The sequence below is a fragment of the Homarus americanus genome, unplaced genomic scaffold (genome assembly GCF_018991925.1).
Source record: "Homarus americanus isolate GMGI-L3 unplaced genomic scaffold, GMGI_Hamer_2.0 scaffold34354, whole genome shotgun sequence".
NCBI lineage: Eukaryota > Metazoa > Arthropoda > Malacostraca > Decapoda > Nephropidae > Homarus > Homarus americanus.
The window spans coordinates 1,938-74,026 of record NW_024727436.1 but is presented as its reverse complement, the minus strand read 5'-3'; the positions used below and the strand labels follow the sequence as shown (position 1 = coordinate 74,026).

The 72,089-nt window shown below is 42.4% G+C and overlaps 2 protein-coding genes and 1 long non-coding RNA gene across 3 annotated transcripts; 2 read left to right on the top strand and 1 right to left on the bottom strand.

Moving 5' to 3' along the window:
- Positions 1-21,111: 21,111 nt before the first annotated feature.
- On the top strand, positions 21,112-32,632 carry LOC121865845 (protein FAM43A-like). Its single transcript, XM_042365394.1, has 4 exons — positions 21,112-21,641; positions 27,999-28,078; positions 29,162-29,362; positions 30,505-32,632. Exons 1-4 carry the CDS (start codon positions 21,527-21,529, stop codon positions 31,456-31,458), a joined length of 1,350 nt encoding a protein of 449 aa, XP_042221328.1. The 5' UTR covers positions 21,112-21,526; the 3' UTR covers positions 31,459-32,632.
- Positions 32,633-39,836: 7,204 nt separating this feature from the next.
- Positions 39,837-51,801, top strand: LOC121865844 (dnaJ homolog subfamily C member 2-like). Its single transcript, XM_042365393.1, has 14 exons — positions 39,837-40,034; positions 42,595-42,782; positions 43,099-43,174; positions 43,746-43,954; positions 44,647-44,736; positions 44,906-44,994; positions 45,329-45,454; positions 45,582-45,669; positions 46,289-46,417; positions 46,816-47,001; positions 47,895-48,067; positions 49,610-49,815; positions 50,226-50,392; positions 51,436-51,801. Exons 1-14 carry the CDS (start codon positions 39,971-39,973, stop codon positions 51,496-51,498), a joined length of 1,854 nt encoding a protein of 617 aa, XP_042221327.1. The 5' UTR covers positions 39,837-39,970; the 3' UTR covers positions 51,499-51,801.
- Positions 51,802-67,639: 15,838 nt separating this feature from the next.
- On the bottom strand, positions 67,640-68,142 carry LOC121865843. Its single transcript, XR_006088835.1, has 2 exons — positions 67,916-68,142; positions 67,640-67,742 (listed from the first exon to the last, which is right to left on the bottom strand). It is a non-coding gene; the product is annotated as an uncharacterized LOC121865843 (long non-coding RNA).
- Positions 68,143-72,089: the final 3,947 nt, after the last annotated feature.

Genomic DNA, 72,089 nt, shown 5'->3' with positions numbered 1-72,089 from the left:
TGATTGGTTCTTACCCTCGTGACGTCACACTGGTAAAGAATACCCCTTCACGTTGTTTTCCTGGAAATATATTGATAAATTACGTCATAGGTATTAAGACACTATGTGATTGGTTCTTGCCTTCGTGACGTCACACACACAAACAAAACCCTTCCGCATTGTTATGGGTTTACCCGTGACGTCATAGTAGGCTGTTATGCGGCATCGTCGTGGCTCTGGCGTCCTTGTGCAGTGGATTCGAACCGGAGAACTAAGCGGAAATATTAATGGTTGACTTGAGGGATTCGAAGCAGGATTCTCAGAGACACGAGACAAGGCTGAAATAATAACAGTCTTGGTGTAATTATGACGCCATATTTAACTACCACGGTGTTGTAACGTGAGAGTTGAAGTGGGTGTTGGTTACCTGGCCACGTGTAGGTGTGGCCATGTGTAGAGGTGGCCAAGTATAGATGTGGCTAAGCGTAGGTGTGGTTAAGTGTAGATGTGGCCAAGTGTAGGCGTGGCCAAGTGTAGGCGGGGAACTAGATATGGCCAAGTGTAGGTGTGGTCATGTGTAGGTTTGACCAAGTGTAGGTGTGGCCAACTATAGATGTGGCCAATTGTACACACAACACACTGATCCTACCTATATTGGTACGCTCTGTGGCCAGGTGGGTGTGGCCACATGTTGGGTCACCTTTCACGCCCACAACAGGTGAGTGTGGGCGTGGGCGTGGTTCTTACCTGAGGCCAATGTATCATACACTGGTTAATGGTGGTGATAGTGATGGTGGTGGTGATAGATGGTGAGGGTGGTGGTGATAGTGAGGGTGGTGATAGTGATGGTGGTGGTGGTGATAGTGATGGTGGTGGTGATAGTGATGGTGGTGGCGATAGTGATGGTGGTGGTGTGATAGTGATGGTGGTGGTGATAGTGATGGTGGTGGTGATAGTGAGGGGTGGTGGTGGTGATAGTGGAGGGTGGTGGTGATAGTGATGGTGGTGGTGATGGGGTGAGGTGGTGGTGATGGTGTGTGGTGGTGATAGTGATGGTGGTGGTGATAGTGATGGTGGTGGCGAGAGGTGATGGTGGTGGTGGTGATAGTGATGGTGGTGGTGATAGTGATGGTGGTGGTGATAGTGAGGGTGGTGGTGGTGATAGTGGGATGGTGGTGGTGATAGTGATGGTGGTGATAGTGATGGTGGTGGGCGTGATAGTGATGGTGGTGGTGATAGTGATGGTGGTGGTGATAGGGTGATGGTGGTGGTGATAGTGAGGGGTGGTGGTGATAGTGAGGGGTGGTGGTGATAGTGAGGTGGGATAGTGATGGTGGTGATAGTGAGGGGGGTGGTGGTGGTGATGGTGAGGGTGGTGGTGATGGTGAGTGTGGTACTGGTTGTGGTAATGATGGATGATAGTGATGGAGATGATGATGATATAGGATGTAGATGATGGTGAGAATATTAGTAACGTGACATTATACTTCAGGTCAGGTCAGGTCATTGACCCAGTAAACTGTGTAATCATCATCATCATCATCTGGACCAATCAGCTGGCAGCACTTAATAAAGCAGACCAATCAACCGACAGCACTTATAGAGCGGGCCAATCAGGTGGCGGCACTTATGATGGAGACCAATCAGGTGCGTAGAATGTGAGTCATTTCTGGCTGATGTTGATTGTGGAAGGTCGGGTTTATAGAGAGAGAGAGAGAGAGAGAAAAAAGAGAGAGAGAGAGAGAGAGAGAGAGAGAGACAGCAGAAAGAAAGGAGATAAAGAACCAAACACCGAAAACAACCTAAGACACAAAACACACACCAAAATAAACACCGAAAACTACCTAACCACACAATACTAAACTAAACATCGAAAACAACCTAATCTACAGAACTAAACAAAAACAACCTAAAACACACAAAACAAACACCGAAACTAAACTAAACCTTTCCACCACGACATAAACAAATCACACTGCAAACAACGGGTAGATACGAACTCACTATTTACCTGTGTGATGGGTAGGAGGAGTCTGGTAATGGTGAGAATGTGGTGAGTTAACGCAATTTCACGCACCCATACGCACTCTTGTGAACCCTGGGGAGAAAGAGAGGGAAGGTAGGGGAGAGAGGGGTAGGGAGAGTGAGAGAGGGAAGGAAAGAGAGAGAGAGGGAGGGAGGAGGAGGGAAGGAGGGAGAAAGAGAGAGAGGGAAGGAGGGAGAGGGAAGAGGGGAGAGGAGAGAGGGAAGGAGGGAGAGGAGAGAGGGAAGGAAGGAGGAGAGAGAGAGGGAAGGAGGAGAGTGAGAGAGAGGGGGAAGGAGGGAGAAATGAAAGGAGAGAGAGTGGGGTTGAAAGAGCGGAAAGGATAGAGAGAGATGGAGTGAAAAAATTGATAGATAAATAGAAAGAGAGAGAGAGAGAGAGAGACATCTACACACACACACACACACACACACACACACACACACACACACAGTTTCAGTGCCTTTATTTGCAAACTTTTTACTCCTGAAGGTGTAAATTAGGTGTTTTTTACTCCTGAAGGTGTAAATTAGGTGTTTTTTACTCCTGAAGGTGTAAATTAGGTGTTTTTTACCTCTGAAGGTGTAAATTAGGTGTTTTTTACTCCTGAAGGTGTAATTAGGGTGTTTTTACTCCCTGAAGACTTCCTAAGGGTAAATGGTGGGAAGGAAGGACCCGGAAATGGCATTCTTTCACCTTGTTTATGTGGTGTTGCCGTCTTGGGGAGTTTATATATAAATTTCGGATCATTAGGAGTTTATATATACATAAAGGTGATGCTTACTTGTTTATTTAAGATGTTTACTTGTTTATTTATGTTGTTTACTTGTTTATTTAAGTTGTTTATTGACGATGTTGTTAATCGCTTATACCCGGAAGTTCAATTCTTATTATTTGAAATGTTTACATGGTGGTGTTGCCATCTTAGAGGGTCTGTGTTTATTTGTTATGGAAGTTGCACCTGTCGTTGTTCTGTGTCGTTTCTTGCCTTTGGTTTGTTAATGTGTTCGGGTTTTAAAATTTGGCTATTGTGTTATGAGTCGATATCTCTCTCTCTCTCCTGGCTCACATCAAGCCACGCCCACCTCCAGATAACACGCCCATTAATATTACGGATAAATGGTACAGGTGATAGTGAAAGGTCAGTGTATTAATTAATGCCACCTGTTCTATCTCTCATCTCTCTATCTCTATCTCACTCTCTCTATCTCTCTCTCACTCTCTCTGTCTCTATCTCACTCTCTCTGTCTCTATCTCACTCTCTCTATCTCACTCTCTCTATCTCACTCACTCTATCTCTATCTCACTCTCTTTATCGCTATCTCACTCTCTCTATCGCTATCTCACTCTCTATCTCACTCTCTCTCAGACTCTCTCTTTATCTCACTCTATCTCTATCTCACTCTCTCTATCGCTATCTCACTCTCTATCTCTATCTCACCTCTCTCTCCCTATCTCCACTCTCTATCTCTCTCTCTCTATCTCACCTCTCTATCTCTATCTATCTCTTCTTTTATCTCTCTCTCTCTCTCTCTCTCTCGTCACCATTCCTTCCCTCAATAGCCTCCTGCTCTCTCCGGTTCCCACGCCCAGGCAAATATTCCCACGGTGTGTTTAAACTCCTCATAGTGTGTTTGTTCGTCTCGCTCTCGTAGCCAGCATATTTTAGCACTATATTCCCTCGGTCGTATAGAATTTAGTCTTTAAATAATTCCATAGTGTTTTTTTTTTCTACGGTATCTTAAAAAAATTCCCACAGTTTCTTAAAAATTCCCATCGTCTACTTAAAATTTTCAGTTAAAATTCCCACTATCTACTTTAAATTCCCAATCGTTTATTTAAATTCCCAGCATCTACTTAAAAATTCCACTTTGTTTTAAAAATTCCAGTCTATTTTAAAATTCCCCACCGACTACTTAAATTCCCACGACGTGTTTAAAATTCCCACCATCATCTGTGCTATATTTCCTGATTTATTACGCCCTCTGCTGGTGATATGGGCGGCGCTGGTGGGTGGGTGGTGGATGATGGTATGGGCGGTGCGGCGGGTGAGTATTAGGGCGGCGCTGGGTGGGTGGGTGGTGGATGATGGGTGGTATGGGCGGTGCTAAGGCGGGTGAGTATTAGGGCGGCGCTGGGTGGGTGGGTGGTGATGATGGGTGGTATGGGCGGTGCTAAGGTGGGTGAGTATTAGGGCGGCGCTGGGTGGGTGGGTGGTGGATGATGGGTGGTATGGGCGGTGCTAAGGTGGGTGAGCATTAGGCGGCGCTGGGTGGGTGGGTGGTGGATGATGGGTGGTATGGGCGGTGCTAAGGTGGGTGAGTATTAGGTGGCGCTGGGTGATATTAGGCAGTGTTTGATGGATATAAGGGAGGGCAGTATTAAGAAAAACCAGACACCTGAAGAATGACTAAATAACACTACAGTAAATAATGAATAAATCTCTATGTATTTATTTACTTCAATCACAAAAAATCTAAAAACTAAAAAAACTAAAAAAAACTGGGTATTTTATTTATTTTAACCACATATCTGATTCTTTTAGTTAATTGGGGCGTGTTGTGTGTGTGTGTGTGTGTGTGTGTGTGTGTGTGTGTGTGTGTGTGTGTGTGTGTGTGTGTGTGTGTGTGTGTGTGTGTGTGTGTGTGTGTGTGTGTGTGTGTGTGTGTGAGAGACCAGAGGCTATGAGGGGGGGGGTGAGGGTGGGTAAGAGGAGGGGAATGAGGGTGGGTAAGAGGAGAGGGATGAGGGTGGGTAAGAGGAGGGGGGTGAGGGTGGGTAAGAGGAGAAGGGTGAGGGTGGGTAAGAGGAGAGGGGAGGGTGGGGTAAGAGGAGAGGGTGAGGGTGGGTAAGAGGAGAGGGATGAGGTGGGTAAGGAGAGGGTGGGTAAGAGGAGAGGGATGAGGGTGGGTAAGAGGAGAGGTGAGGGTGGGTAAGAGGAGGGGTGAGGGTGGGTAAGAGGAGAGGGGATGAGGGGGTGGGTAAGAGGAGAGGGTGGGTAAGAGGAGAGGGATGAGGGTGGGGTAAGAGGAGAGGGGTGAGGGGTGGGTAAGAGGAGAGGGGTGGGAGGGGTGGGTAAGAGGAGAGGGATGAGGGGTGGGGTAAGAGGAGGGGTGGGGTAAGAGGAGAGGGGTGGGGGTGAGGAGAGGGATGAGGGGTGGGGTAAGAGGAGAGGGGTGAGGGTGGGTAAGAGGGAGGGGGTGAGGGGTGGGGTAAGAGAGAGGGATGAGGGGTGGGTAAGAGGAGAGGGGTGGGTAAGAGGGAGAGGGATGAGGGTGGGTAAGAGGAGAGGGGTGAGGGTGGGGTAAGAGGAGGGGAGGGGGGTGAGGTGGGGTAAGAGGAGGGGGGGGTGGTGGGTAAGAGGAGGGGGAGGGTGGGTAAGAGGAGGGAGGGGAGGGAAGGGAGGCAACTAGGTCCAGCACATGATCGATAAGTTTGGCTGCTTGTTAGTTTCGCTGTGTGTGTGTGTGTGTGTGTGTGTGTGTCGTGTGTGTGTGTGTGTGTGTGTTCGTGTGTGTGTGTGTGTGTGTGTGTGTGTGTGTGTGTGTGTGTGTGTGTGTGTGTGTGTGTGTGTGTGTGGAACCATCATCACCTATCACTACCAGCACCACCCACCATGACCACCCACCACCATCACACCACCATCACCACCCACCACCACCACCCACCACCACCACCTCACCACCACCACCTACCACCACCCACCACCACCACCACCTACCACCACCACCTACCACCACCACCTACCACCACCCACCACCACCACTACCACCATCACCACCTACCACTACCACCACTACCACCTACCACCACCTACCACCACCTACCACCACCTACCACCACTACCACCACTACCACCATCAGTAGTGTCACCTCATGGCTTGGAATTCAGACTGAGTAAATATGATTGATCGTATCTCAAGTATTGGAGGAAGGAGGTGAGATGTTCCCTCACTCTCACCTCACCTAGGTCACCCTCCACCTAGGTCACCCTCCACCTAGTCACCCCTCCACCTAGGTCACCCCTCCACCTAGGTCACCCCCTCCACCTAGGTCACCCCTTCACCTAGGTCACCCTCCACCTAGGTCACCCTCCACCTAGGTCCCCCTCCACCTAGGTCACCCTCCACCTAGGTCACCCCTTCACCTAGGCCTCCACCTAGGTCACCTCCACCTAGGTCACCTCCACCCAGGTCACCCTCCACCTAGGTCACCCCTTCACCTAGGTCACCCTCCACCTAGGTCACCCCCTTCACCTAGGTCACCCTCCACCTAGGTCACCCCTTCACCTAGGTCACCCCTCCACCTAGGTCACCCTCCACCTAGGTCACCCCCTTCACCTAGGTCACCCCCCCACCTAGGTCACCCCCGTCCCCCTAACACCTCCCTTAGGTCTCCCCCAGTAAACCACCTCTGAACTCTCACCGACCTCTGACAACCTCATTGGCTGATCTGTCTGACCTCTCACCGGCCTCTGACAGACCTGTCGCTGATCCCTGACAGACCCACTGATTGACCTCGTACTTGACGCGAGCTGCTCCTGACCTGATTTTCACTACTTGAGGAGCAGGCGAGGAGTGACTTCTCTCTCTCTCTCTCTCCTTGCCCCCTTCTCAACCTTCTCTCCTCCGTATCTTTCCTCACTGTTTTCCTCTTCCTCCCTCTTCCTTTCCTCCTCCCTCTCCCTCCCCCTCCTCTCCTCCCTCCTTCTCTTTCCTCTCTCTCCTCTCCTCTCCGCCTGCCATCATCACCATCATCCCAGAATCATCATCATTCATTATAACGGTGTGTCGAGGTCGGCGTCTCACTAGATGTGAGGAGAGAGAGAGAGAGAGAGAGAGAGAGAGAGAGGATGAGATAGATAGATAGATAATAAAGTCGATTTGGGGGTTAAAATTTATAACGTGATCTCGTAAATTTAGAGATATCTCGTAAACATTTTGAGATGTCTCGTATGGATTATCTCTCTAGTATAAGTGTCTCGAGGTCTCTCACTGTCTCGAGTGGCCCTTGAAGATTTTTCTTTGTAACAAATAAGGCTTTTATATTAAACACGGTGCGGCCCTTTGAGAGAGAGAGAGAGAGAGAGAGAGAGAGAGAGAGAGAGAGAGAGAGAGAGAGAGAGAGAGAGAGTAGTGGTGGTCGTCAAGATATATAATGAGGTGGCACACAGCAGGTCGTCGCCTCTGCTGGGTGCCGGACACGACCTGGCACTCTGGGGCACCGTGTGTGTGTGTGTGTGTGTGTGTGTGTGTGTGTGTGTGTGTATGCGTGTGTGTGTGTAATAAAGACGAAGAAGCATATGAAACACCATCAATTGTCACCTAACCCAACCTAACCCCACCCACACCTGATCACCTACATAAGACCAGACAAGGTACACAGGTAGTTAACACGTACAGGCAGCGAGACCCAACTTTATTTTGTTTGGGATGACTTGTGAGAGAGAGAGCCAGCACACACACACACACACACACACACACACACACACACACACACACACACACACACACACACACACAATTCATTTTCAGGCTCCATGTCCCATTAAACCTCCCAATTAATATCGTGAAATTAAATCATTTACAGAAGCTACACACACCCTGCTGGTCTCCACCTGTTTATAATTAATTAAAAGAGAATATCCTGTACCCCTATTGTGTGTGTGTGAACTCTCTCTCTCTCTCTCTCTCTCTCTCTCTCTCTCTCTCTCTCTCTTCTCAGACCAAGATGTTGCCAGAATTCACCAAGGATTATGACGTCATTCATACTGCGAATAACAGATGTAATTTTCACTGTTATGAAGGTTAGGTTAGGTTTTCTTTCCTCTCCTCTGTTCTCCTTTCTCCTTCCTCTCCCTTCCTCACAGCCATTAACACAACATAAATCCATCCAACCACACACACACACACACACACACACACACACACACACACACACACACACACACACACACACACACACAAGCAACAACACTCATGTATCCTGGTGGCGTCTTGGTGCTGGAAACTGGTGATTCTTAGCTGTGTGTTAATGGTGACCTTAGTGAACCAGGCAGGTCACCCTCCCCACCTGTTAGTGTTACCTGGTGAGGATGGGTGAGAAGGGAGGTAGTGGTAGTAGTGGTAGTAGGCGGTACAAGGCTGCGTCCACCTGTCACGGCAGGTACCCCAGCAGGAGGGTCGTTGTCAGAGGTGTTCAGTAGCCAGTGATTACTTCCAGAGTAACACCTGTAGGTCGACACTCAGGAAGGGGGAGGAGGAGGAGCCGTGTAGAGGAGGAGGAGGAGGTGGAGGAGGAGGTGAGTCATGTAGGAGGAAGGAGGAAGAGGAGTAAGAAGGAGGAGGAGGAGGAGGAGGAGGAAGGAGGTGAAGACACGTAAGAGGAAGGAGGAGGAGGAGGAGGGAGACACGGAGGGAGAAGGGAGGAGGAGGAGGCACGTAGGGAGGAAGGAGGAGGAGGAGGCACGGGGAGGAAGGAGGAAGAGAGTAAGAAGAAGGAGGAGGAGGAGGAGGAAGGAGGTGAAGACACGTAAGAGGAAGGAGGAGGAGGAGGCACGTAGGGAGAAGGAGGAGGAGGAGGCACGTAGGAGGAAGGAGGAGGAGGAGGCACGTAGGGAGGGGAAGGAGGGGAAGGAGGAAGGAGGAGGAGGAGGAGGGAGAGGTGGAGACATGGAGGAAGAAGGAGGAGGAGTTAGCATGAGGAGGTGAAGCATCTAGGAAGGAAAAGAAGGATAGGGGAGAGAGAAGAAGGAGAGAAGAAAAGGATAGGGAGAGAGGAAGAAGGACAGGGAGAGAGGAAGAAGGATAGGGAGAGAGGAAGAAGGATAGGGAGAGAGGAAGAAGGACAGGGAGAGATGAAGGGTAGGGAGAGAGGAAGAAGGACAGGGAGAGAGGAAGAAGGACAGGGAGAGAGGAAGAAGGATAGGGAGAGAAGAAGAAGGACAGGGAGAGAGGAAGGGAGACAGACACGTCACTTTCCTGCCCCATGCCCTCCACACCTGTTCATGACGTCATCAGCAATAATTAACAGACAGGTAGTAAGAGAAAACACCTGTTGACACCTGTTGAGTTTGTTCCAATTGCAAACTGTTAGTGTATGTATGTATGTATATGAGTGTATGTATGTATATGACTATGTATGTATGTATGTATGTACCTGTATGTATGTATGTACCTGTATGTATGTATTTTTTATATATGTATGAATGTCTATGTGTATGTATGTATGTATGTATGTATGTATGTGAATGAAGAGGAAGCTTTCTATAGTGACCTTGACATATGGTGTGTATTGTGGTGACAGATAGATAGATAGATAGATAGATAGATAGATAGATGGATAGAAAAGAGAGAGAGAGAGAGTTTTTATCTAGTGGGTCTCTCTCTCTCTCTCTCTCTCTCTCTCTAGTCATTATTTACCTTTCTCTTTCCTCTTTACCACACCTTCCTTCCCTTCACTTCTGTTCATTAATGTTCTCTAAAGGTTTTCTGTCTGTTCTTGTTTTGTTCTTCCTCTTGTTCTTTGTTCTTGTTCTCTGTTCACTGTATTTTGTTCTTGTTCACGGTTCTCTGTTCACTGTTCTTTGTTCTTGTTCTGTTCTTCCTTTTGTTCTCTGTTCTTGTTATCTGTTCTTTGTTCTTTGTTCTTCCTCTTGTTCTCTGTTCTTGTTCTTTGTTCGCTGTTCTTCCTCTTGCTCTCTGTTTGTTCTTTGTTCTTTGTTCTTCCTCTTGTTCTCTGTTTGTTCTTTGTTCTTTGTTCTTCCTCTTGTTCTCTGTTTGTTCTTGTTCTTTGTTCTTTGTTCTTCCTCTTGTTCTCTGTTTGTTCTTGTTCTTTGTTCTTTGTTCTTCCTCTTGTTCTCTGTTTGTTCTTGTTCTTGTTCTTTTGTTCTTCCTCTTGTTCTCTGTTTGTTCTTGTTCTTTGTTCGCTGTTCTTCCTCTTGTTCTCTGTTTGTTCTTGTTCTTTGTTCGCTGTTCTTCCTCTTGTTCTCTGTTTGTTCTTGTTCTTTGTTCGCTGTTCTTCCTCTTGTTCTCTGTTCCCTAGGTTTTTGTTCATTATCTTGTTATTTGTTCTTGGTCTCTGTTCTTGTTCTCTGTTATCTAATGTTTTCTCTTCTTTGTCTTGTTCTTCTTGGTTAGGTTAGGTTATGGTTTGGTTAGGTTATGGTTTGGTTGAGATGGTTTGGTTAGGTTATGGTTTGGTTAGGTTATGGTTGGTTGTTATGTTATGGTTTGGTTAGGTTATGGTTTGGTTAGGTTATGGTTTGGTTGGGTTATGGTTTGGTTGGGTTATGGTTTGGTTAGGTTATGGTTTTGGTTAATGGTTGGTATGTTATGGTTTGGTTGGGTTATGGTTTGGTTGGGTTATGGTTTGGTTAGGTTATGGTTTGGTTAGGTTATGGTTAGGTTATGTTATGGTTTGGTTAGGTTATGGTTTGGTTGGGTTATGGTTAGGTTATGTTATGGTTTGGTTGGGTTATGGTTTGGTTGGGTTATGGTTTGGTTAGGTTATGGTTTGGTTAGGTTATGGTTTGGTTAGGTTATGGTTTGGTTAGGTTATGGTTAGGTTAGGTTATGGTTTGGTTAGGTTAGGTTAGGTTAGAGGTTAGGTTAGGTTAGGTTAGGTTAGGGTTAGGTTAGGAACAATGGTGACGAGCTATAAAAGACAGGAAGTGGAAATTTAAGTGAAGCGACTGAGCTAAGATTAGTGACCACCCGGCTTACTAACTAACCTATCTCTCTCTCTCTCTCTCTCTCTCTCTCTCTCTCTCTCTCTTCTCACTCACCAATCCTACGAGGCGGAAGGATGTGATTGGAACTCAACAAAAGTGACGTCACGCACTCAGGCACCATAGCCAGCAGGAGAAACCAATTATTAGGGACTATACACACACACACACACACACACACACACACACACACACACACACACACACACACAGGGAAGACAGAGATGGATTACTACTCTATCATAACAGTGTCTTAGGAGGAGGTAAATAGTTGTCTGTCTGTCTATCTCTGTCTGTCTATCTATCTGTCTATGTCTGTCTGTTTGTCTGTCTGTATTAACGTTGTTTCTGTCTATTTGTTTATTTTTTAATGTTGGAAAGGGCTAAAAGGTATGTGTGTGTGTGTGTGTGTGTGTGTGTGTGTGTGTGTGTGTGTGTGTGTGTGTGTGTGTGTGTGTGTGTGCGTGTGTGTGTGTGCGTGTGTTGTCCCAGCAGTCTATTAAGGCGGTTGGTGGGGATGGAAAGGGGAGGGTGGGTGGGTGAGGGGGCTGGAAGGTGGGTGGGTGAGGGGGGCTGAGAGGGGAAGGGTACATTGGAAGAGGAGGGAAAATTGACTGCAGGTAGAGAAAGGGAGAGAAAGTGGTTAAGGGAAAGGGAGAGAGAGTTAACAAAGGGTAGACGGAGAGAGAAAGAAGAGAGAGAGAGAGAGAGAGAGAGAGATGTGTGTGTGTGTTTAGACAGACAGACACACAAAGAAAGACTAATATGTGTGTGTGTGTGTGTGTGTGTGTAGATATATAAACAAAACAAGGAGAATCAACCTAAAACAAACAAACCTCCAAACAAACACACCTCAAACAAACACACCTCAAACAAACACACCTCAAACAAACACACCTCAAACAAACACACCTCAAACAAACACACCTCAAACAAACACACCTCAAACAAACACACCTCAAACAAACACACCTCAAACAAACACACCTCAAACAAACACACCTCAAACAAACACACCTCAACATAAACCAAACCAAACAAATTAACCTTTAAACAAACACCTGAAGAACTTACCACAAAAAGTTAATAATAATAAGACTATGAACCTAACATTCAGATGGTATTAGTATTAACTAACTCAACCTTGATGTTACGTTTGGTATGTGTACAGGAGGTGGTAAACAAGTCCCCCTGGTAGGTGTCAATACCAACCAGGTGAGGTAACAGTGCTCTTCAGGTGAGCGTATATGATCCTGGTACCGGGATTTATGAGTTTTAGTTCCGGATTTTTGGGTGATTTCTGGATTTATGAGTTTTGGATTTCCGGATTTTTGGGTGATTTCTGGATTTATGAGTTTTGGATTTCCGGATTTTGGGTGATTTCTGGATTTATGAGTTTTGGATTTCCGGATTTTTGGGTGATTTCTGGATTTATGAGTTTTGGATTTCCGGATTTTTGGGTGATTTCTGGATTTATGAGTTTGGATTCTGGATTTATAAGTTGCAAATTCGGATAGATGGATAGATAGATATAGATAGATATATAGATAGATAGACAAGTAGATATATAGCAAAAAACATACATACATACATACATACATACATGCATACATATACATACATACAGGCAGACAGACAGACACAAAAGTCAGGTACAGGTTTCTCTTATTCCATAATACTGTAGGAAAAAGCCACCGAGGTCATCCTGTAGGTCATGCAGTCACTATCCCCCCTTAGCGATGTGGGCGTGGCCTTCACCTCCTTCCTCCCTCCCTCCTACCTCCCTCCTACCTACCCTCTCCTCCCTCCCTCCTTCCTCCCCCCCTCTCTCCCTCCTCCCTCCTTCTCTCCCCCCTTCCCCTCTCTTCCGTTAGAGGTTAAGTGACCACAGCCACTATGCTAATACGACCCCTTGACGATTAGGGGGGGGTGGAGAGGAAGGGGAGAAGGAGGGAAGGAGGAAGTGGAGGAAGGGGAGGAAGGAGTGGGAGGAAGGAAGGAGGGAAAGGGGTGGGAGGAAAGTGGGGGGGAGGAAGGGGGTGGAGAGAGGAGAGGGAGGTGGGAGGGAAGGGGTGAGGGAGGGAAGGGGTGGGGAGGGAAGGGGGGAGGGAAGGGGTGAGGGGAGGGAAGTGGGGAGGGGAAGGGTGGGGGGAGGGAAGGGGGGTGGGGAAGGATTGGGAGGGAAGGGGTGGGGAGGAAGGGGTGGGGAGGGAAGGTGGGGAGGGGAAGGGGTGGGGAGGGAAGGGGGTGGGGAGGGAAGGGGTGGGGAGGGAAGGGATTGGGAGGGAAGGGGGGGAGGGAAGGGGTGGGGAGGGAAGGGGGTGGGGGAGGGAAGGAGAGGGGTGGGGGGAAGGGAAGGGGTGGGGAGGGAAAGGGGTGGGGAGGAAGGGGTGGGGAGGGAAGGGGTGGGGAGGGAAGGGTGGGAGGAAAAGGTAGGGGGGAGGGTTGGGAGGAGTGAGGAGAATAGAATGGAAGGAAGTGCTAGGAGGAGGAGAGGAGGAGAAAGAATGAAAATTGGGGAGATGAGGAGGAGAATAAAGGTTGGGAGGAGATGGGAGGAAATTGTTGACCAAACCAACCAACACCCAACCAAACCAAACTAACAAACCCTACCCCACCAACCAACCCAACCTATCCCACCAAACCCAACCAACCAAACCAAACCCAACCAACCAACCAAACCCAACAAATCCAACCTAACCCAACTAAATCAACTCCTTAGAGACAGGTAATCCCCATCCTTGTAGTTACCTATAACCCCAAATTTGACCTTTCATCTGACCTCTGACCTATAGTAAGTGACGTCATTCGTAACTCCTATGCGAATATGGTAAATGATATATATATATATATATATTGTGTTATTTAAAGTTGATGTACATACACATGGTCCCCCCATGTGTGTGTGTGTGTGTGTGTGTGTGTGTGTGTGACAGACAGACAGACATCATCTGTCAATATATGACAAATCCTCTAGGGTTCGTGGCGGAGGAGGTGCCAGGTGGAGGAGGAGTGTGCCAGGTGGTGAAGAGTGCCAAGGAGGTGCCAGGTGGTGATGGAGGTGCCAGGTGGAGGAGGAGAGTGCCAGGTGGAGGAGGAGGTGCCAGGTGGAGGAGGTGTGCCAGGTAGAGGAGGGTGCCAGGTGGAGAGGGAGGGTGCCAGGTGGAGGAGGAGTGTGCCAGGTAGAGGAGGAGGGTGCCAGGTGGTGAAGGAGAGTGCAAAGAGGGTGCCAGGTGGTGATGGGGGTGCCAGGTGGAGGAGGAGTGCCAGGTGGTGGTGGACGGTGCCAGGTGGAGGAGGAGGTGCCAGGTAGAGGAGGAGGGCAGGTGGAGGAGGGTGTGGAGGGGGAGGGAGGGTGCCAGGTGGAGGAGGAGTGTGCCAGGTGGTGAAGGAGAGTGCAAGGAGGGTGCCAGGTGGTGATGGAGGGTGCCAGGTGGAGGAGGAGAGTGCCAGGTGGTGGTGGACGGTGCCAGGTGGTGGTGGAGGGTGCCAGGTGGAGGAGGTGTGCCAGGTGGTGAAGGAGAGTGCCAGGAGGGTGCCAGGTGGTGATGGAGGGGTGCCAGGTGGAGGAGAGTGCCAGGTGTGGGAGAGTGCCAGGAGGTGCCAGGTGGTGATGGAGGTGCCAGGTGGAGGAGAAGTGCCAGGTGGTGGTGGAGGTGCCAGGTGGTGAAGGAGAAAGGAGAGGTGCCAGGTGGTGATGAAGAAGGGTGCCAGGTGGAGGAGGTGCCAGGTGGTGGTGGAGGTGCCAGGGTGGTGGTGGAGGTGCTAGGTGGAGGAGAGAGCCAGGTGGGAATGCCAACCATCTTAACAAGTGACCATGTTAGGTTGTCACTCTTCGACTTTTCAATTTCCACTCTGGCTCTCCCCTCTCTCCTCTCTCTCTCTCTCTCTCTCTCCTCTCCCTCTCTCTCTCCTATCTCTCCTCTCAGTATAACCTCCCCTTCCCTCACCAAGGGAAAACAAGTAAATTGTATGTATACCAGAAGTTGTAAACACGACACACACACACACACACACACACACACACACACACACACACACACACACAACACACACACACACACACACACACACACACACACACACACACACAAGAGATTCGATCCAGACCAATCAATTCACCTGACCACATATCGACCACTGTGCCACTGTAGTTCCCCAGACGAGGGGGGGGGGGGTGCATGTAGGGGTATGGGAGCATGAGTGAGGGAAGACGGTAGGGGGAGGGTTGTCATGAAGGGGTGGGAAGAGGTTAATAGGTATAGGGGAAGAGGAGGAGGGGGGAGTTGTTCTGAGGTGATTGATGGCTGGTTATAGGAGGGGGGTGGGTTAATAGCTTGAAGGGGAGGGTTAATAGCCAGGAAGGAGGGGGAGGGAAGGAGATAACAGTGAGGTAGAAAGAGGGAGGGGAAGAGGGGATGGAGGGAAGGAGAGGAAGGACATGTTAAGATGGAGGGCCCTTCAGGAGGCATAATGTCCTGGAAGAGGTGGTGAGGGTCCTTAGGGGAGGGGTGAGAGGGAAGGGTGAAGGCCCTAGGGGAGGGTGAGAGGGAAGGGAGGCGGTAAGAGGGGTGAGAGCCTGAAGGAGTCTGTGAGAGGGAGGGGGTGAGAGGAAGAGGAGAGGGCAGGGGTTGACTGTGAGTGGGTGCCCAAGCTTGTTAATTTTAGGTGGGGGGGGAGAGGAGAGGAGGAGGAAGGAATGGAGGAGAAGGAAAGAAGAAGAAAGAAGAAGAAAGGAGGAGGAGGAGGAGGAGGATTCATGAGAAGACAAGAGGGGTCAAGAGGGTGAAGGTGAGGGAGGGAGGAGAAGGAGGTGAGAAGGAAAATGGGAGAGTGAGACATCTCCTCCCTCCTCTTCTCTCTCACCTCCACCATCCACCTCACCTCCTCACCTCCCTCCACCCACCATCTCCACCACCATCTCTCAGACAGTGTTCATCATCGCTACTCTTCATCTCTCGGCGATAAAAATGCCAAATTAACCTGAGTCCCAAACGCTGGATTCTTGACTTCCCTTGACCGCCCCGCCCGTATACGAACACTTCTTAATTAAAGCAGGGGTAATAGTGTATTGGTTGTAGTTATTGTTATTGTTATTATTGTTGTTTTAGTGTTATTATTTTTATTATGGTTATTTATTATTATTATTATTATTATTATTATTATTATTATTATTATTATTATTATTATTAAGGTGTGTGTTGATTGTTGGCCAGATCTCCCAGACAAGGTCACGTGCCACCTGGACAAGAGGTCAGCTAGTCAACTCCTCTTACCCAACCCTAGAGGTCACGGAGGGGAGGAGGATCTGGGTGAGGCCGAGAGAGAGACTATAATATATCACCTAAGTATAACACTATATTAAGCTACAGTACACACACACACAACACACACACACACACACACACACACACACACACACACACCTCTTGAGTGACACCCATTATCAGTAACATATAGCAACAAATTAACTAACTGTCAACCCTCCTCATCACTACCACTCTATCTGACCAAGGAAAGGTCTCTCTCCTTTTATCTTCTCTCTCTCCTTCTCTCTCTCTACGAGGAATAAGAAAATAATAAAAAAAAAGTAATTAGTAAAATGAATAAAAATTGAATTAAAAACGATAAAAGTGGAATAGGAAAAATGAATAGAAAAGGAATAAGAAATAAAGGGACTAATAAAAAGGGAGGAGAAGTTAGGGAACGATCCTTCATTATAATGCCTCTACCTTGGATGAGAGAGAGAGAGAGAGAGGGGGAGAAGGGAGAGAGAGAGAGAGAGAGAGAGAGAGAGAGAGAGAGGGGAGAATTGAAGTGATGGGGGAAGGAGGCGGTAGGAGAGACAGTAGTAGTAGTAGTAGTAGTAGTAGTAGTAGTAGTAGTAGTAGTAGTAGTAGTAGTAGTAGTAGTAGTAGTAGTAGTTGTAATAGTAGTAGTGACAAAAAAAGTAGCATAGCGTGAGGTGGCGCTCGAACTGGTTAACTACTTACCGATAAGGCAAATGGTTTCAGCCTTAACAAACAAGAATTTACAGATGCCATTGTTTCAAGGTACGGTTCCGTAGATTTGCCTCCCAATGCGTGTGTGGTTATTCCTATGATGCGATCACGCCATGGTTTGCAAGAAGGGGGCTTATATGCATGAGGCATGACGAGGTAAGGATCCGCAGCAAAATAGTTGAAGGAAACCTGTCAATGAGAACCGACCTCCTTCCACCTGATGGCGAGATCCTCCAACACAGGACTTCAAACACATCTAACAAGCCCGTGGACGTCAGTGCTCGAGGATTCGACGCGGGGACAGCGAGCCCTTCGACATCAGGATTTTGATCCCATGGCTGTTTGTCACCAACCTAGCCTCGATGCTCCATAGGAGGAACGAGAACGACAAGAGAAGGGCAAGGGAGAGAATTCAAAATGTCGATCGCCAGCTTCAATTCGCTAGTGTTCACAACCTCTGGTGGATGGGCCCAAGCGCAAGATGTTTCTACGCCAGACTCCCGAGCTGATCTCGAACAAGCGCAGCCCAGAAGATGTCACAGCCTGATGAGATGTCGACTGTCCTTCCCTTCGGTCGGCTTTGCTCGCCTCAGGGGAACGAGATCCCCTACCCGTCAACTGCCGCAGATATCGACTATGAGGCTACAGTCAATGAATGCCGCACGATCTGCGGCCAACTAATTTAACACAGATAGAAAGTTGCTTATGTATTAGATATTTAATAAGGTAAATAAATGAAACGAAGGTGTGGCTAGAGGCTGAGGCCACGTTAAAAAAAAAAAAAAAAAAAAAAAAAAAAAAAAAAAAAAAAAGTAATAGTAGTAGTAGTAGTAGTAGTAGTAGTAGTAGTAGTAGTAGTCACTGCTTCCGTCACTTTCACTCTGGGATGATAAATTTGTGTACACCAACTACCACTGCTTAGCCTTGACGTCCACAGGTGTACACGTGTGTATGTTTGGTGCTGTGTACATATGTGTGTGTGTAGGTGGTGTACAGGTTCTTTTGTATGTATGTATGTCAACAGAGGCCCAGGTAATAGCACGAGGCCAGAGTCATCTATTGGCCAATCATCGCACTACCCCCACTACAACCTCTATGATTCGTCAGGTATTGGCCAATCATCGCATCTCCCCCCTCCCCACAACCTCTGTGATTCGTCAGGTATTGGCCAATCATCGCATCTCCCCCCTCCCCACAACCTCTGTGATTCGTCAGGTATTGGCCAATCATCGCATCTCTCCCACAACCTCTGTGATTCGTCAGGTGTTGGCCAATCAGGGATCATTTATTATCATTGGTATATAACGCCCCTATAGGCCCAGTTCAGTAAAGACCTTCGTAATGTTATAGTGATTATTATAGTAATTTATCGTATAATTATAGGACATATATAATACAGGTGAAGGTCAATTAGAACACCTCCTTTAAGGTATTAATACACGTGGCTCTATAATACAGTGTCTAATTAAGGTAGAGTCTTGACCTCACTTTAAGGAATATTAACTACACGTGGCTCTATAATACAGGTGAAGGTGTCTAATTAAGGTAGAGTCTTGACCTCACTTTAAGGAATATTAACTACACGTGGCTCTATAATACAGGTGAAGGTGTCTAATTAAGGTAGAGTCTTGACCTCACTTTAAGGAATATTAACTACACGTGGCTCTATAATACAGGTGAAGGTGTCTAATTAAGGTAAGTCTGACCTCACTTTAAGGAATATTAACTACACGTGGCTCTATAATACAGTGAAGTGTCAATAAGTTCAATTAAGGTAGAGTCTTGACCTCACTTTAAGAATACTAACTACACGTGGCTCTATAATACAGGTGAAGGTGTCTAATTAAGGTAGAGTCTTGACCTCACTTTAAGAATATTAACTACACGTGGCTCTATAATACAGGTGAAGGTGTCTAATTAAGGTAAGTCTTGACCCCAAAATATTAACTGCAAACTCACTAGAATATTAACTACACGGCTCTAAATACAGGTGAAGGTGTCTAATGTGAGTCTTGACCTCACTTTAAGAATATTAACTAACGTGGCTCTATAATACAGGTGAAGGTGTCTAGTGGTGACTTGACCCTTTAACCTACAAAGTGTCAATTAAGGTAGAGTCTTGACCTCACTTTAAGGAATATTAACTACACGTGGCTCTATAATACAGGTGAAGGTGTCTAATTAAGGTAGAGTCTTGACCTCACTTTAAGCAATATTAACTACACTTGGCTCTATATTCCTGTAAACAAAATTAATCCATATTTTCCCTTCATTAATCTCTAAATCCTGTTATCTCATTGTGTTATCTGGATTAGCCGTTTCTTGGGGTAACACTGGGTGGATTAGCGTCCGTGTTAATGGCCCTGTATCAACACACTCGGTCCACCATGTTGGTTATCGAAACTGGGCGCTGATTGGATGAGGGGTGATGATGAGATAGCCAGTCATAATTGTGCTAATGTTGGTAAGTTTTTGATTGGCTGCTGTGATGTTTGTTATTTTGGGGATGTTTGTTGTGGTACTGTTTAGTGTGTGTGTGTGTGTGTGTGTGTGTGTGTGGGGGGAGGCTGTATGTGTGTTTGTGTGTGTATGGTTAACTAAGTGAGTGGTCTAGATCACACACACACACACACACACACACACACACACACACACACACACACACCACACACACACACACACACACAACACACACACCACCACCACCCTCAGGTGATAGGTATGGGTCAACCCCTAAAGGCTTTAAAATAAGTCTCCTTGACCATAGTATGGGCGTAACGTGGGCGTGGGCGAGGGCGTTCAAGGTCATCATTACATTGTTGGGTGGGGTGGTTGGGGGGAGAAGGCGGTGGGGAAGTGAGGGGGAAGTTTTATATTATCCATTTAAGAAATATATTTATCCTGTATGTCGTCAGGTGTGTGTATGTATGTCCTCTTGACTAACTTCCTTTTGGGGTGATGTGATGCTTCCGTCCTTTCTACCCACACACACACACACACACACACAAACACAAAAACAAACACACACACACACACACACACACTCACTGGATTTTACCGTCACACATTACAAATCACGTGAATATAAACTTAAAAATAAAACACATGAGGAAACACACTTACTAGGGACCTTGTTGTAATAAATGACTCATCGGAACATCCCCGAGTTACTGGATCCCTTTAATGTCACAGTAAAACCTAACCTAACCTAACCTAACCTAACCTAACCTCCCAACCCACCTAACCTAACCTCAACTAACCTACCTACCTTTAACTTCAACCTAACACTCACCTACCCTAACTTAACCTAAACCTAACCCTAACCCCTTCCTAGAACTCTCCTTCCTGGTCTTCTGAGTTCCGGTTAAGTTAGGTTGGAGTTGGAGACCAATTGGAATAGAGACAGATGGGATGGGTTAGGCAAATAGGATTTAAGATAAAGGTTTTAGTTTGGTTTAATTAGTGCACCTTTACCTTCACACCTGTATATTACCTCCAGAAGCTTCCTGTCTGTCTGTCTATCTTTCATTCTTTCTGTCTACCCGTGTGTCTGTGTGTCCGTCATCTCAGCAGCACGACACACCTGGGATCTCTGTGTGTGTGTCATGGCGGCCGGATACAGCAATAATTTCTTGGTAATATTTCTAGTATAATGTTACGTAGGTCGAGAGGGAACTCCTTCTACTATATATAAATCATGTTACTGTTTGTCTGTCTGTCTGTTTGACTGGTTGGCTGGCTGACTGACTTTCTGACTGGTTGGCTGGCTGACTGGTTGGCTGGCTGACTGACTGGTTGGCTGGCTGACTGACTTTCTGACTGGTTGCCTGGGCTGCTGGCTGGCTACTGTCTGTCTGTCTGACTGGTTGGTTGGGTTGGCTGGCTGGCTTTCTGTCTGACTGGTTGGCTGTCTGTCTGTTGTTTACTTAGATCTCAGTTGTCTACCATAATGGTTACTGTGTTTGTGTTTGTATTAATGTGTAGTTTGTTTACTTACTGTTTGTTTACCTCGTATTGGTTGTTTATTTATCTTGTACCTTATTCACTTGTGTTAATGTTTATTATCTTTGTGTTTAGTTTATTTGGTGTTCTTTTGTTTTGTTTACCTGGTGTTTGTTTACCTGGTGTGTTGTTTACCTGGTGTGTTGTTTACCTGGTGTGTTGTTTACCTGGTGTGTTGTTTACCTGGTGTGTTGTTTACCTGGTGTGTTGTTTACCTAGTGTGTTATTTTACCTGGTGTGTTGTTTACGTATCATGGCTCAGGGTACAACAACAAGTACACACGTCATGTGGGTTTTTCCTTGTTTGGAGTTACTGATGTTCAGCTGTCATGTTGCTGGGGTCAGGGCCCCTGACCCCCAGTCCTTCTACCCGCGTCAGGGCACACGTAAGGGGTGTCACGCCCCGGGGGTGGGCGCCGGCGTCGAGAAGAGCCCAGGGAAGGGTAACACGCCCCACCGAAAGGAAGTAGGACATATTTTATAGGGAGAAGGACCTGCAGGAGTCGCCGTAGGAGTTGCTGAACAGTTTAAGAGCAACACAGGATGTCGGCGAGCAGTTAGTGTCAGTGACGCCACTAGCGGATATGCAGGGGTGACGTCACCAGGAGAGTGCCATCCCTTGACACAACACCATCAGCCTTCAGTGTCCCTCTGACCACCTTGGTCCTCACCACGCTCACCTCCCGCTAGTGTGTGCACCATGAGGCCCTCACACCTCAAGTGTTAACTCTCGAGGAGGAACTCAACTTAGATAGTGCGGGTGTACAGTGTAGGAGATGAGGTGTCGTCACCATGCCCAACATGAACCTCAAGAAGCTGTGGAAGAAGAAGAGTGTCACCATCACTGAGTATGACCCCACCTACAAGGTCGTATACCTGGGTAATGTCCTCACCGGCTGGGCCAAAGGTAAGTTATCCCTTCACCTGGTTACCTGTGTTCGCCTCTACCTGTCACCTGGTTACCTGTGCTCGCCTCTACCTGTCACCTGGTTACCTGTGCTCACCTTTACCTGTCACCTGGTTACCTGTGCTCCTTTACTACTGTCACCTGTTACCTTTCCTTTACCTGTCACCTGGTTACCTGTGCTCGTCTTTACCTGTCACCTGGTTACCTGTAGTAGCCCACACCTGTCACCTGGTTACCTGTGCTCCACCTTTACCTGTCACCTGGTTACCTGTGCTCGCCCTTTACCTGTCACCTGGTTACCTGCTCATCTTCTGCTCACCTGGTTACCTGTGCTCGCCCCCACCTGTCACCTGATTTTGTGCTCGTCTTTACCCTGCACCTGATTTACCTGTGCTCGCCTTTACCTGTCACCTGGTTACCTGTGCTCATCTTTACCTGTCACCTGGTTACCTGCTGCTACCTGTCACCTGGTTACACCTTGCTCGTCTTTACACCATCACCTGGTTACCTGCTCCTTACCTGTCACCCGGTTACCTGTGCTCACTTTTACCTGTCACCTGGTTACCTGTGCTCGCCTCTACCTGTCACCTGGTTACCTGTGCTCGCCTTTACCTGTCACCTGGTTACCTGTGCTCCCTCTACACCTCACCTGGTTACCTGTATCGCCTTTCACCTGTTACCTGCTCGCTCCATCACCTGGTTACCTGTGCTCGCCTTACCTGTCACCTGGTTTTCTGCTCGCCTACACCTGTCACCTGGTTACCTGCTCGCCTTCCACCGTCACCTGGTTACCTGTGCTCACTCTACCTGTACCTGGTTACCTGTGCTCACTTATTTACCTGTCACCTGGTTACCTGCTCACTTAACCCTGCTCCACCTGTTTACCTGTCACCTTTACCTATCACCTGGTTACCTGTACTCCCTTTACCCACCTGGTTACCGTGTCGCCTCTACCTTCACCTGTTAACCTCCCTTTACCTGTCACCTGGTTACCTGTCCTCACCTTACCCTGTCACCTGGTTACCTGTGTTCGCTTCTACCTGTCTCTCCTAGTGTTTACCTGTTCATATCTGTTCACCTTCTAGAATTAATCAAGTCAGAGGTAAGTGGCTACTACATGCCTGCCTGTCTGTCTAAAAATTCTCTCTGTTTATGTCTGCCTGTCTACCTACCTATCTTCATCTAACTATTAAATAATCTTTCCAACGTACCTAAAAAATAATACTAAATACAAAACAAAAATATCAACAACGAACGCAGAAAAAATGTGAAATTAATAAATACTAAAAAAAAACCAAATAATAAATAAATAAAGACGAAATATATATCAACGAATGTACAAAAAGATAATGTTAAATAAATATAACTAAAACGCAAAATATCAGCCATTAACGAACACACCAAGAATTTCTTACACAGACGCAGAAACAAATGACAATCAGAGAACGTTTACATACCCACGCCACCTGGTGACTCACTTTGACACCCTCTATGTAAACAACGCTTTCTCTCTGTTTGGCCACACTTCTCAGATCTCCCCCAATGTGTGTGTGTGTCATGATTGTTTTAACTCATATTTTGGTGTTTTTTTTTTTTTGTATAGGTGTGATTAAGATGATGCTGTCCTGTATAGTACGTGTTGAGTTGTAAGCCTAACTTGACCCAAACCAAAAACTAACCAAGATCTAACCAAACCAACCCTAACCAACCCTAACCAACCCTAACCAAGCCTAACCAAACCTAACCAAACAAAACACTTTTTTCATTGTAAATAAACCAACTCGAGTCTTGAAATGACACGACAAACACAGACAGACAGACAGACAGACAGACAGACAGACAGACAGACAGTATGTCATAACAGTGCCAACGAGAAGTCATTTTATGTTTTTTGTACAGTGTGTTGAGGTCGTGTTGTGTTCGTGTCTGTCTGAGGTCAATGTTGACGCTCTCAGGGGTCAGGGAGGGTTAAGGGGGTCAAGGGTAAGGGAGGGTTAATGGTCAAGGGGTGTTAGAGTGTGTACAGAGTCCCTTGATGTTTGTGTTTACATGAATATCAATAAACTCTTAACCATGAATATAGGGACTCTGTAAACACAAACATCAAGGGACTCTGTAAACACCAACATCAAGGGACTCTGTAAACACCAACATCAAGGGACTCTGTAAACACAAACATCAAGGGACTCTGTAAACACAAACATCAAGGGACTCTGTAAACACAAACATCAAGGGACTCTGTAAACACAAACATCAAGGGACTCTGTAAACACAAACATCAAGGGTGTCTGTAAACACAAACATCAAGGGACTCTGTAAACACAAACATCAAGGGACTCTGTAAACACAAACATCAAGGGACTCTGTAAACACAAACATCAAGGGTGTCTGTAAACACAAACATCAAGGGTGTCTGTAAACACAAACATCAAGGGACTCGGTAAACACAAACATCATGATTTCTGTAAACACAAGCATCAAGGAACTCTGTAAACACAAACATCAAGGAACTCTGTAAACACAAACATCAAGGGTCTCTGTAAACACAAACATCAAGGGACTCTGTAAACACAAATATCAAGGGACTCTGTAAACATAAACATCAAGGGACTCTGTAAACACAAACATCAAGGGACTCTGTAAACACAAACATCAAGGGACTCTGTAAACACCAACATCAAGGGACTCTGTAAACACAAACATCAAGGGACTCTGTAAACACAAACATCAAGGGACTCTGTAAACATAAACATCAAGGGACTCTGTAAAAATACAAAACATCAAACACACCGTAAAAGGTAATCCTGTGTCATAATTGTCGGTGACGGAAGTATTGTGTGTGTGTGTGTGTGTGTGTGTGTGTGTGTGTGTGTGTGTGTGTGTGTGTGTGAATCACCTACCGTGGGTAACGCTTCTTGGACATTAATGATGACAGTCCGTGTTTCTCCATGTCACCCTGTTGCTTGGCCATGGCCCTCTCCTCCGTGTCTCCCTGTTGCTTGGCCATGGCTCTTTCCTCCTCCGTGCCTCCATTATGCTTGGCCATGGCCCTCTCTTCCTCCGTGTCACCTTGTTCTTTGGCCATGGCCCTCTGTGTTACATTTTAACATGGCCATGGTCCTCTCCTCCGTGTCTTCCTGTTGCTTGGCCATGGCCCTCTCTTCCTCCGTGTCACATTGTTACCTGGCCATGGCCTTCTCCTGTAGCCCGGCCATGTCCACGGCCATCAGCCTTGCCCGTGTACCCACCGACTACGCCCGACTTTCGTCCTTTCGCCCACGGTGTAAACACAACGCCAGCACGAGCGATCAGCAACGCCCGATGATACCATCTCCCTCACAGTGACAAACTTACGCCTGGCGAAGCGTAACTCACCTTCTGCCTACACTGGCGTTGTCTTATAGCACAAGGAATCCCCCCACACACATACACATGCACACACACACACACACACACACACACACACACACACACACACACTCTCACACACACACACACACACACACACACACACACACACACACACACACACACACACACACTCGCACACACACACACACACACACACACACACACACACACACACACACACACACACACACACACACACACACACACACACACACACACACACACACACACACACACACACTCACACACACACACACACACACACACACACACACACACACACACACACACACACACACACACACACGTCAACAACAGTAAGCTTAACTCACCCACAGACAGGGACGCCTTTCCGGGACCCAGTCTTTGTCGAGGTATAGTGCTCAGGTGTTCTGCAAAAGGGTTTCTGTGCCCTTAATTTACCCTTGATGTCCTTAATCACCTCTTACCCTTAATCTGCACCCTTGGTATGCTCCTTAATCCACCCCCTTACCGACTAATTCACCCTTGATGTCCCTTAATCCACCTCTTACCCTTAATCCACCTTGATGTTCATAATCCACCCCTTGATGTCACTTAATCCACATGATGTCTCCTTAATCCACCTGCCCTTAATCCACCTTTATGGCCCTTAATCACCCTTGATGTGCCATAATCCACCCTTGATGTCCTCTGAATCCGCCTTTATGACCATAATCCACCCTTGATGTCCCGTTAATCCACCCTTTGATATCTCCTTAATCCACCCCTTACCCTTAATCCACCCCTTGATGTCCTCTTTATACACCCCTCGATATCCCCTTAATCCACCCCTTGATGTCCCTTTAATCCACCCCTTAATGTACCCTTAATCCACCCCTTGATGTCCCTTTAATCCACCCCTTACCCTTAATCCACCCCTTGATGCCCCTTTAATCCAGCCTCACGTATATAACCCACAAGAATATGCCAAGAAAAACCATTCTGATTCCTTGAACCTGATTGGATGACGGCAAGGACCTCCAGACCAATCACAGAGGAGTATAAAGAATCAACAACATGACGTCATAGATCTTGTGGAAGAGGAAGACAAGATGGCCGTCGATGTTGTGGTTTTTATATTGTGAAAGTCTTGTAGTTATTGGTAGTGAAGGTAGTGTGATGGTGGTGGTGGTGGTAGGGGTGGTAGTGGTGGTTGTTGTGATGGTGGTAGTGGTGGTTGTTGTGCTACAGGTAAGGTAACTGGTGAGCAGAAGGGAACACGTGTCTGGTAAGGTGACGAGCCAGGAATAATGAGAGAGAGAGAGAGAGAGAGAGAGAGAGAGAGAGAGAGAGAGAGAGAGAGAGAGAGAGAGAGAGATGAACTAACTGACCACATACTAACCTAGTGTATACATTTACCACACACACACACACACACACACACACACACCTACACAAACACACATCAATATAATAATCGATATTTTTGGAGTTTAACAAGCCCAACCAAACCCAACCAAACACCAACCAAACACCAACCAAACACCAACCAAACACCAACCTAAACAACAACAATGGCTAAGGCAAGTGTTTATCTTCCGTCACGTCTTGCCAGATATGCCGAGGCCAGTATACTGATAAGGTGTCCTACGTTGAATATTGCTGTGGTGTTTATATAAGAGACTGTACCTGATTGACTCACCTGGGGGGATGTTGTTCCTATGTCTACAACAACAACAATAGCGAGTGTTTAGAAATAACACTTAAAATACGCTTAACATCACTGAGGCACTTACTAACACACTCAGACACACGTTAACACACCCTGACACATAACACACCGGCTCTGACACACTCTGACACATACTTGACACACACTACACATCTTTTTCTGGCTCTCGTGGTCAGCTGTGGAGAGACGGGAGGAAATAGCTTTAGTGACATATGGTAGAGAACTTGACCATATTGTAACTCTCTCTCTCTCTCTCTCTCTCTCTCTCTCTCTCTCTCTCTCTCTCTCTCTCTCTTAATCTAGGTCAGGATGGGGACCAATAACGCTCACAAAACAATACACACACACACACACACACACACACACACACACACACACACACACACACACACACACACACCCTCTTAAAAAATCAATCTTGAGTCAAAATTTAACCTCTAAAGTTGTACCCCACCTTCCCTTCCCTTCTCCCCCCCCTCCTCCCCCTCCTCTCCCCCTCTCCCTACCCCACTCCATCCCCCCCAAAAGTTGACCCCTATAACACCAAACATACCAACGAACCCTCACGTGAACCCCACCCCCTCCCCCCACCACCCACATCCCGGATTCGCCTCACAGTTCAGGGTCAGATGGGTATGGGTTCGTCCCCGCATTCGACCCCGGATTCGTTACCATATTCGACCCCGGATTCGTTCCCATATTCGACCCCGGATTCGTTCCCGGATTCGGCCCCGGATTCGTTACCATATTCGACCCCGGATTCGTCCCCGGAGCGCCAGTTGCGTTCTTTGTGAATATCCGGTACAGCACAACACCCGAACATTTGTAAAGAACGACATGAACGAGAGTAACATGGTTCGAACGTTTTAGAACTTGAGACGGACGAAATCGAACTTAATAATGACTCAAACGTTTGTGAAGGATGGAAACGGGTGAATATAAACTTAAGCGAACGTTTGTGGCGGACGAAATCGAACATATTATTACCCAAACGTTTCTGGAGTCTGTTAAGTAATTTTTGCTTACGTTAGGTTGAATTGAGTTTCCTTAGGTTAGGTTAGGTTGAATTGACCTTAGGTTAGGTTAGGTTGAATTGACTTTCCTTAGGTTAGGTTAGGTTGAATTGAGTTTCCTTAGGTTAGGTTAGGTTGAATTGAGTTTCCTTAGGTTAGTTTGAATTCAGTGTGTTTATATTCCATTCAATTATATCTCATCTCCCTACCTAGTATATTAAGACCTGGTTATTCTTACAGGTGAAGGGTGTGTGGACAAGCCCCTAGCGACACTCTGGAGGAACTACTGTCAGAGTAACCGTCAGGACATTGCTATGAAGGTGAGTACTTACCTCTTGTTTAGACAGTGCCATATGTCAAGGTCATGTCTGGCACTAAACTGTCCAATAGTGCCAAATATCGAGACAGGTTTTGGCACTAACTGTCTAATTGTGTCAAACATTGAGACAATATTTGGCACCAACAGCATTAGTGCCAAATATTCAGGGATTTTTAACATGACAAACGATCCCCCCTCCCCCCTCCCTCCCCCTCCTCCCCTCCTCCCCCCTCCCCTCCCCTCCCCTCTCCTCCCCCTCCCTCCCCCTCCTCCCCCCCTCCCTCCCCTCCTCCCCCTCCCCTCCCCTCCTCCCCTCCCTCCCCTCCTCCCCCCTCCCCTCCCCCCTCCCTCCCCTCCTCCCCCTGCCCCCCAAAAAAAAACCAATACTGACAGTCACTTGTTTTCTTTTCATCTCTTGTTTACACGTCCTTCGGTTTGTTTACCCCGTTAGAGTTCATCAGGTATTCTAAGCATGTGTGTCCATGTGGGAGGGAGGGAAGGAGAGAAGGAGTGGGGGATGGAAGGAGAGACGGAGGGGGAGGGAGGGAAGGAGAGAAGGAATGGGGAATGGAAGGAGAGACGGAGGGGGAGGGAGGGAAGGAGAGAAGGAGAGAGGTAGGAAAGGAAGAAGAGAAGGAGCTAGGGAAGGACTGAGAGAGGGAAGGGGGAGAGAGAGGAAGGAAGGAAGGAAGGAAGGAACGATGAAGTAAATGTTAAGTTATTCAAACAATTCTTAGTCTCATTATTAATACAAGAAATTCGTGGCACTGTTCCTGTTACAATAACCCCTTAGTGCCACTCCTATTATGGGTTGGGTTAGGTTAGGCTAGGTTAGGTTAGGTGGGCAAGAAGGTTTGGTCAGGTTAGATTACATTATGTTAGGTTAGATTAGGTTAGGTTTGGGTAGGTTAGTTAAGGTTAGGTTAGGTAAGATATGGTTAGGTTAGGTTAGGTTTGACTAGGTTTGGGTAGGTTAGGTTAGGTTAGGTTTGACTAGGTTTGGGTAGGTTAGGTTAAGTTCTCTTACCTTACATTACATACAAAAAATTCCCGTCCCATATCTAACTCCTTCGTTATTTTCCAGGTGACGATCTGTAGCGCAGGGTTGAGGGCGGTGACGCAGGAACACGGCCTGACGGAGTACTGGGCTCACAGAGTCACCTACTGTGTGGCCCACCCCAGCTACCCCCGAGTGTTCTGTTGGGTTTACCGCCATGAAGGCCGTAGACTCAAACAAGAACTGAGATGTCACGCTGTACTCTGTCCTAAGAATACCAAAGCTGAGGTAACTTACAGTAGCTAATTAAACCATGAAAATTAACACCTGGGAGATATTTTAACATTAATTAACACCTGGGAGATATTTTAACATTAACACCTGGGAGATATTTTATCATTAATTAACACCTGGGAGATATTTTATCATTAATTAACACCTGGGAGATATTTTATCATTAATTAACACCTGGGAGATATTTTAACATTAACACCTGGAGATATTTTAACATTAACACCTGGGAGATATTTTAACATTAACACCTGGGAGATATATTAACATTATCCCAATTGTTAACTGTAACTGTGGGATACGCCATATATCTTTATCAAGCTTTTAACCATGATACTCTGCTATTAACCTGTAAATACTATTGATTATCCCAGTTAACTTTATTATGCCTTTAACCTTGATTCATTAACCTGTGAATACTCAAAATTATATAAGTTACAATTAAATAATATAAGTAATTATATATCCGTTAACATTTCAATAATTATGTAAGTAAAAATTGAATAATAATATGACTAGTAATTATATATATTCAACATTTCAATAATTATATCAGTGGCAGTGAGAACCTTTAACTTGAAGGCTAAACAAGACATTCAATCAATAATGTAAATTTGTAATTGTTGCATATCTCATTGTGCAATATTGTTAATCTTAGTATTAGTTTTGTGCAATAATGTTAAATCTCGGTGTTAGTTGCATGTGTTGTTGTATTGATCAATGTGTGTGTGTGTGTGTGTGTGTGTGTGTGTGTGTGTGTGTGTGTGTGTGTGTGTGTGTCCTTGAACTGTCTCTCTGTCTGTCTGTAAATGTATTTATTAAATGTGATGGTTGTGACGTTCTCTCTCTCTCTCTCTCTCTCTCTCTCTCTCCCCATCCTTATGTATGTATGCATCTGTTTATCTATCTACTTATATATATATATATATATATATATATATATATATATATATATATATATATATATATATATATATATATATATATATATATATATATATATCTATATATCTGTTTGTCTATATGTATCTTAATTCATCAATCTATCTATCTGTTTGTCTATCTATTTACCTATTTATCTATCTATCTATGTATCAATCTATCGGTCCATCTATGTAACAGTGGTGTATGTGTTACAGGCCATGGCAGCACAGTTGAGAGTTCGCCTGGCATCAGCCTTACAAGAGTTCCGGCGAGAGAAGGTCGTACGGCAGAACGCTCGACTGTCCCTCATGCACGCCATCTACGACTCCGCCTCCATCCCTCGCCGTAAGCTCCTCCTCTCCACCGGGGGCGCCAACTATCGTCCTCCTCTTGAACGATCCAAAAGTGCACCAAAACTCGGGGCCATTGAGGAGACGATAGAAGAAGAGGATGAGGAAGGTCTTGGTAACAGTGATGAGGAGGAGATAGATGAGATTGAGGCAGCTTCAGTACACCTACAGCCCGAGGAAGACGTCGGGGGCTCGAGTACCATGTCAGAGACGACCTCGGATATCGTGGTAGATTATGACTCCAGCAGTGAGGTGGCGAGTGCTGGACAAGACCAATATGTGTTGGAGGAAGAGTATGAGGGTCCACACTTTGCCTCTCCTTGTCACCACTCTGATAGTCTCCTGTACTGCCCGGTGCCTCCTCTCTCACCCTTGGATGATCGACCACAGCATCATCTTCATCACCACCATCAGCCGCTGGGTGTGGTGGAGGAGGCTGGGGATGATGAGGGCACGTGTGAAGATGCCAGTAGTGTCCCAACAACGGACAACCTGGGTTTACTGGCCACCTTAACCCGTGAACTGAGTCTCGCTCCCCCGGCCGAGGAATCTCTCACCTCAGACCAGCCTGAGTCCCTGGGATCCCACTGTGATTCGTGCAGCTCCTCATGTGGTGCCTGTAGTGACCCCTGTGACGTCACTACCGAGCAGGAAAACCTCATGAACCAAAGTGATCACAGGATTAATGAGAGTCGCCTCATTACTGAAGGTGACAACCCGGTGAAGATGGCACGGATGGAAGGTGACAACATCAGTGAAGAAAGTGGTTACTCTGAGGACAAGGACTCACTTCAAAATCTTGATGCAACCAAACTGTAGTGCCCTGTGACAGTGAAACCCGGTACTGTACCTTACCAGTGACTTACCAGTGATTCTGTAGTGTGTGTGTGTATGTGTGTGTGTGTGAGTGTGTGAACCTCCTTCCCTCGTCCAGAAAATATAATCATGCAAGTCCCTTTCCTCTGTGTGAATACAGTTAGGAATGTGTGTGACTCATGTATGGACAGATGTGCTTCCCTGTCACATCTCCGAGGTGGTCTGTGCTTCTGTTACTAGTCCAGAAAACTTTATTATTTACTGAACATCTCGTGAAGTGCTTCTTATAGGGCCACTTGTTGTTAAAAATCTAAGGAATTATGTTGTGATGAAATATTTAATATGTAAAAAAAAATGACTCGATGCTTCCACTCGTAGATGTTTGTATGTGTTGAGAATTAAGAAAACATGATCATAACACAAATCAAAATGCCTTATGCTTTATTCAGTTGACATTTGATGAAGGTAATGTTTGCTTCTACCATGCATTCATTTACCTGTGGATAAATGTCAGCAATTACTAGAAGCAGAATACCCTCAGCAGATTACCGTAATTCTCGTCAGATTACGGTAAATCTGGATGCATTAGTGTTGGAGTAGACAGATTACCGGTGACTGCAAATACCCCAGCTGGGATGGTGTCCCCAGGCTGGCAGTGAATCACAAATATTAGCTTTATCCCACATCTGTTCTCGAGTCTTAACTAAGCTGTGGATGTCAGTGACTTAAGCTTTTTAACACCACTAAGCTGTATGAGCATCGTCAGTATAGCTGCTGACCCTTAGAACCAGCGTTATTATAGCCACAAACCGTAGTATTCTCCAATGTACACTCCCACTTACTGAACACTCCTTATCTCAGCTTAAATCCAAGTCAAGATAAGAAATGTTTACAGTAATACATCATTTAGTGAAGTTAATGAGTCCTCCACTATAGCAAAAAAGAATAATTATTTATCTCTTAGTTCACAGATTGTTGATAAGATACAGTTCAAGCACCAGCCATTGTGTGATATGACCCCTCCCCCCACCCCCAAAGGTGCCATATTCTGTTGTGTATGTTCACCCCACTTCTTCTACCCTTTCCCCTCCCCTTCCTCTCCCCACTCCACCACCAGACGGCTCCTCATCCTCCTCATCTTGCCTCATTCACCCCTCACCACCCTGCCTCATTCACCCCTCACCACCCTGCCTCATTCACCCCTCACTGCCCTGCCTCATTCACCCCTCACCACCCCTCACCCTCACTGCCCTGCCTCTCCTCACCACCCTGCCTCATTCACTGCCCTCCTGCCTCATTCACCCCTCACCCCAGCCTCATTCACCCCTCACCACCTGCCTCATTCACCCCTCTGCCCTGCCTCATTCACCCCTCACTGCCCTGCCTCATTCACCCCCAACTTCCTTAAAAAAGCAAACAGCCATTCTTCCAAAATATCTGACTTCCCAAGACCTCAAACACCTCCCAAGACCTCAACCACCTCCCAAGACCTCAAACACCTCCCAAGACCTCAAGCACCTCCCAAGACCTCAAAGACCTCAACCTCCTCCCCAGACCTCAACCTCCTCCCAAGACCTCAACCTCCTCCCAAGACCTCAACCTCCTCCCAAGACCTCCCAACTCCCTCCTCCCAGACCTCAACCTCCCAAGACCTCAACCTCCTCCCAAGACCTCAACCTCCTCCCAGACCTCAACCTCCTCCCCAAGACCTCAACCTCCTCCCAAGACCTCAACCTCCTCCCAAGACCTCAACCTCCTCCCAAGACCTCAACCTCCTCCCAAGACCTCAACCTCCTCCCAAGACCTCAACCTCCTCCCAAGACCTCAACCTCCCCCACAAGACCTCGACCGACTGTCTCAGGGGCACCACTCTCTCTACTTGGTGTGTGCCTCCTCATAACACTTCCCCCATCACCTTCTCATTCTGTGATTCACAAATTGTGCAAAAAAAATATCACTTTTTGCAATAATAAATGATTCTAAATAATTAAAATAGCTAGATGAAAATTTAGATAAACATTTGGTTCATAATTTTCAGAACTTAATGTTTCGTATTTACATTTATCGAGACATAAACATTTAAACATCATACTATAGTGATATTTTTTTAATTACCTACTGCAACTGTCACAAAATAATATGCAACATTCAAACAAAATATTAAATCATAATTTTTTAACAGACCTCATTTACATAAACAAGGTCTTTTAATCGATGTTTTCACTATGGTTACGTAAACATCCATCGACATTTTGACTATAACGTGTAAGATACTTTTAAGAATATTCCTGTGTTTACATTTGAATATATCCCAGAAAAACCCTTTGTATATATCCAGTATATTCATATATCATAGTTCTAATGCAGGTATATTTTGATATGATTTTCCGTGCAATATCAATGGAAGAGAGATGATTTTCTGGTCTGTGTTAATTAAGGTACTGTAGAGGAATCTAATGCAAGACTTATGAGCATTCACAAGTACCTTAGGTATTGTATTAAACCTTATTGTTGTTGTTAGTATGTTAATTCATGTTCACATACGGTAGTTCCATATAATACAGCTTCCTTCACTTGATGTCTGTGGAACTGATGGCTGTCCTGAGAATTTGACATTGGTTTAAGGGTTTATATCTGGGTTTAGGGGACATATCTGAGGTTTATTGGGTCATATTGTGTTTAAGGGGTCAGGTCTAAGGTTTAAGGGGTCAGATCTAGGGTTTAAGGGGTCAGATCTAGGGTTTAAGGGGTCATATCAAGGGTTTATGGGTCATATCAAGGGTTTAAGGGTCAGAGCTAAGGTTTAAGGGGTCAGATCTGGGGTTTAAGGGTCATATCTAAGGTTTAAGGGGCCAGATCTAAGGTTTAAGGGGTCATATCAAGGGTTTAAGGGTCAGAGCTAAGGTTTAAGGGGTCAGATCTAGGGTTTAAGGGTCATATCAAGGGTTTAAGGGTCATATCAAGGGTTTAAGGGTCAGATCCAAGGTTTAACCGGTCAGATCTAAAGTTTAAGGGATCATATCAAGGGTTTAAATGTATCCTGTCTACTGTTGTAATTTTGGTCAATGAATCATAATTGTTTTTACCGTCATGCGGAGAGAAAATACATTGAGGACAAGAATGGCTTAAACCCTCTGTCAAATTCTTAGGGTAAATATTCCTTTTATAATCTTTTAATACTTTGACATCATTAAATTCCCACTCTCCCCCCCCCCCTCCTCTTAAATATCCTCAACCGTATCATGAAAAAATTACGGTACTATTTTATTCTTTTTATTTCTGTCTATATGTGTATCTTATCTCCATCACCTGTAAATCTTGAGTTAGTTGAAAAATTGATGCTGTATGTGTGTGTGTGTGTGTGTGTGTCGAAACAGTTGCCTTCAAGCAATATTGTTTACAAAAAATGTCAATGGAAGTATTATCATCATCATTATCCATTACTCAAACTAGAAATACTGTTAATGGATATTGTTTAATTATTTCCAGGTGCCATTACTGAATCATAACATATATACGTAATGATCTGTGCTGTCTCAGTCTTTGTATTATACCAAACACGACCTTATATACAAGATGGTTATTGTGTTGAGAGGGGTTACTTGCACAGTTAATCACGCAATAGCAACATTCTCCTGCAATAACAATATACCCACACAAAAAGGAAAATGGTCATTGCAGATTCTCAACCACACAATAGCAACATTCTCCTGCAATAACAATATACCCACACAAAAAGGAAAATGGTCATTGCAGATTCTCAACCACACAATAGCAACATTCTCCTGCAATAACAATATACCCACACAAAAAGGAAAATGGTCATTGCAGATTCTCAACCACACAATAGCAACATTCTCCTGCAATAACAATATACCCACACAAAAGTCCATCTTGAGGAACATTCTGTGTTATTTCTGTACCACAACTCATAAATAACATCAAAAATTCACGTCTGTTTATGTGACACAATAATCAAATCTGTGAACATGGAGTCGTTTGTTATACATTGAAGAACAGAATGAACGATATCATCCCACTTTCATCATTTGTGTGGTGGAGTCGTTTGTTATACATTGAAGAACATAGTGTTATTATACCTGTTTCATCATACAAGTGAATATTATCCTTTGATACTGTATACTGTATTCTTTCTTAACTTCTCAATGCTTATATCTCTCGTGTCAAATTTTCCACATACAATTTATATTCATCGGGTATATTATTTAAGATATCATTATTTTAATTATTTCTCTTTCTTTAAATAGTTATTGAGAAAAGACTTAACGAGAAAAGGTTTATTTCTTTTTATTCTTTCCATTCTCTTATACCTCATATGGTGGTTCTTTTGTTTAGGTGGTAATATTTATAATCCTGTTTAAATGTGCTTGAAAGAATTATCCCTCCCTTAAAACTGTATTGCAGACTAAATAACGGCGCCACGGTGAGTTGTATTGACAGTATTATACATTAGGCTGAGGAATAAAATGTATGGATGGTGATACAGTATTGACCATTGTGAACTGTAGTGGTGTGCTGATGAATGGTGAATAACAACACAATACCTGTAATACCTTCTTAGGGTAGGATGTTATAGTGCTGTAAGAATGGTGACTGTCTTGTAATAATGGTGATGACTAAACTATGGAAATTAGGGTTGGTTGATTAGATCTTGAGAATTTAGGCTTGTTAGCACCTATGTTGAGAGATAGGCCTACCAGCTGTGAGAGATAGGCCTACCAGCTTTAGTACCCATACATGGTAATTATACTCGATAACTATCAGTGTATGTTAATTAGGCTTGACTGATGTCGTATGGTGATGCAATCTTATTAGTTACAGTAATATGTATAATTAAAGTCTAATAAATGCTGTACTTTGATAAATAATAAAACTCGTGAGAATATAATTAGGCTTAGAGTACAATAAGGCCAAAACTAGAACTCTTAGCATGTACTCAGAAATCGGCTTAGTAATATTAGTACTCTCAGATAAACGCTTGATTACTACTTGATAGGTCTAATACTTTCAGAAAAAAATATCCTTTGTGATTGAGAACTGATACCTTATTGAGATATATATATATAGGTGTAGGTTACAGGATTATATAATATAGTATATACGTGATAGACCTAGTATTATGATCATTATACCTTATTAGTAGTATATACTTGGTGAGGTGGTGAAAGGAATCAAATATGACACTTAAGTTACGCCTCTTGAAGGAAGAAAAGAGGTTTCATGTGACTACACCATAAGAACTTTCCACTGAGTGACTTTGTTGTGATTTTTACTCGTGATGCTATGCTATGTGGCAAACCTGCAGGAAGACACTGTTTAAATTATTATTTTTTCATTTATGGACGGGCAGGGCCTTTCATGGGAGGTGTGTGTGTTGAAGCTACCGTGTTGTGGACAGTTTTTAGACTGTAAAAAAAAAGGGAACAGAAACACTGGCATGGGGTACTGTAGTGACGCTGGATTGGTCAGACAGGCTCACTCACGCCCTACCTATTGTGATCAAGCTACATTCCATTGTATATAAATAGCTATTAAAATGTTTATGAAGGCAATGTCAGGGATGTATATAAGAAATGTAATTTTGTATCATATAAGTAGATGTTATCTATAGAATTACCAAATAAACCATTATTATCCTTAATTGTGTGTTAATGCCCGCCATTATATATTGTTGTGTAAAGACATGGGTATCTAAAACAACTTTCTAAACTACAACTATATAAATTTTGTGGAAGGATCAGACTGGAACAAAAAAAATGTTTTAAACTTAATGACAATCGTAATATTTCTCTGTTCTTCACCAGGAAATTTCATATCAATTGAACGTCCAAAAAATAATTAATAACTTCCTAATTTAATCTAACCTTACAAAACGTAACTTAAGTAATATGATATATCCTAATTTAAGTTAGGATATGTTTATTAAGTATATGAATAAATTTTTTTATTCATAATGTTCTTTTGGATTCTCATTTGACCACTTTATTCATTGGCGCAAATTGGCGGAGTTGGATAGGAGAGGAATGGTGAGCATACCATAATTAATCGTCTTTCATCTGTGTTTAGCTTTTTCATCGACTTATTCAATATATATCTCATGTTTAAGTTGTTATAGACTGTTAAAAATATGGTAGAATAAAGTCGTGGAGGCAGGAGATAAAGATATAATGGCGACAATATATAATGAAGCGAATGTCAACATGGCGAAGGTCGTCTTCCTCACCAAGTTGTTGACGTCTTGAGAACTATAAGAAAATAACTAATTCAATCAACTAGATATTAAATCCAGTAGTTCATATGTCTAGAATTATAAATTAAACTGATAGTAATTAGTTACAGAGTTGAGACCAAAATGAATAATATGGAAAGTTTTGGCACCAGATAATTTAAGATCCCATGATTATACATATTACAGAATTATACATAATATATGATTATACATATTCTGGTTAGGTTTATCTATATATTTCATTTAGTCACCTCAACTCTAACTGATGAAAATGGAAGATTATGCTAAGTAAAATTTCGTCTGAATTTGGCTCCAGTAATGATTTTGTCTAATAAATTCTCAACGTTTAGTGGTTGGTAAATGGTCAATATGTATTCAGTAAAATCCTCATACAAGTTTATATTGCTTCATCATATATAATCATTTGTTTGGCTTATGAACTAATGTACTGTTGTGCGCTTAAAGGTCTTAGTTGTTGAAGAGATGCAATAATTTATCCTCCGTCACTGATCGTCTCTTACACTGTGGTCAAGTACCGGGTAACCTCTCCTACACTTCCTTTTACTTTTATCCTCTTCACCACTGATCGGCTTGTTAGTCGTTTGGGTAGTCCGTCACGTCTCTATTGCGCACTGTTGGGCAGGTACTGGGCATGTACTGGCTCCTGAATGTACCTGAACCTGCTCCACTGTTGGTCAAGTCTGGTCTTGAGACAGCTCACACTCGGTGCCGTCACAACACTTTCTGGTAGAGTGTTCCAAGAGTTCACAACTCTCACTCAGAAAAAGTTTGCCCTCACAGTTTTCTGGACTTGCGCCTTCTTCAACCTTGAGCTGTGACCCCTTGTGGGGCGAGCGTCCGCCAGCTCCAGGTGCTTGGTTGAGTTACAAATTGTAAGGAATTTAAATGACCTCTCCTATACAACCCTCACCAAGGAAGAATATACCAGGTTAAACTCGTACCTTGTTGTCGGTCAGTCAGGTGTATGGACGACAGGTATAGTTTACAAAGGCTTTAAGTAACCATTAACATTGGACCTTGTGATAGAAATGTCATTGCGTAACGTATGTAAGGTTTTGAAATAAGTTGAGTTTGGTTCTATTACACTTGTGTCGATAAATAACACTACACATGTTTCACGTATCAGCAGCGTAAAATACTCACCCACGTTAAATGTCATTATAATATAGCATCCCCAGTAAAGCTTCGTGTCTGTATTCACGTGAAGGGCGGCGAGAAACTGTACAGTACAAAAGCATTATATTTGAATTTTGACCCGTAGAAAATAAAATAAGCTGCAGTAGGCCTAGTTAACATAAATCCTAGACCTGGATCTACGCCAAATGGAATCTAACAACACGCTAAATATTGTACACCAATAACGTGCGTAAGAGAGAGTTGTTCATCACTGTCTACTCAAATCTAGATGGAATATCGTGTGCAATCGAATCTTTTATACATATTAAGAATAAAAAGAAATAACCATCGTGTTCACTGTAAAATAAGCAGTACTTTTATGCAGAATTCGTATAAATACTTCCATTCAAGGCCCATGGGACTGACCTGAGCTCCTCTGAATGACAAACTAAACGAAATTGATCTTGCGGGAAAAATAATGTTCATCTCCTCCAAGTAAATAATTAAATGCAATACATAATTGTTGATGCATCTCTATGAATGAACCTTCGTTAAATTAGTACAGGCAATGATTTAAGCAACATTCTTAAGACAGTTCACATGATTAAACCATCTTATATAATCCTTCTGTCTTGTCCATCATTTGTCGCGCAGAGGATAACAGTATAGTAACAGTATAGTCGTAATCCATCTCTTGAAATTATGGGATTTTTCTTAACTTTGAAAATTGCACTATGATATGTTTCTCCCTCAAACAGTTAACTTTAATAGTACAATCATTATCATCCTTTAATTGGAAAAGTTTATACAATCATCAACAATATATATAATCATCCTGACAACATAATTATAATTTCTACTAATAGTTTTTGTATGTTATCCTTTGTAATTATTGATATACACACATTCAATTCCTGTAGGAAATATTACTATATTACCTAAATAAAGTCAAATTAAATCACCAGACATTAAGAGCATAGTCTCCCCTCCACAGGTATCAGCCAGCATCGTCTTCTCTGAGTCAGCACGTGTGTTCCTTAACCCGCCTCACCACTGTCCCCACCGCCCAAAAATGTGTTCCGTTATTACCATTATTTTGTAGCGCCTAACACCACAACCCCCTTAATTATGACAGCGGACATGGATACAGAAGACTCCATCGTATCTGTTATCATCAAGAGGCGCCTAACACGTGAGTAGAATGACCTAGTTGGGATATATTATTGTAGGTAGTTCAGGCTATAGGGGGGAGAGCTCTGGAATTCATTTAACCATTTACAACTTTGGTTTAACTATTCTAATCATTTAATGTGGTGTAATGTACTGTTTTTAAGTCCATGCTGAGAGTATTTGTCACGTTTCGTCACCAGGTGTAATTTATTTGGGTGTTTGTTATGATTATTTTTAATCAATAACTCATGGAAGTTTTTCTAGAACTCTTTAATTGTAGAGGGAGATATTTGTGATTATGAGACATTATGCTAATGTGATATAATTATTCTGGTAATGTGTATTGAGTGATTATAGAAGATTATTATTATTATTATTATTATTATTATTATTATTATTATTATTATTATTATTATTATTATATGAACTCAGTGTTAATTTGGAAATCCTTTGATGGTCTGTGGTGGTGAAATGTGTACTGTATTTTATTACTGAAAATGGGGTAGAATTGCGGTGTTGGGTTGTGTAAATATAAATTAGACTGGATATTTCCCTGGCTGTTGGTTAGGTAGGAATTTTAGACTAACACCAGAAGAAGTTGATAGTATTGGACGAAAATGTGTGGAAACGTTATTTTCAATCTATTAAATGGAATTGAGAATGCACAGAACCTATCAGAACCTGACCTAACCAACCTAACCTAAAGTAACCCACTTAACTTTACCTAACTTACCAGAAAACGACTTGTAAAACATAGCTTATGGCACTGAATAGATTATTATTTCCATTTATTAAATAGTTTGTAATTAATGTTTCCATAAAGTTTCGTCCAATTCTATCAACTACTTCTGGTGTTAGTCTAAAAAACCCTACCTAACCAACAACCGGACAAATATCCACAACGTATAAACTATCCTTCAGTAATGATATATACAGTAGTGATCTGTGTATGCTAAATTCAGATAAATGTCGGTGATTATTTTTTTTTTCTGCCCAAGTTTGTAAAGGCAAAGACTTGCTTGTTGCTACAGAAGAAAATTTAAGAGCACAATAATAGGAAAGAAATTTGTGCCTTGATAATTATGTATTTTGATAAATGAAAGGAATATTTTGGTATTTATTTTATTGTAAGTTAACAAGTTCACACATCTTTCCGGTAATGCTTTGCACATCAGACTCATGAGAACGAGCTACCTAACAGAAATTGTTTATAGAAGGAAACTTTTTCCGGTAACCCTGGAGGAGGTGGCTATCACCAGAAGGCATTGTTCAATTTAGTTAAATTTTCGGTAAAACTGCAGATTAAAGCAACCCAAGAATCTGATAAAAAATGTGTTTTTCTGATGGTTTTTGATGTGATTAGTTCAAACCAGACCTTCGTTTTTATCAGAAATCACTCATTTTGAATTTATCCCCCTGCCCTCCTCAATATAATTCTATCGATTGCATGTTCTGAATTCCTGGTACTCTGTGCTTGCTAACTTGTACCATATAACCAAACTAAACCTTACCTAACCCCTTAACAGTCCCCGAACCCCTGATGACCCTAGCAGTAATAGGCTTTGTAATAAGTTCTAATAACCCTAGAGTCGCGTGGTCAGCCTCCACGAGAATATAAATAGCCGTTAGAGTATTTCTTGCCTTACTCCGAGTCAGGGACCAGAATGCGTCGTGGATTCCGCTGTTCTCTAAAGTTTCCTTATTTTTAGAATGAAATAATACAATAAACATTCCAATAATCAAAATCGCACCCAGCACATAATGGCTCCTTGTTGCAACTGATTCAAAATGTCCTGAATCCTCGCATCCACACCGAATATATTGAACGCTAATTGGTTGAATCAAAAGTTGAGATTTTTTATTCGATTTGATTGGCTGCCGCCTCCGCCCTAGGTTTGATTGGCTGCGGCCACCCACAATTTGATTGGCGGCCACCCCCCGGCATTTAAGCGGGAGGTAAGCGAACGTACGCACACACAATTTGAGCAACAGCGTAGGGGCAACAGGTGCTCTGATTTTATTATTTTTAAAATTCAACAACTTACTTATTATCAATTTGTAATGGAAGTGTAATATAAGAAAATGATCATAGAAAAAATTGTTCTATCGATTAAGTGTAGTGGATTTCCGGAATTCTGTGGTTGCTGTAAACTGCAGTATTACCCAATTTTCTACAGATGTTCTTATCATTATAGTAAGTATTTTAAGAGAGGTGATGTTTACTAGAACCAAATAGAGCCTGACCTACCCAACCAAAGAAACCCACCTAACTTTACCTAACTTCCTAGCTGGCCCACATCATATTAAACAGAAAGTCCTTATTTTAATATCTGGTACCAATGAAAGCAGCTTGTTGTAGCATCAAGGTGTAATTATACGTTTTTTTGTGGACGTGAGAGTACCATCAGACCGAGCGGGTTGGTTGTAAACACACTCGGTATAGTGGACTTTCATCTCTATATAGTCCATTAATAGAGGTCATACTGTAATATCAATAATACTTGTTGGATATGTCAGGTTTTATTGATATTTATTGTTGTTGGGTATCTGAGAGGCTTAATGACAATTGTGTTCTTCTTCAGCTCTTATACAGGTTGAGGTAGAGCCAGTCGGGCGATGGTTCCACAGTTATGAAGCTCGGCGGCTGCGGGGTCACCTGATCTCCTCTGCTGGGGAGAGTGAGGAGGAGAGCGAGGGAGAGGAAGGTCCTGAAGTAGAGATTGAGGATGATATTCAGTATCTCAGATCACTTAACCCAGCGGACTGGAAGGTGTGTATAGTAGTACTTCGTGTGTGTGTGTGTGTGCGTGTGTTTAGTCTTGTAAATTCATACTCCATGTGTGTATAATGTCCTGTGAATTGGGAAAATTGGGATATAGCAATACTCCAATTAGAGCTGATTCAGAAAACACTTATTATCTACAAACCTGCCTAGAGCTTTCATTAGGTGTGTACTGTATTGCTGTCTATTCCCTGTACTGTACTGTCTTGAATCATATGTAATGTTCAACAATATTAACAGTAAAGGATTCTCATCAATTATAAAGCATTTTGACACATGACAATAACTGGACTTAATATTACAGGATCAAGACCACTATGCTGTGTTGGGTCTTAAGAAATACCGCTACAAGGCATCAGATGAAGATATTAAGAGAGCTTGTGAGTATACTGTGGGTTTTATTAGTTACTGCAGTGCATGGATACTGTATATATATATTTAGATTCAGTTACAAGAGGGAATTATTATCTGACGTGTGCCTGAATTAGCACTGCCTAGAATAAGAATGTGGTAATTATAAGAACTTTTCACATGGATATATTACTGGAGATTTTTATGATACTGTATTGTACTGTATTTTTCTTACTACGGTACAGTACTAAATTGATGATAATGTTTAGAAATGAAGTAAATGTTGTGGAGAACTTAAACATGACAAAATTACCTTCAAGTAAACTATTTTAGGTAAATGTTCACTAGATCAAATAATACTAAGAGTCCAAGTGAAAACATTGGCAGGTATGGAGAGTACCGGATACAAAAGCTTCCTTGTAAGCAAATGTCTAGTAATAAAGTTGTACTGTATAATACTGTAGTGTCTTAATACAACAGGAAAATACAGTACAGTACAGAAGTCTTGTATTACACATGAGAGGATGTGGTCAGTTCATAAGGGCAGAATTGAATCTTAAGTACAATGATTTAAGTAACAGTTAATACTTCATCTCCCAGACCGCATGATGGTCCTCCGGCACCACCCTGATAAGAGAAGAGGAGCTGGGGAGGAAATTCGGGACGACGACGATTATTTCACATGTATAACTAAAGCCTACGAGATATTGGGTGATCCAGTGAAACGTCGCTCGTGGGATTCTGTCGATCCAGAATTTGACGACGAAGTTCCCGCAGTAAATGCCTACAATAAAGCTAATTTCTTTGAGGTGAGATTAATGTGTGTGATTTGGTTTTGAGTTCTATGATAATTTAACCCAACTATCCCAGCCCCTCAGGTGAAATAAACTGGGGTGCCTTATCATCAGGTACTGTAGAATAATAACACATGACAGGTAGAACTGGAGGAAGGATTACAGGGCATTGTCAGAGAAATGTAAGCCGGTAACAAATGCTAATAAAAGTTAGATGGATTTAGTCTACATACAGTACAGTACTACAGGATTATTTGCTGTAAATTCTGTATTTCAGTCTGTAGTGGTAGATGCAGTGCTGAATTTTTTGTGCTTTTAATTGTGAATTTTTATGTTCAAGAGCTTCTCCTTTGGTTACATATACGTTACTGTAGCCAATTGGAGAACAGGAAGACTCAAATACAAATACTGTAGCCAATTGGAGAACAGGAAGACTCAAATACATACACTGTAGCCAATTGGAGAACAGGAAAGACTCAAATACATACACTGTAGCCAATTGGATAACAGGAAAGACTCAAATACATACACTGTAGCCAATTGGAGAACAGGAAAGACTCAAATACATACACTGCAGCCAATTGGAGAACAGGAAAGAATCAACGTGTGTGAATTAAGAATATATATTGGGTCATGAACGGTATTTATAGTAAAAGTTTCACTTATTTTAACATAGGATTTTGTATTTATTTTTATGCTCTTTACAGGTGTTCACTCCTGTTTTGGAACGGAATGCTCGGTGGTCGACGAGGAAACACGTCCCTAGTCTAGGCAAGCCAGATGACCCTAAACAAAAAGTAAGTTGTTTTGGGGATTGTAAGTTAATATTATCAGATGCTGTCGTTATATTGTAATTTTCTAATGGCTTTTCTTCATTACGCTCACTCCAAAAATTGTCATTACAAGAAATTATAGCAAATTACAATTGGTTATGTGGGTAAACTGATACATTTTTCTTCCTTGCAGGTCGATAGGTTTTATGGGTTCTGGTACGACTTTGAATCTTGGAGAGAGTTTTCATATTTAGACGAAGAAGAGAAAGAAAAAGGACAGGAGTGAGTATTTTATTTGTCACTGTGATATTTATGGTTAAGTTAGGTTGTTCTGGTATTTGGTGTTTACATGTTGGACGTTGTTGTTGAAAATCAGATCTGTTAAGTTGGAATATACTCTACAGTATTTGTTTACTTGCGACTTAGATTAACACGGGATCTTCCTTTGTGTGTTAAATTTCACGGTTTGGTTTATTATTTAATTTTAATCCAATTTTTTAGATTACTTGTCACTGTTAATTATAAGATTGATTAATTTTGATGCTATTGGTACCAGTGTGGCATTTTTTGTTTGTTGATAAACTGGGTAATTGATGCGTGTTTTGTTTGCGATCAGTCGAGAGGAGCGTCGATGGATAGAGAAACAAAACAAAGTGGAACGAGCCCGGAGACGGAAAGAGGAGATGGCTCGGCTGAGACGGCTGGTGGACAACACCTACGCCTGCGACTCAAGAATTGCAAAGTACGTAACAAGTTTTTGGCGTTGTTTTCTGTTCCTGGGAGTTTTATTTTAGAGGGAGAAGAATTTTATTAATGTGTGTTGCATTTCTTGTGATTAGGAGTTGATTACCATATTTTATTTCTTACAGGTTCAAAGAGGACGAGAAAGAGAGAAGATTAGCACATAAAAAAGCAAAGGCAGAAGCAATCAGACAGAAGGTGGAAGAGGAGGAGAGGGTAAGCTATTTCGCATTTTTATCCTCCAAATAGAATATTGTCTGTTGTCTCATTGAGGTTTAACGTTGAGAGTAATACCAGAGAGGTGGGGAAATTACTATTCATTTACTACATTGGATTTGTAATGATTGTTTAACTTGGTGGAGTTTTCATTTTAATAGCAAAAATAAATGGTTCAGCTTCAATGTTAGAAAGTTCTTGAAAAGTTGTCTGTCTGGTAGTACTGGGATCAAGTCTACATTGTTGATGCATCATTTGACTGATATTAATTTTCAGATTATATAATTACTATTAGTCGTAATTATACGTATGGGCTTGTTAAAAAGAAATCTGAGCCACAAAAATAGTCAAAGAGAGATGGAGTCTCATGTGTGAATCCGGACTCATGTGGTCGACTCTTGCTACAGTGGGTCAACCTTTGCTGAGTTAATAATAAACCGTTTTTTTTTTTTTTTTTGAGTTGGGGAAAAGCTTTTATGCAGACCGATCTAATAACTCCAACTTGGCCCACCAGGACAACCATGTTACTGTACTCCCACAATGAGATAAATGTCAAATTCTTAGGTGTGGTGAATATTTTCTGGAGAACTTAGACTCTGTTTATCTCTTCCTTAATTAGATAAGACGAGAAGCAGAAGAAGCCGAGAGAAAAAAGAGGGAAGCTGAAGAAGCAGAGCAAAGAGCCAAGCAGGAGGTAGAGAAGAAGGAACGAGAGGCATTGAAAAAGGCCTTCAAGAAGGAACGCAAGGTGAGACTTGAAGCTTTATTTTACATTGTAGTGTCAAGAATTTTATGTTAACAGCAAAACTATTGAAGTGATTTCTCCATTTATAATTGTTTTATTTTCATCATTACTATTTTATGACCATTTTCTGCACTTTAATGGACAGTTTTTGAAGCTGTATAGTCTCTTGCAACTTCTCTCCTGAGGTCATTACTCATAACACCTCTCCTCATGTTATTCTTGGTCTGCCTCTGCCCCTCCTCCCCCGCACATTAACTCCCATTCACCTTTTAGTTAATACAAGTGTGGAAAGCAGCCAGCCATAAGACATTGATGATGATGTTGGTAGAATATAAGCTAAAATTAACCAGAAATATCTAGGAATAAACTTTTAATGATTTGCATATTTTTTCTCGTTGTAGACTTTACGCTCTCTATGCAAGGACAACAATTATTACACCAACAATGAGAGTGACCGGGTACAGGTGATGACTGATGTAGAGCTGCTGTGTGAGGCCCTGGAACTTGTCAAAATTGAAGAACTCAACAAGGAACTTTCTCAGGCGGGCAAGGATCAAGCTAAAGGCAGGGGAGTGTTAATGAAAGAGGTGAGGAGTAAAGATTAACTTTTTTTTTGGGGTGTGTAAATGAATTTCAGATTATCCCTATGTGTACGGTATACTATTATGAAACTATATACGGTAGAATCCCAGTTATCCGGCACCTATGGGGATTGAGAGGTGCAGGGTAAATAGATTTTCTGGCTACGTGAATCTCACTCTTAAAATCCCCTAATGAATCCTACAATGCTCAGTGCTACAGGCTGATATCACAAATTTGTATCTCGGAAAAATGGACTTCTCTAATATTTATTACACTTTATTATAAATGATGTGACTTAGAGAAAATGAAAAAATAATATCAAACTATAAAATTAGAAAAATGAAGAGCATGTGTGTGGAGGCGGTGGTTTACTGGGCTATAACTGCATGTGACATGATGACACACACAGCCCGTGAGCCAGCTGGGTGACTGCCTGAACTGTGTCATGTTGCCCACAGGATGGTTTGGGTGTGGAAGGAGCTATTTTTGGTTTATAAAATATGTGCTATTGTATTTTATGATATACTATATATCAATTTGATTGTTTATCATAGAAATAAATATGGCAGCTCATCCCCATTGCATGCAGTATCCAAACTTACGATTCTAGCTGATTTGGGCGGATTTTTTTTATTTTATTTCAATTTGTTGCCGGTTAGTTAAATCTTCTGGTTGCCGGTTAGTTGAATCTACTGGTTGCCGGGATACCGGGTAACTGAGATTCTACTCTAATGGTTTTCTACCCATCTACTTGTCAATCATGTTTTATTTTCACCGAATTGGCATGGGACAGAATTTAAATTGCATAATATTTTTAGTGCAGATTTGTAGTTGCCTAAAAAAAAAAATCCTTCAATCCTTGTCACACCTCTCATCATGGATTCTTATTTCTGTCCAGGTAACTGAAGTTCGTAATCAAATTAAACGTGAGAGAGAGGAGGTAGCAGCAGCAGCATCACGCGGAGGTAGTGGAAGTGGCGGTGAAGGATCGTTACACAAAACATGGTGCCAGGATGACCTCCAACTATTAATTAAGGCTGTGAACTTATTCCCAGCTGGTACAACAAAACGGTAAATCATTTTGTCCGTCTTATATCACTGTCTTGACTTGATGACTGTAGATAAGGATGAAGGGCTATTGCTAGTCTTTGGCTGGGATGGTAGGGATAAGGGTTGGAAGTACTTTGTGGGTACTTGGGGACAGGGAGAGGATTAGTTTTAGGATAAGGTAAATGAAGGGGATGTTTGGTAGAATCTGGGCTCAACCAGATATGTTGTATTTTAAGATTCTGGGTTGATACTTTTGTACTACTTATTAAACTTCTAGCTCTCAGGCCGTGACATTTATCAAGATCGTGTTTCGTCGTTGCAGTAGCCAATATTCCAAGGAAGAGTTCACCTCTGGCCAGGTTCTTTATGGAGCTGGCCGAGCATCGTATCTTTTGCTTTAATAATTGTGGGAGGAAGGGGTTGGAGAGGTCAAGGATAGTGTCCATTAGTCACTCTCTTCTTTTGTAATGGGGTCTTGCTCTATGTGGTAGTACAGGAATGCTTTGTTACACAGGATTTTGTCGGGTGTTAAGGCCCTGTTTGGTCCCATCCATGTGGTGAAGTACGGTCCCAAGTGTAGTTGTCCTCCGGTGTTTATTATTCGTTCTAGTGCTGTACCTATGTAGTTATTGTTGCCATTGTTAAATATGTGTTGTTTAGCATTAAAATCTCCCACGTCTTAAGGTCTTACCAATGAAGAAATCTACACTCCCACTCAGGCTAGATATTAAGTTTATTCTAAATCAGATCATGAGAAATGGTCTTTTTTTGCCAAGCTTTTCTTACTTTGATTCAGAGAGTGACAAGAATGAAGAGCAAATACAGACTCGTTCTTCATTAGTTCTTGGTGCAGGATGAATAAGTAAACCCTAGTCATTAGTGGCTGGAGCTAATATAAAGTGTTTCATATCTCCTTATTGCTACCATACCTTTCAATAAATGTTACTTAAAAGCAAAGGTAACACTTAAGAATGGAGATTAATGAGTTGTAATGTCACTTTAGCCTTTCTTTCATGTGACTTGACCTAAACTATTTGCACATTTTAAAACCTCGATTCCAGCCAATAAAGGGGACATTCTTCTGACATTCTTCTTTCATTAATATTTGAGTAAAGACTCCACACGGGTTCACTCATATTGTTGCTACACTTAAATGTACAGTACTGTATTTAGGTTACTGCATTCAGAGATTTGGCGAGTGTCTATCCTTAGATATTTAATGTTCCTGCTGTGGTCACACTCCATCTGAGTGCTTCAGACTATGGTGGGCTGCTTATGTACTTTGTTCTCCAGGTGTTTTAACTCTTGCCTGCCCAGTGTAATGTTCCTAGATTATAATCCTCAACTGTAGCCATTCTGTAATGATGTGAGTATGGATACAATGTTAACCATCAAATGTAAACGAATTTAGTTCATTCTTTGGTCAAATTTGTAATTAGAAATTTCATAACTGCCATTTCCCATGATGCAGTAACTTAAATAGTTTTGTGAGATGGTTACAGTGTATTTAATCCTTACTATAGTGTCTGTACAGCAGTTGTTAATGAATGTTCTCTTGTGTAGGTGGGATGTAGTAGCAGAATACATCAATCAACACACAACTACAAATATTGTAAGGCATGCCAAGGAGGTCCTCAGTAAAGCCAAAGAACTGCAGCACTCAGACCAGCACATGCGTGAAGCTGCCAATAAGAATGCTTATCACAGCATGGAGAAGTCTCAGGCTAAACCAACAATCAGTGATGCAACAGCTTCACAAAGATTTGACAGTGAGTAGTGTAGTCAACTTTGTGCAGTCAAGTGCATCTTATTATTCATAGGGTGATATTACAGTACAGAGCTACCTTACTATTTAATAAGCTGGCTATACATTATAACATGACAAAATATTAACTAGTAGTGTGGAATAAGAACTTCATTGACGTGGTTAATGTACAGTATTTGAGTCCAGTAAAAAAAATTCCATTGAACCTTACCAATTTCTCCGTTAACTTCTTCAAAGTATCTCAGACCTGTGTACTATTTTTGCAGCATTTGTTAAAGAAGTCTGTGTTCCTTTAGTTTGCATCAAGCAGAGAGAGTTAGTAGGTGTGAGGAAGGAGTTTAGCTATAGTGTAGATTGGATTATATTCATGATCTGTTAACTACAGTACCTATAACCATTTAATATCTTGACTAGCACCACAAGAGATGTTGGGCATGAACACAATGGCATGGGGTGCAGAGGAGCAGCGTTTATTGGAACAGGCTCTGAAAACCTACCCAGTCTCCACCCAGGATCGTTGGGACCGTATTGCCGAGTGTGTCCCGAACCGTACTAAGAAAGACTGCATGAGACGTTATAAGGTAAGCTGGATTAGAAACGTACTTGTTTATTGGTATTGTCTGTCATTCTCTATAGAAACAATCATTTTAGGTGGATATTTATTGATAAATTCTAGCACAGTATATAAAAAACATGGTTTGTGTTAGTTTGGTTCTGGAGGCAGGAGTATCTTTATTTGAGATCAAGAGTCATGAGAAGCAGAAAGGAGGAGACATCTTACCACGGAATTGGGCTCAGGACTCCTATTCTAAGAGTCCTTTTTTAGAACCAGCATTAGCATTATCTGGGATCAGGAGCCTTTTTAGGGGAGGAATTTTTTTTGAGAACCAACAATAGGCTACTTCCTGAAGAATGCTCCCCCCCCCCTTTTTTTTAAAAGCATTTTATACCTCCCCTAAGTAGGTTAATATGGTCTTTTTCTTTTCTATTTTTAACTTCGTTTTACTCTTATTTTTTTGCCCCCTAGGCCCTGTTGTGGGTCGATGATCTGTGCCCGGTTGGGCTATTTCCCGGAATCAGTCTCTTGGAGAAGGACTGTCCTTAGGACCAATATTAGTTTGGGTAGTAGGAGTCTCTGTGCTGAATAAAATTGCCTGGCATAAGTCAAATAAGTTATTAAAAGTGACGTCCAGTCGTGAACGCGTTAAATTAAAGCAGTGTTGTGAGAACTGCCAGACAGGGAGGACAGTGGGTGCTTGCAAGCAATATGTTAGGAATCCCTAGGTTAACTTGACTCCCTAAGACAGTCAGGGGGTTAGCCCAGAGGTTCCCAATCTGTGTTTGTAGTAAGCACCCTTCTGCCCATTGTCAAGTAGTGCTCTTCTACAATACTTAATACAGTATCATGCTTGCAAGCACAATTTCACAGTGGTGCTTGTAGTCAATAAGTTGGGAACCTCTGCAGGTTTCTGTTCTATTGTATAGTTTTTATTTTATACATAATGTTGACAAGAGGAAAAATTTTGAAGGATTTGACTCTACTCAAGGACTCACCAAAGCTGTGTACTAGCCTCGTGTTCTTCGGCGATGTCTGAAATGATACAATTTTTTTTTACTTTTGCAGGAACTTGTGGAAATGGTAAAAGCAAAGAAAGCTGCTCAGGCTGCTGCTGCGGCCAAGAAATAATGTTTGTAAAGTTGTTCATGAACAAAATAAATTTACTGGGAAATTACTGCATATGCGTTATGCCGATGTAACTAATACTGTATACTGTATACAAAATTTTTTTCTTCACATTTGGAGTTTTGAGCATTCTATGATGAGGAAAAAGAACCGAGGCTCCATCACACAAAGTATTCTCAACACTATTGTTATTTTATAATTCTTGATTGTTCTTATTGTTCCCTTGATAATACTTTAACGTGACCGGACAAATTCCTCTAACGTACATTTGTATGATTTATATTAAAAGTTATTTTCTCGAGCGTACTGGATTGTTTAACTAAATCCATTGTGACAGTAATAAGTTAGAGGGAGGCGGGGTTGCTGCAGTCATTAAGGAATTAAAAGATGTTGATCCTTAAGCTGACTATTTCACTCCATATTGCTCAGCTAACTGTATAGTAATGTAGTGTATCAGAGCAGTACTGTATTCCCTATACATAACTTTGGGCCTCAATAGACAGTTTTTAGTTTGTGGTGACACACTAAGGCCAATAGATGACATGAACGGACAACAGTGACATAGGAGACATATAGTATACTTTAAGTTGGAGGACAGTGTTGAATGTCTAAGTGAATGCTCAGACATGAAGTATATGTCTCCTATGTCAGTTGCTGTTATATTTGTCCCCACCAACTGATAAATTGTCCATTTGGGCCGAAAGATGCTGTAGTGAGCCGTTTCACACAAAGAACAAGATAATTACAACTACCACCACCGACCATCCCTTCATGAATTACACCAACTCATTCTTCAGCAGGTCAGATTAATTATAACTATCAAATGCCAAATAAGGAGGAGAGATCCTGAAATCCTCTCTTCTAGTGGAGCCTGTAGCCAAGGAGCTTGCTTACTTCCTTTGGTTTGTCTAGGTAGTCGACTATATACACCAAGGTCTGGCAAGGGCAAATAATATAGAGAATAATATTACAGTATGTCATCATCCCATTACATTCATCCCCTTTAAATGGAGATTAGTACAAAGGTTGACTCACCCAAGAGGTAGAAGCCTGGGGGTATTTCTTGCTAGTCTACCATCTGTCCAGAATCAGTTCCAGCTACTTAATTAACTAAGAGGACAGAAGCTACCTGGCTACGGGATTTCAGGTTTAATCCTTCATGTCTTAGATACTATGTCCAGAAGCCTGGCAGCTCTCATAGCAAAAGCTAGGCAAGCAAGAGAGGTGGTAGTTTTATACAGAGACACAGATTCAGGTGAAATTATCCCCTTGTTTGTTGAACCAGGTATATACTGTGCCTTATACTGTAGTATAAAAAAGGAACACTTCATTAAACCAGAAAAGGAACATACAAAGTCCCTGATCTGCAAGTTTAAGTAAACTAAGACTAAAACTTAAGGACATAATAGTGAAACCAGAAAATTTCTAAAACACAGTTTATCGGCAATGAAAGGTGTCAAAAGTGCTATAGCAAGAGCTGCCTGGCTTTAGGGTTCTCTATATCTAGAAATTTTGGTTAAGTGATATACATTTACTTCATGTATAGAAGGTATTTAATTTGGGTAAACATAACCATCTTTTTTTTCAAAGTCAAACATTGTATGACAATATTCAAGGTTACATGACAGTACAAACCTCCCAAGGGTAAGAATTACACATGAATAATATAATGTAAGATTACAGTTTATATATATATATATATATATATATATATATATATATATATATATATATATATATATATATATATATATATATATATATATATATATATATATATATATATATATATATATATATATTCCTAGACTTATTTCAAAATACTATATACAGTCTTAAAATGATAAATGGTATACAGGGATATAATTCTCATGTAGTTACAGTTGCGGAAATGTTCCTACACCCTCTGTGGTAAGCCGTGTTTCCAAACGGCCAACCTATGTAACCTATAACAAACCTATCCACCAATTACATTCATTGTGACACAACCAATCCCCATTCATTCATAAATAGTGATACTTTGCCATTTGGAGACATGGGTTACACAAAGAGAGTAAGAACACATTTCTTCAACTGTATCATCACACTCGGATTCATACTGACGCTGTCCTGTACTGTATACTAAGGTTTGTTTATCCAAAATAGGAATCCACCTATGTTGGATGATAGCCCACTTGGGCACAGGTAATCATCCCACAATGAGGCTTGAGGGGCAAAAATATAAGAGTAAAAAACCAGTTTTTTGAAATGAGACATTGTAAGAGAATGGAAACAGAAGAGGGCAAAGTATTTCACAGTTTGGCTGTGTGAGAAAAGAAGTATGTACAGGAGGTCCTCGTTATAAGAGTGTTCACTATCCGCATAAAATCTGTGGATTTTTAGCTGAACCGTTTGAAATTTCATCCTCTTCCTGGCGTCAGGCATGCACACGCATGTCCCTATGTCAGTCTCTTGCTTTGTTTTGTCCAGAACAATGCTGTGTTGTGTTTACTCCTGCCTTTGTTGTGTCTTCGTGCATGTTGTGGTGAATTATTTTATCATTTTTGTTGCCATGAGTTCCCAACCTAAACAGGGTGGTGCAGCACTCAAAAGGAAGCACACTAGTTATAGTATAGATGCAAAATTACAAGTGATTAGGTGAAAGAAGAGTGGGAGTGGACACTCCACCTAGTCCTGTTTCTTTTTCATCCACCGACTAATCCTCCATCCCCTAACACCCACCTACATCAATCCAATCAAGCCCAACATCTTTACCTTTGAAGCTAAGTAAATAAAAATGTTTGATTATGTTAAAATTATTTATTTTTAAAACATTATATTAAGTATTTTGTCCCAGTGAACCACTGGAGTGAGTATTCACTGTAACGGTTGTTGTGGACCACCGGGTAGCTGGCACAACCTACGTTGCCTAAACACTCCAATGAACTTTAAGGATGTTAGATAACTTATAAAGTTAAATAATTTCTTAAAATAATGTGTCATCAAATGTTTCTAAGGTAAATATTTGTTAAAAGGTATCATAATTATTTTTTTTTTTAAGTGTCGTGCACAATGTCATGGTCCCAATTTGATCTATTTCCATTATTTCTTATGGGATTAATTCCCTGCTTTAAGTGGCTTCGTTAGCAGAGGCGTTTTTCCGGTTCCAATTAACCGCGGATAATGAGGACCCCCTGTACTATAATGGGTTATTCTAGTATGACTGACATCCACACAGAAACAGTGGGCACCACGGTCAAGACGAGTGTTACGAGCCCACGGCCTTGCTGGCTGTACACAGAATGCCAAATCCACCGAACATCTCCCATTAAAGTACAGTACAGTACCTGTAAAAGGGAGACTGAAATTACTTTGCAGCAAAGAGAAAGGGAAGGATATAATTGACTACAGGAGAAGAGTTAATAAGACAAAATGCCTTTGATTCCACCCTATCTAACAGTTGGGCAGAAGAAGAGCCACCCCAGATATGAGAGCAGTACTCCAAGTTAGGAGAAAGGAATCCCTTACAAACTTGAAGCAACTGCTCAGGTGTGAAGTAGCTACGGCAACTGTACAGCTTCCATGACATTAGAGGAAATGGTGAGGCCTAGCATATATATTTTGGAGTTTAACAAAATGGTTGCATCCTGAAATGTGATTGGCGGGAAATATTCTATTTTGGACAGCGTATTTGGTAAATGCTATGTTTTCATACTATTGAATTTGACAAAAAATTTCTACCTCCCCATTCTGGGTGCTGCACAGATCTGCAGTGATAGATGAAACTATATCAGTTCTAGACACAAGGCCAACTTGAGAAGTAGGGGAAAGGGAAAAATGAGAAGAATGAAGAGTAGAATCATCAGCATAAGAATGGATAGAATTAGTAGTAGGTGAGAGAACAAAACCCTGCAAAACTCCACAATTTGGTTGAGAAAGAGCAAAATGATCAATTCTTCGACAACAACTGTCATGGATCGGTTCTCAAGGAAGCTAGAAATGAGAGAACAGTCTGGAGGAGAGAAACCATAAGAAGAACATTCAGAAAGCAAAGACTTGTGCCATACCCTGTCAAAGGCTTTGGAGATGTCGAGGTTCAAGACAAAGGTCTCCCCATAATCCCTAAGAGAGGATGACCAGAGATGGGTGCAGTAGGAGAGCAGATCACCAGTAGATCTCGCCTGCCGGTAATCATACTGGTGAGCCGACAAAAGAGCAAGGCGTTCAAGGTGATGAAGAAAATAAGTTTAAAATAGTTACAAAAATCTTTGAGAGGGATGAAGTTAGGTGTGTATACCATATATCATACAAGACTATATATTTTAAAATAATTATAGGAATGTGTTCACTGGTTCACCTTATAATACTTAATACTTGAATATTGATGTTTTATGATAGAGGAAAATGGCTGCAGCTCAATCTTTACAAAAATGGTCTCAAAACTCAATAAAGTAATACTGTAACAAAGAAAGTACTTGATAATTAGTAGGTGCTTTACTCTATACAGTATCTAGCTGTGATTCTAACCTTATTTTACTATGTTACATTGTCAAATTGTTTTAATTGCTTAAACCATCAAATTTTAGTATTAATTTCTGTAATAAAATCATAAAATTAAATATATTAGTTTGTAATTATCCAACCCATATTAATTAGGGCACAGAGGAAGTTGGTGGTAGTATTATCATGATTACTGTACAGCAAAAATGGCAAGGCTTACCCTTTGTAGGATTTTTAGGTCCAACACACTTTCTCTAACATAATTGAAATTTAATGTGTTGAATGATATATACCAATGCTATGGTCGTGGTGTTATCCTGAAACATATCTTGTGAATTGGAGGGAAAGTGTGTGTGTGTGTGTGTGTGTGTGTGTGTCCTTCTGTTGGTCGATACGAGTATACCAAAGGTTTGTTAGGAAAGTTGTATATTTTAGATATATTATGACCGAGTTAGAGTGTATCTATCTACTGTATTTAATTTACAGGTACTTTAAAATAGATAAATATTACTTTATAGTTTTATTATATAGATTATATAGATAAATGGTATAAATAAGTAGTTTGTCGAAGATAAATATTTTAAAGCAGTGTTTGTGGTAATAACAACATCAACGTTCAGCCATTCACCACAACAACACATCAGCTGAGAGGACTGGTGACATTTCTTACATTTTATTTTATCTTCTTTGCCGCTGATTGGCTCGTTAGCTGCTTGGGCAGTCAGTCACGTCTTTGTTACTTAATATTGGCAAGCACTGGCTCCTGAATATATAGGACTACCAGGAGGCCCCCATGAGCCTACAGGGGCAAGGGGCCCCATGGGACTACCAGGAGGCCCCCAGAGACCCCATCGGACTACCAGGTGGGCTCCCAGAGGCTCCATGGGACTACCAGAGATCCCCCAGGGGCCCAATGGGACTACTATGAGGCCCTATGAGGGCCAAGAGCCCCAATGGGACTACCAGGTGGCCCCCGGGTGCCCAATGGGACTACCGTGTGTCTCAGGGGCCCCAGGGACCCCATGGGACTACAAGGGGGGGTCCCCAGAGGGCCAAGGGACCCAATGGGACTAACAGGAGGCCTTCAATGGCCCCGTAGGACTACTAGTGGTTCCCCGGGGGTCCCATGGGACTACCAGGAGTCCCCTAGGGGCTCTATGGAACTACTAGGGATCCCCCAAGAGCCCCATGAGACAACTAGGGGTTCCCCAGGGGCCTCATGGGTCTGCTAGGGACCCTACCAGGCCAAGGGCCCAATGAGACTACCAGGGAATCCCCAGGGGCCCCATGAGACAACTAGGGGTCCCCCTGGGGCCTCATGGAAATACCAGGAGGCCTCTAGGGGCCCCATGGGACTACCAGAGGGCCCCATTGGACTACCAAGGGTCTCCATGGGACTACCAGGGGTCCCCCGGGGGCCCTATTGGATTAACTGGGTTCCTTCCAGGGGCAAAGGCCCATTGGGACGACCAGGGGTCACCCAGGGGTCCCATGGTACTGCCAGAGATCCACCAGGGCCCCATGAGACTACTAGGGGTCTCCCAGGGGCCCAATAATACTACCAGGGATACCCCAGGGGCCCATGGGACTACCAGGGGGGCCTCTAGTGAACCCTACAAGGGCCAAAGGCCCTATGAGATTACTAGGTGGCCCCTAGGGGCCGTATGGAACTAACAGGGATCCCCGAGTGCCCAAGGGACTGCCAATCTCCCAGGGGCCCCATGGGACTACCAGGCGTCTCCCAGGGGCCCCATGGAACTACCAGGGGTCTGCCAAGGGTTTCATGGGAATACCAGGGATTCCCCAGGCGCTCCATGGGACAGAGAGAGATTTATAGTACCAATTTTAGGTTCACTCCGCCACATCATAACACACTCACACACACTACCTCAGTAAGAAATATAGTTATGATTTATTAGTGAAGAGGCCAGAGGCATTACCTGGTGTTGGCCTCACCTGTCCTTAATTAACGAGGGAATTATTCTCTCTCTCTCTCTCTCTCTCAATTTACTACGTGTTATTGATAGTGAACACTACTGTACAGTAGACCACATGTACTACAGCAGTTGACGATGTGTGTGTGTGTGTGCTTCACCTTTCTCGACCACCTTAACTGTACCAGGAAACTGACTTAATAACAATGAAAGCAACAGTGTGTGTCATATTCACTTAACACCACCAGCTGAGAGACAAAATTTACACCGAGACTCTATTTTAACCTTTAATATACAGAGGGCAGCTTATACAGTATTGTGTTTTTTCACAGGATGGTCACAATAAGATGTGCGTCATATGGTATAAACAATATATTTGCTTTTTTTGACAGGATGATCAAGAGATATAATTACTAATATAAGCCTTGACTTCTACAGAAAGTTAGCATCAGCTACAACAGAAAACAGCCGCAACAAGAACACCTGCCGTTGAGTGGTGATGAACCTGTCATAGACGGCTCGCGTGGCCGCATCACTCCCCCAGTTACTCCTCCGGGTAATCAACGCTGCCAGAGTTGCCAACTTAGCGACTTTGTAGCTAGATCTAGAGCTTTTTGTTTTTTTCCAGCGACATTTTAGAGCGATTTGCGACTTGTCGCAAATCTAGAGATATCCACAGAAATCTAGCGACTTTCTGGATACTTTTGGACTGTCCATGAAAACTCAGTTTTCCTAATTTTGAGCCATAATATATAGCAAAGGGGATTACAGGGACAATAAATAATAAGAAAAGTTTAATACATTTGAACGGGTCGTGGTACAGAAGGAGGGACACGTCTATTTCCTGATCACGTGATGTCAGCCCGTCCATGGCTAATGTTGCCGTGTCGTCATTTATTTGTCTATTATCTTCGCCTTTGTAGCACCTGGGTAACTTACCTCTTTGTCAGATATGCAATATGAATTTCATTAATACGCTAAATTTTAAAGAATATTAGCAAAACATCTTATAGAATTAATTCTATCAAGCCTGCGTGGTTCCAAACTTCTCATCCGCGTCCACCATGGGTGACCCATAGACTCTGTAGTGGACGTCTCCCCTACAACTGCGTATCGCATTCCAATGTGCCGCCTCCCCTAGCAACCAAGCGAGAGCTGTCCCCAGATGTTACCGTATCTTAGCAACGGAACTAGTCACCGGCTACTTCTCGGGTTTTCCCACCATGACTCATAGCGGCTGCTGTGGGGTATATAAGCTCTGTCTCTCCATTGAGATTCATTCTGACCATTCTTCTTGAACAAGCAACACCTCCTCCTCTGCCGCTGCCTGGCGACCCTCGCCTCTCCTCCGCCTGCCTGGCGGTCCTCGCTCCCGCCAGCGAGCATGTCCTTCTCTGAGCTTCCTCACCAACCAACTCTCATTCTGCCCATTTTCCTGAACAAGCAACATCTCCTCCAGCAAGCTCCACGCTGTTAACATTTTATTCAACCAGGAGGCCAGCAACAGGCAACATCTTCTCTAACGAAGCTCCTGCACATCTACCTCCTTCAACAAGCTACTCACCGCACGTCTCTACCAAGCAGCCCCTCACCACACAGCACCTCCAGCACCAGACTGTCTATCATATAACTTATATATTATACAAGAAAACCACATTAGAGTTTCCTTCCATCCTGAGTGCTAGACAACATTAATATCTCGATACCCCTACAACTCCATACAGTTGCCCCGACACTGTTCACCCGCTTTGCCAAAAACCATCAAGGAAAGTTTCCGCTTGTTTGCATGCTGTTTATTAATTTGAACCCTTCATAGTCCCAATAGAAAATGGGTAACCCACAGTATTCGCAGCGATTTAGGAAGGAATGGCTCAGAGATGACAGATACAAAAATTGGCTTCTGGAGGTGCCAGGAGATAATAAAAAAGGATTTTGTAAATTTTGCAAGTGTACTTTGTCTGCTAAGTTGTGCGACATTGAAAAACATAAAAACACTAAAAAACACAAGAAAGCAGAAGAGCCGTTTAGTGCAGAAAGACAGACAATTTTACCATTCAAGAAACTTGGTGAAGCAAAAAAAGTGGAGGGAACTCTGGTCATGTTTGTAGCTGAACATTGTTCTATTCGTGTGGTAGAACACTTAAGTGAAGTGTGTAAAGTATGTTTTAGTGACAGCAAGGCAGGCAGTGAACTCAAGTTAAAAAGATCAAAGTGTTCTGGGATAATATGCAATATTCTTGCGCCACATTTCACAGAAAATCTGAAAAATGATATATTTACATAATGCATTTTATTTATACTCCGTCCATTATAGTCGGCATTATGAAAATATTATTTGCATCAAATTACTGAAGGGAGGTAATAATAGCTAGCGACTTTCCATGGAAGATTTAGCGACATTTAGCTACTTTTAGGTACCAGCCTAGCGACATTTGAAAATCCTAGTTGGCAACCCTGAACGCTGCGTCGACTCAGGTGGACGCCATTGTGATTACGGGAGGTGATTGTCAAGAGTCCCGTTACTTATACAGTATACAATATATTCTGGTGATACAGCCTCGTGTACTTATACAGTATATTCTGGTGATACAGCCTCGTGTACTTATACAGTATACTCTGGTGATACAGCCTCGTGTACTTATACAGTATATTCTGGTGATACAGCAGGAAGGTTTTAATCCTTCTGACTCAACAACAACAGAACGCCACCCTAACAACCACCACCGCCAGACAAGATCATCATTGTACTACAAAAGTACACAATGTAAGTCCACTAAACCAAAGGTTAATTTAGAAAAGACATCCAAAGATTATTTCCATTATGGTCTGGGATAAATAGATCCTTAGTTAGTCATTAAAATAACCTTCCAAGTTCACATTGGCTCTTGTGTGAGGTAAACAAAGATGGCGCCGGGAGGAAAATTGTGATACGTGAAAAAAAAATTAAATCATAATAGAAAGTTTTGTCGTTTTTTCTTTTCGTAAACTTAAAATAATCAAAACACCAAGTACAACAAAAATTAATAAAATCAACAAACGACTTGTGGTGGTAGCCGTTATCTACACCTTAACCCTCTGCCTCGTGAGAGAAGAGAACATGCAAACTGTTACTCTATATGTATTAATAGACTTTGTGTTCGTTAGCTCATGTTTATTAACTATTTAAAGGTTAATTACTGGTGAGTTCTGTGATACAAACACCATCAATTCTTCTTTTTCTATCAATTAAATGGTTCTATGGTTTCAGGCTTGATGATGTAGGAGATATTGAAGAAGCTGTTGGTGATAATTATGAAGTGGCAATGGTGAGATGACCTGGTGAAATGAGAGGAGATGAACACCCTCGTCCTCCCTGTGGTGAGATGACCTGGTGAAATGAGAGGAGATGAACACCCTCGTCCTCCCTGTGGTGAGATGACCTGGTGAAATGAGAGGAGATGAACACCTTCGTCCTCCCTGTGGTGAGATGACCTGGTGAAATGAGAGGAGATGAACTCCCTCGTCCTCCCTGTGGTGAGATGACCTGGTGAAATGAGAGGAGATGAACACCCTCGTCCTCCCTGTGGTGAGATGACCTGGTGAAATGAGAGGAGATGAACACCTTCGTCCTCCCTGTGGTGAGATGACCTGGTGAAATGAGAGGAGATGAACACCTGTCCCTCCCGTGTGAGATGGGAAATGAGGAGATGAACACCCTGGTGGAATGAGAGAGATGAACCCTCGCCCCTCCCTGTGGTGAGATGAGAGATGAACCTCGTCCTCCCTGTGGTGAGATGAGAGATGAACCCTCGTCCTCCCTCTGTGAGATGAGAGATGAACCCGCCTCCCTGTGGTGAGATGAGATGAACCTCGCCCTCCCTGTGGTGAGATGAGAGATGAACCCTCTCCCTCTGGGTGATGATTCTGGTGAATGATGAGATGAACACCCTCGTTCTCCCTGTGGTGAGATGAGATGAACCTGTCGCCCTGTGGTGGCTGAGAGATGAACCCTCGCCCTCCTGTGGTGAGATGGAGATGAACCCTCGTGGTGAGATGAACCCTCCCTGTGGTGAGAGATGTCTCCCTGTGGTGAGATGAGAGAACCCTCGTCCGCCCTGTGGTGAGATGAGAGATGAACCCTCGTCCTCCCTGTGGTGAGATGAGAGATGAACCCTCGTCCTCCCTGTGGTGAGATGAGAGATGAACCCTCGTCCTCCCTGTGGTGAGATGAGAGATGAACCCTCGTCCTCCCTGCGTCTCATCAGTAGGTAAGAGCAACAGCTAAATTATATGTTAACGTTTTCTATTACTTAATAATTTTACCAGTAAGTTTATTCAGCTCATAAATATTTGTTATTTATGATGAAAATACTAATATAATTTATTCTTGTTTACCTTAACTAACTAAAACTTATTATTAGTTTATTACTACGAAATTGGGTTATTTGGTGATGTGCGTAACTCAGTGTTCGTGTCTTATATTTAACATAAACCAAACCTGATATATCAAACCTCATACTTGAAGGTAAGGTATTGTAAGATGGTTAGGTTAAGTTGGGTCGAGTGGTTTGGTTGGTCGGGTTAGGTTTGGCTGGTTAGGTTAGGTTAAGTTTGGTTGGTTGATGATTCGTGGCTTTTAGACAGAGTTGTAAAGTAACATAATAAATGTTACTTGAGTAATATACTCAAGTAACTTTTTTGGTTGTTTACTTTTTAAAAATTAAAATTTTTTAGTACTTTTACTTGGATATGATTTTTTAAAACTTTTATCCCAATAAATTTGAAAAAAATCGCTTCTCGTTACATGTAAACTAATAATATATTTTTAATTAACTAATTAATTATTAACCATTGTAAAAGTTAGGTATGGTGTGAGTGAAGGGGAAGGTGTGGGTAGACACCACACGGTCACATACCTAGAGGTTTGGTGAGGTCAGGTGGCAGTGGCCATGGCAGTGGACTTTCCCTTTGATCTTTTTGTGTCCATCAGCCCCTTCACTACCCACCTAACCTCTTATCCCCCTCCCTCATCGAATCCCTTCTCTTCTCCCCCACCTTTCCTTCAGTGACTTGGTCTTCCCATTAGGTGTCAGTTCAGTTGCACTTTACATATACTTGTCCCCAAAATTAATTTCAAAGAGGCTGTGATTCTAAAATACTTGACATAATTCCCTCGTAGATATAAAGCCTGTATCTATACATGTGTGTGAGACTGGGTGTACATATTTAAAATTGTGCTTAAATGACTAAGTACCACTGACCAAGGACTATATACAGTAAGGACACACCTCTGTATAATGACTAAGTACCACTGACCAAGGACTATATACAGTAAGGACACACCTCTGTAACATCATAAACTTTAGCTCGCCCATTCAATGACGTCACGCGACCTGTGGTGACCACAAGGACTACGGCCTTGTCTTGGTTGATGTTTTATTTTTTTAAGATTACTTGTAAGACTAAGGCTTTAACGTGGCCGAATATAACAAAGTGAATGCCTCGTGTTCTCAAAGTCCTCCAAAAAACATTAAAAGGAAACACCCGTGTGGCTGCTGGCCATTTCACTGATGACACGGTCGAAACAACTAAATTTTTTAGCTTATTAGCAATGTAAAGATTTTACTTTTGAATGTCTGAGGATAATGTGGACAATGGGATATTGCCTTACAATATATACTTAATAAAATATAGCAAGTTTCTCTTGGTGTGAAGCATCACAACCACTGCCGGTGAATTAAGTGATGTAACTCTGGTTTTTATTATATTTGGGGCAATATTATTGTTGTTGTTTTTGTCAGACGAAGCAAGAACAATGTCTCTCGGTCTTGCGGATGACCTGATATTGACTAACTTTGTAGAATTAAGAAATTGTAATAAATCTTCCCTCGGGTCTTGAAACAAGTGCAACTTGCCTGAAACCCACGTACTGTACTGTACCGATGTACTGTACATAAGCTTAGTTTTAAACCCATGTACTGTATCGATGTACTGTACATAAAGCTTAGTTTTAAACCCACGTACTGTATTTTACCAATGTACTGTACTTAAAGCTTAGTTATAAACCCACATACTGCACTGTACCGATGTACTGTACTTAAAGCTTAGTTTTAAACCCATGTACTGTACTGATGTACTGTACTGTACCGATGTACTGCACTTAAAGCTTAGCTTTAAACCCATGTACTGTACTGATGTACTGTACTTAAAACTTAGTTTTAAACCCATGTACTGTACTGATGTACTGTACTGTACTGTACTTAAAACTTAGTTTTAAACGCATGTACTGTACTGTACTGATGTACTGTACTGTACCGATGTACTGTACTTAAAGCTTAGTTATAAACCCACGTACTGTACTGTATCGATGTACTCTACTTAAAGCTTAGTCTTACTTTTACTTTTTACTTTTATCCTCTTCGCCACTGATCGGCTTGTTAGCCGCTTGGGCGATCGGTCACGTCTCTTTTCCTTTATATTCTTCACCAAAAGGTCGGCTCGCTAGCCGCCCGGGCGATCGGTCACGTCTCTGTCACGCACTGTTGGCAAATACTGGGCATGCACCGGCTCCTGAATGTACCTGAACCCGCTCCAGTGTTGGTCAAGTCTTCTCTTGAAAGAGCTCACACTCGGTGCCGTCACAACACTCTCTGGTAGATTGTTCCAAGAGTTTACAACCCTCACTCCGAAAAAGTTTGCCCTCACGGTTTTCTGGACTTGCGGCTTCTTCAATCTTGAGCTGTGACCCCTTGTGGGGCGAGCGTCCGCCAGCTCCAAGTAAGGACACTCAACTGAGTAGTGCCCCCTGAGATGCTTATAAACCTCAACTAGGTCCCCCCTTGCCCGTCTGTAGTATAAGCTAGGCAAGTTCAGGCGCTCCAATCTCTCAGGGTAGCTGAGATGCCGAAGTGCAGGCACCAGTTTGGTGGCCCTCCTTTGAACATTTTCAACCAACTGACAGTCCCTAGCATATCTCGGGGACCAGATGGGGTGACAGTACTCCAGATGGGGAAGCACTTCACTCCTGAAGATCGTCACGAGGGACGGACCGTCTAGATATCTGAACGACCTTCTTATAAGACCCAATAATTTATTTGCCTGATTTACCTTCTTCTCACAATGGCCCGAGAACTTCAGCTCATTGTCAACATACACACCTAGGTCCTTCTCACACACAGTCTCAACTAGTACATTTTCTTCATCCCGTTGGGACATATGGTACGCCTCCTTACCGTTGGTACGCCCCAGGTGCATCCTCTTACACTTCGTGACATTGAATCTCAGCAGCCATTCCTTCGACCATTCCTGGAGCCCACAGAGGTCCTTCTGCAGCTCTTCACAGTCCGCTTGGTTCTTAATTTCCCGAAATAACTTGGCGTCATCGGCAAACATTTGTATGGAGGAGTGTACAACGTCAGGCATATCATTTATGAAACAAACAAACAACAGCGGGCCCAATACACTACCCTGCGGTACCCCACTTGTTACAGGTACAGATGACGATTTCGTGCCATTAATCACCACACATTGCTTGCGGTCATGTAGAAAGTCTTCTATCCACGCTAGGACATTTCCCCGAATTCCGTACCCTTCCAGTTTGATTTTCAGCCTTTCGTGGGGTACACTGTCGAAAGCCTTGGCAAAATCTAGGTAAATATTGTCGATATTACCACCCCGTTCTAGAATATGGGTCCAAATATCCAATACCTTGAGCAATTGTGTCAAGCAAGAGCGCCCCGGCATAAAACCGTGTTGGCAATCTTTTACAAGGTTGTTTCGTAGTAGATGTTCCATCGCTGCATCTCTGATAATACTCTCAAGTACTTTACATATTATGCTGGTCAGGCTCACCGGTCTATAGTTGTTCGTGGAGTGCCTATCGCCCTTCTTGAAGATAGGACTCACATAAGCCACTTTCCATTCACTGGGGACCATTTGTTCATCCAGGCATTTACAAAACAGAATCTTCAGGGGCTCTGCAAGCTCGTTGCACAGCTCCCTTAGCACTCTAGGATGCACCATGTCAGGTCCAGGACTCTTATGGACCTTTAGCCTGGACAGTTTATTTCTAATACCCTCTTCTGTGAACACAATGTGGGTCAGTGCTGTGTCGAACCGTCTGTCCTCAAACGCAGGAAGGTTAGTTGCATCCTCTCTTGTGAACACTGAGGAAAAGAAGCTGTTCAATGCCTCAGCTTTATCCTGGTCAGAATCTGCGTAACTACCATCTTCAAGCCTCAGGTCTGATACTCCTACTCGCGTTTTCAATTTCGACTTTGCATAGCGGTAAAACGCCTTTGGGTTTGACTTGACCTCGCGTGCAACCAGCCTTTGGAACTCCTTTTCAGCCCTCCTACACTCTATCTTTGCTTGGTTTCTGGCTCTTGCATACATCCTCCTGTCTTGCTCATCGTTTGACCCAACCCACGTCTTGAATTTCTGGGTTTTCTTCTTAATTTTGTCGACCGCGCATGGTTCATGTGTAGGGATCCCCTCGTATTCCTAGAAGCACTGGGTTTGGTCTTGGGTATATATTTATCGATCAAATGGGTCATTTTACTAGTTATGATATTCAGCGTAGTGTCTGCGTTCTTGTACCTTAATAAGTCAGGCCAGTTGATACCCCTCATCTCTTCCCTCATCCCATTGTAATTTCCCTTGTAATATTTGCACCTTGGCCTGGCCTTATCTTGAACTAGGTAACAGTTAAATCTGAATGACAACACTGTATGGTGACTGGTGCCAACTGGGGCAAGGTGTTCCAGTTTGGCCACCATACCCTCCTCGTTTGTTATGATGAGGTCAAGTGGCTTGGGTGTTTGCTCCCCTCTGTAATGTGTCGGGTCTCTCACATGTTGGAACAGAAAATTATCTCTCAGAGTTTCTACAAAAAGAGTAGCAGGATTATTCAAGTCATTCGGGGTTGACTCGTTTCTCCAGTCGATGTCGCCATAGTTAAAGTCCCCCATGATAAGGAGGTGGCTGGGGTTGAGCATCGCCGCATTGTTTATTAAGGTTCTTAAGTTCCTTTGATTTAGTGGGCCACAGTTCGGGGATCTGTAGATACACCCGACGATAAGTAAGTCCCCTCCCTTTAATTTAATTTTACACCACTTGGACTCTTCAAAAACATCCTCTCCCTGTACCCTCGCCTGGCTGGCTCTAAGGTCTTGCCTAGCGTAGATAACCACACCCCTCCTGCAGGATTCTTGAGTTAGGTTCGTAAATGAGTCATATCCAGCAATACTGAACTCACATTCCTCTGGGTCGATTCTCCTGTTCTTGTACAACAGTTCTACAACTCCTACAATATCTGGTTGGTGTACTCTTAGTAGTGTTTCAAACTCCTCCCTCTTATCAAGGAACGTGTCGGTATTAGTGTACATGACATTCAAGCCAGAATTTGTTCTCGGTAACGTCTCTGCTCTTAGTAATAAACCCGCTCCACCCACATTCTCAGAAGCTGCAGCATTTGCTAAGTACACTGTATTTTGCAGGGTGTGGTTAAAAATGTACCGATGTACTGTACTTAAAGTTTGTTTTTTCAAGATTATTAAAGATGTTCTAGTATTTTAGGCCACATACAGCAAGATGAATGTCTCGCCTTTCTGTGGGTACCTGAATATTGACTAACATTGATGAATTAAGAAGATACAAAAGAAATGTGAACATTCTTCAAACAGGTTGTCCCAGTTAACCTAATGTGAGTGTACAGTACAGTAGGCTTAAAGCTCCCAGGACATAATTTTAAGAAGTTTTTAATTCTTTATTACTTACAGTTTATCAACACTGATCTGACATGTAAAATATTACATTTATTTTATCATAAAACTGTAATACCTAACCTAACCTAACCTACAGTTTATCAACACTGATCTGACATGTAAAATATTACATTTATTTTATCATAAAACTGTAATACCTAACCTAACCTAACCTAACCTACAGTTTATCAACACTGATCTGACATGTAAAATATTACATACATTTATTTTATCATAAAACTGTAATACCTAACCTAACCTAACCTAACCTACAGTTTATCAACACTGATCTGACATGTAAAATATTACATTTATTATATCTTAGGTTAATATTGGTTTAATGTTTGTGGCAAGGTTTTCATATTTGATTACCATACAGTGGTCCTTCGGTTAATGAGCACAATTCTTTCTAGAAGGTTGCTCGTTAACCGAAAAATTCGTTAACCAAAACCATTGTTTCAATGGGTTTTTGGGTAATTGGTTCCAGCTCACTGAAAATTGCCTGAAGTCAAACAAAAAAGTTAGTAAAGTACACTTACTTTGAGGTGTGTATGTAGAAGGCTCCTGGTTGATGATGATGGGAATTAGAATGGGGGTGGAGGGGAAGGGAGAAGCGAAGGCATTGGGGTGGAAGAGAGGTCACCCCATGCTGCCATTTCACCCATAAAATTTTAGTTCACTTGGTATAATTCAAGATTATTTTCTTTAAATCAACACTGCACTGCATTATATATTGTATTATAAAGCTTTTGCTTATATTTCCAGGAAGTTACAAGGACCAACAACACTGCTGACGTATATGATGCCTCTGATGAAACACTGCTGACCTGAGGAACAGTACTTCAGTATATGATGCCACTGATGAAACACTGCTGACCTGTTGGAGGTGAGACTTATTGCTGTTAATTCATATCATGTTGTTCTTATTAGGAGTACAAGCTGAGTCAACTACAGGTTGGGTTTCCCTTATCTGAAATTACCAAATTCGAAATGCCCTGAAATCCAAAAGTCTTATGTCATTTTATTTATGGTAGATAATTCTGTACACTGAATATGGTATACCCGTATATACTCGTGTATAGTTTGAGTTTTTAAGACAAAATTTTTAGGCAAAAAATTGGGGGTCGACCTACATATGGGTAATAGTTTCGTCAGGTTGAATCCGTGCATGATGGGAAGGGCTAAGAGCAAATTTTAGCTTTAGACATGAAAAATATATACCAGTTACTGCCAGTAAACAATGGAAATGTAAAATATGTACCAATTAGTAATGAAAAGCTGTGCAGTGCCTTCAGCAGATGCAGCTCACCAACTTGCAATAGGCTAACATAACTTACAATGTGCTTTCAGTAGTCTATGTTAAACCTTATGACACTGTTATCTGAGTAAAAACTCGCACAATATTCATTGATTGTCCTTATGTTTTAGACTTTACTGCCATTGGTGAATAGAATTTTAGTTTTACATTTGTAAATATTATTTAAAACATATATGAACAGCAAATAAATGTTGCTTTCATATTCATATGTAGAGAAATGACATATGTTTTCACATGTACGCACTTACTGTACATACGTTGGCATTCCCAATCGTCTCGCCTTATTTCTTTACAATTAGTGGTTAGCTACTTCTAGTGTTCCATTTATTAACATTAAATAGCATTACTTAAAACATACATACAGGTATTAAATTTTTTTAAATTAAGTTCACTACAGCCACAAGCAGGGTCTTATTTTCTTCAGTTTCTTATGTAGAACCATCGTCACTCACGAAAACAATGCCGTCGTGTGTGTTTTAATATTCTACTTATTATTAATGAATTGCATTGTTCATTTCACATATATAAAGATTAATTCAATGAAATACATATTCAGTAATAAACAATAATGAATCTTTTGTACATATTCTTAAGATAAATGACTTTCCTTGGGCCCCATCCCTGCTGGGTGAGCTACCCCATTATACAGGTGTTCCAAATATATCCCAAATCCGAGACCCCTAAATCCCCAATCATTTTGGATAAAGGATACCTAACCTGTACTTGTGTTTATGTGCAGTTGTGTACAATACTGTACTACAGTATTTAAAACATCAAATACACTCTACCCATTAGTTTTAATTCACATTTAAATAAATTTTTTCGAGAATATGGAGCAGCTTTATTATTTAAGCATATTACCCGTATCTTGTGTTTGGGCACAGGAGGTCATGATGTAGATTTGGTTCAAATTCATCAGAGATGCTGTGCTGTACTGTACTGTTTTTAAATACTGATTAAGGATCTTGATTCGGAATGCAAAAACTGTCACAAATTAGCGTTAATTATGACCCTTGAATTAATTAAACAAATTTACAGTATAATGTATTTATCTAAAGGTGGACATTTATGTAAATGTGTTTGTGTGCATTTATATTTATTTAAGAAAGTTTGTTTGTATAGTACATGTATTTGTTTAAATGTGTGTGTGTGTGTTTTGTATAAATGTTTGACTTTTAGTGTAAAGGTGTTTGTGTTGTCATGTAAAACCATACAAGCAGTTGTGTAACACAAGGTGTGACACAACATATCTGAAGATTAGTTATTGCTGAAACTTGTCTCAAAATTACTTAATTTGGATGATAAATAAATATTTACTTTATTTGCCTTAATGGCCACCCACTAGAGGTGGTCAGGGTGAGGAAAGGAGGCTAGTGGTCTATGTAGGATCCTTCCATTGTTCTTGATAGTCTTGTCTTGGGCTATTTTTATTCTGTATGATAAGTTGCCAAGCTTAGAGTCATGTCCCATTATTTTGGTGGTGCGTGGCATGGCCCAGGTTCATGTTTTCCATCTTTTTCAAGAGTTTGAATGTCTATGAGTTGTGCCTTGTTGTGTCTTGTCAGAAGGGTTGTTAACCCCAAGGCCCTCAATTTATTTGGATAATCAGGATGACATAAATCAAGAATCATCTTAGTCACTGTGTTGAACCTTTCTAAGGATGTTAGGGTTGTCTGGAGGGAGGGTTTCCATGCCTGTACAGTGTACAGTAATCCAGACTGGGACGTATGTGATATTTGTACAATTGAAGGATCATTGTCATATCTTTGTGTTTGAAGGTATGCTTTATAATTCCCAATTGTTGGTTGGCTTTTGTCACTGTTGCTCCCACTTAGAGCACTGCCTTCAGTGATTGATCTATCACAATACCAAGATCTTTCACTTTATTGAAAGTATCCAGGAAAGTGTTATTGACAGAATAGTGGGGATTTGGGTTGTTGTATCCTACATACAGTCTTACATTTTGCATTGTTAAAAATCTTTAACCAGTCTCAAGACCGTTTGAGCAGCTTTTGAAGATCTTTTTGCATGGCTGCAAATCGTCATGACTGTCACCTTCCCAAATATTTCTGTCATCTGCAAACTTGACAATATGGCTCTATATATTTTCATCTATGTCATTTATGTCCAGTAAAACCTCTCTAAGGCAGACTAATTGAGGAAGAGATAAGAGGTTGTCCACCTTAGAGTCAATTTTTCCCAAAAGACGCCAATTTTAACAAAAAACGAGTACGACACCAACGTCTCCAATTTTCATGAAGGAAATACTGTACATGTTTTCTAATCAAAATTAATTTTAAAAAGTAATGTACACAAAGTACTGTACACTTACTTTTAGTTCACTGATACGGCCATCGGCTTAACCTCACCGCCCTTATGGGTACTAAACACTTTCTTAGAGGCTGTGTTTATTGTTTCATTTTTCAATAATACAGTAATGCAAAAAATATGACCGGTGCTTCAGTCTACGGTGATTATGTATAAAAACTTTAATGATATAAAAAATACAGTACTGTATTTTCGGAAATAAATTTTGTATATTCGTCCTGTAACCATAGTTTTCTTATATATACTGTACCAGGAAATGTGGGGAATAATACCAACAAAACTTACTGTATTGTATTGTCAAAAAAAGTAAATAAAAACCAAATGAATGTTTAAAACACAGCCTCCATTTGCATACACTCCCTGTTTCACCATAGTAACGAAGATGAGCTGGGACGCTGATTCCCTAGCAACGCGTCCCCCAACACACACATACACACTGAGTATTTTCCCCTCACTCAGCTAACTCGTATAGAAAGAACTGTCAATTCCATTTGTGTGTTTGCCCTTAGGACAATTATTTCTTTTACTTTTTTCACATTATGTATGTAGGATGGTGTGTGCGTGTAGTAGAGTAAAAATAAATGAGGAAAGTTACTTATATCTACCCAAAAATACAAGTTGAAAAACAACCATGCAACACCTCACAGCTTACAGACGACACTAACTAGTCACTCGCTCGCTCCCTGGCTCCCGTTGCCAGGCTTATTATTGAAATACAGTACGTATAGGAGAAATACATACAGTATCTTGTAGTATAATTTGAAAACAGTGATGGGCACAGTGATAAACAAA

Excerpts from the sequence above, each read along its gene's own strand:
- LOC121865845 (XM_042365394.1), top strand. The coding sequence starts at position 21,527 with ATGCCCAACATGAACCTCAAGAAGCTGTGGAAGAAGAAGAGTGTCACC. Across the intron at positions 21,642-27,998 it reads CCTCACCGGCTGGGCCAAAG|GTGAAGGGTGTGTGGACAAG; the intron begins GTAAGTTATCCC and ends TTATTCTTACAG. Across the intron at positions 29,363-30,504 it reads CTAAGAATACCAAAGCTGAG|GCCATGGCAGCACAGTTGAG; the intron begins GTAACTTACAGT and ends TATGTGTTACAG.
- LOC121865844 (XM_042365393.1), top strand. The coding sequence starts at position 39,971 with ATGACAGCGGACATGGATACAGAAGACTCCATCGTATCTGTTATCATC. Across the intron at positions 47,002-47,894 it reads GGGGAGTGTTAATGAAAGAG|GTAACTGAAGTTCGTAATCA; the intron begins GTGAGGAGTAAA and ends ATTTCTGTCCAG. Across the intron at positions 50,393-51,435 it reads ACTGCATGAGACGTTATAAG|GAACTTGTGGAAATGGTAAA; the intron begins GTAAGCTGGATT and ends TTACTTTTGCAG.